We start from the raw sequence: 72,089 nt of genomic DNA on the forward strand, positions 1-72,089 counted from the left end.
CTACCAACACTCTTTACACTCCTGAAAATGCTCCCAGAGTTTCAGATCTATGACCACCAGATTTGGAGACAGCTTTTACTCTCAGGCAATCAGACTTCTAAATATCTCAAAACTGCTACCTATCTCTAAATCAACAAACCCCATTTACCTACCAGACTGTCTGAGGCCCCTACTACTTCTTAATCGGTTGACTTAGTAAGCTGTACTAAAAATTGCTAAAGGGTGTAAGGCCCATCAACTAGCTCAAGGCCTTTCCTAGTCTGGCCAGAAATGGGCCTCTGCTAAAAGGCTTCAGTTTGTTCAGGCCCCAAAAATGGGAAACAGCCTTTTAAAATTAAAATATTTCCTAAATTTTCAAAATGTATGAAAATACTATTCAAGAAAGGGGAACTGTAAAAGTAAACCAAATACAGAGTCTTTATAAAGAAATATATTTATTCATAATAAGAAATGGTGAACAAAAGAAGGTAATCCCAAGACAAAATTCAGTATTCACTCTTTCCAATCTGAAACCATTAAGCCACAGAAGAATTCATTCCCCAGTCTCACAATATATATAGGCAGAAGGTGGTCCATCAACCATGACTTCAAGGTGGCTCCTGCTCCAAGGGTTACATCTACAAGCCACAAAGAATAAAGGAGAACACATAGTACATACTGTAGATTGTAAATAAATAAAAAGAATAATGTCAACAAATATACATACTTTAAATACAATAAACATCAGAAAAGTAATTTACAATAAACAAAGAAGACACAGTAAGTAAGGCAGCATACACAGGCCCAAACATATCACCTTCATTACTGCATATGCAACCCCCACCAAGTCAATGTGGTTTTAATTTTTAAATATTCTTTTTAAACAACCACCAGATGGTCAACTGCTTTCTGTGAAAACCAAGTATAATAATTTGCACAGACTAATTGGAATGAATCTGACCTTTGCTATTAGAAGGCATTGATTTTTCTCAAAATGCTAAGTATCCTTATCCTCACCACTAAATACAGTGCATCCGGAAAGTATTCACAGCGCATCACTTTTTTCACATTTTGTAATGTTACAGCCTTATTCCAAAATGGATTAAATTAATTTTTTCCCTCATAATTCTACACACAACACCCCATAATGACAATGTGAAAAAAAGTTTACTTGAGGTTTTTGCAAATTTAATAAAAATAAAAAAACTGAGAAATCACATGTACGTAAGCATTCACAGCCTTTGCTCAATACTTTGTCGATGCACCTTTGGCAGCAATTACAGCCTCAAGTCTTTTTGAATATGATGCCACAAGTTTGGCACACCTATCTTTGGCCAGTTTCACGCATTCCTCTTTGCAGCACCTCTCAAGCTCCATCAGGTTGGATGGGAAGCGTCGGTGCACAGCCATTTTAAGATCTCTCCAGGGATGTTGAAAAGGATTAAAGTCTGGGCTCTGGCTGGGCCACTCAAGGACATTCACAGAGTTGTCCTGAAGCCACTCCTTTGATATCTTGGCTGTGTGCTTAGGGTCGTTGTCCTGCTGAAAGATGAACTGTCACCCCAGTCTGAGGTCAAGAGCGCTCTAGAGCAGGTTTTCATCCAGGATGTCTCTGTACATTGCTGCAGTCATCTTTCCCTTTATCCTGACTAGTCTCCCAGTTCCTGCCGCTGAAAAACATCCTCACAGCATGATGCTGCCACCACCATGCTTCACTGTAGGGATGGTATTGACCTGGTGATGAGCGATGCCTGGTTTCCTCCAAACGTGACGCCTGGCATTCACACCAAAGAGTTCAATCTTTGTCTCATCAGACCAGAGAATTTTATTTCTCATGGTCTGAGAGTCCTTCAGGTGCCTTTTGGCAAACTCCAGGCAGGCTGCCATGTGCCTTTTACTAAGGAGTGGCTTCAGTCTGGCAAATCTACCATACAGGCCTGATTGGTGGATTGCTGCAGAGATGGTTGTCCTTCTGGAAGGTTCTCCTCTCTACACAGAGGACCTCTGGAGCTCTGACAGAGTAACCATCGGGTTATTGGTCACCTCCCTGACTAAGGCCCTTCTCCCCCAATTGCTCAGTTTAGATGGCCAGCCAGCTCTAGGAAGAGCAGAAATTTTTCTGTAACCTTCCCCAGATTTGTGTCTCGGAGGTCTACAGACAATTCCTTTGATTTCATGCTTGGTTTGTGCTCTGACATGAACTGTCAACTGTGGGACCTTATATAGACAGGTGTGTGCCTTTCAAAATCATGTCCAATCAACTGAATTTACCACAGGTGGACTCCAATTAAGCTGCAGAAACATCTCAAGGATGATCAGGGGAAACAGGATGCACCTGAGCTCAATTTTGAGCTTCATGGCAAAGGCTGTGAATACTTATGTACATGTGCTTTCTCAATTTTTTTATTTTTAATAAACTTTTTTCATGTTGTCATTGTGTGGTGTTATGTGTAGAATTCTGAGGAAAAAATGAATTTAATCCATTTTGGAATAACGGTGTAACATAATAAAATGTGGAAAAAGTGATGCACTGTGAATACTTTACAGATGTACTGTATATATACTGTATTATATCACACTTCTATCCACAATTACTATATACTGCAGTATTTCACAAATGTTTCATTGTAACTGGTAGCATTGCATTCTTGCAACAAGTAGAAAGAGATTACCATGGCCAATAAAGAAACATAAATCACTGTATGAAATATCTGTGTAGTCTTAGAGATGACTAACCAAAATACTCCACACTGTCTGGGCATAAATAAATGGGGAAAACTGCCTTTAGGAAATTTGACATTGCTACACTCAGCCCACAATAACACAAAAAGACAAATTCAGAGTAGTTAAGAAAACACAGTAATTATGGTTTCAGATGAGATACCTCTTTTCCTGGTAGAAATGTTTGTGCATGCTGATGACAACGTCCTCCTGTCAGTACCAGCACACTCCCACTGCCTGATGGGACTTGCAGTCCCTGCGTCAGCTCCTGTTTTTTTCGTTACCCCACCTTTCATTACAACCCTTCTTCCTGATACTCCATATGACCTATATATTTTGATTTAGACTAATGGCAACACATATGCAAAGTCTGTGAAAATCTTTTCAGCCATTTTTGCATGATTGATGAGCAAACAGACATAATGCTTACAATTTTCTTTATATAGATATTTTGAAATGGGGTCAGAGTTAATTTGTAGCTTGATGCTTATATTTATATGGGCTAGTTGTTTTCACTGAGTTTGTATGACTGTGCTTAGTGATAAACTGGTATACTTTCCAGGTTTGATTTCAGCTCTTGGCCCTGCTGCCGCAGCTGTGCGCTCTACATATTTTCTGGTTGCATCACATTCAGTGGTACCTCTGTCTTATGGATAATACGTACAGAAGCTCAGTATACTTTTAGTAAGTTGCATGTAAGTCAGTGCAAGAAAATTTATAGTATCTGCCCTGCTTTGAATGCATAGTAGCTGTTTCAGTTTTAATGGATACTAGAAGATGAAAGAGTAGTTTATAACCAGAAATTCAATAAAACCTATCAATGAAGCCAAAAGTCTAAACCAAAGTTGTAAAAATTGTAAAAACAAAATAATAAAAGAGCACAAAGGTTGTGAACTGAATATCTTTTAGCAAAAAGCAAAAACACATAACTCTTTAGGGAATTCATAATCTCAGATAACTAGGAGGTGTATGATGCCATGATTTAGCTAAACAACATAAATCCTTACTGTGCATTTTGTCTTTCAAACAGTAAGCAAGTCTGACATTCTATATAACATAAATAAAGGTTATGGGGGCATTGTGATGCCTTGGTTGCCGGAAGCTGGCATATTCCTTTTTGAAACTCAGACATCAATAGCCATAGGCCAGGATAGACTAGGGTGAATGATGACATATAACTACAAGGGTTGGTGCAAAGTGTAAGTGCATTTTATTCATCAATAATGTGTTTAAAAAGTTCAGTGCAATCAAATTCTTAAATAAATAAATATCCTATAAAAACACAATGCTCTGGCAAGGAAGTTGAAATCAATAAATAATCCAATAAATATTTCTTTAAAATCATATGTAAAATCAACATTTTCACTCCTCTTCCCAGTACTGCTCTTTCTTTCTCTATTCCTCCTTACTTGTCTCTCACTCACCCTTCTCCCTTCGCTCATCCAACTCCCAGGTATACTCAGACAGAAATACCAGTGACAGAGACATCTATGAACTCCTATCCCTACCACCTGTCCATCAGGATCCAACAGGACATGCAGAGCCTGACTCCATTATCCTGCCGCCATCCCTTAGTGTCTATGGGTCCTATTGAAGTACATGATTGTCCTTGCATTCTCTTCTTTTAAGAAGGAGTGATCTGGTCCACCACAAGAGTAACTCTTACTCAACTGTTTCACGGGGCTTCTCCTGACCACTTTGTCACTGCACAGGCTTCACCCAATTCTTTCCACTTGTTATTTTTATCCCTCCTTGATCTCACTTTCTCGATTCCTTCTTTGCTTTTACTTTCATTTTTTCTTTTTCACCCTGTCTATCCGGCTCAGGATCTTTATCTCCTCCGTGGGTGCAAGTGACTTCATTATGATGCAGAGAGTCAATAAGGAAATTGCATAATTATGTATTCAAGTGTGATCAGTCCAGTCTCCCCATTAAACACCACGGAGCCTTTGCTGCACAGGTGTGACTGAAAACACCTGCACATTACCATGGACCCCTTACTCACTTTACCATAGGCATGTCTGCTTTTTTTATCTACCTTCATGTATCCAAAATATTTCTTGTTACCTTTTCTCATGTACTATTAGTTTAAGTTCTTCATTCACTCCTTCATTCGCTCATTTTCCATTGTATATACAAGGCCGGATCACTGGGGCAGCAGTTTTACCATTGAGGCCCATACATCCTTTTCCCCAGCCACACCTGCCAACTCATATTGTGGGATCTTAAGTTGTTCCCATCCCATCTGGGAGATACAGTACTCCCAGTGAGCCCTTGGTGTTCCCTCTGGGTCTTCTTCCAGCTGGTCATGCCCAAAAAACCTCCTCAGGGAGGTGTTCAGGAGGCATTCATATCATATGCCAGAACCACCTCAATTGGCTCCTCTCGATGCAGAGGATCAGTGACTGTACTCCAAGCCTGCTTTTCTAACCCTATTTCTAAGGGAGAGCCCAGGCACTCTGCAAAAAAGCTCATTTTGGCTACTTGCATTTTTTTGGTCATTTTCCAAAAAGTGGTAAATCGAGAGCTTCACCATCTGACTCAGATCTTTCTTCACCACTACAGATCGGTATATCAACCATATAACTGCGCTTGCCGCCCCAATTCATCTGTTGATCTCTCTGTTCCTTTTACCATCACTTGTGAATAAGACCCCAAGGTGCTTAAACTTCTCCACTTGAGGCAGTAACTCACCTCACACTCAGAGAGGACAGTCCACCTTTTCCCTACGGAGGACCATGGCCTCAGATTTGGTTCGGTTGCAAACAATCCAAATATACATGTTTAAGATCACAGCCCAATGAAATCAACAGGATCACACCATCTAAGAAAAAGCATTGATACAATTCTAAGGCCGTTGAACTGGACCCCATCTTCTCCCCAGCTGCACCTTGATATCCTGTCCAGGAAAATCACAAACACCAAATAGCCTTTATTAGGGGCACCATACTCTCCCAGCACCACCCAGATAATCCCTCAAGAAACATGGACATATTACTTCTCTAAATACACAAAGCACATGTAGACCAATTGGATGTACTCCCATGACCCCTCTGGAATCCTCATGAGGGTAAAGAACTGGTCCACTGTTCCATGGTCTGGATGAAAGTCACATTGCTTCTCCTGGATCTGAGATTCCACAACTGGGAGGAGTCTGCTTTCTAGTACCCTGGCATAAGATTTTCCAGGGAGGAGGGTGATCCTCCGATGGTTGGAGCACATCCTTTTATAAATGAGGACCACCACCCTGGTCTGCCACTCCAGAGACACAGATCCCGATGACCACACAACATTGAAAAGGTGTGTCATCCATGAAAGTTCAAAAATGTCCAGAGGCTTAAAAATTTCTGATAGGATCACAACCACCCCTAGGACCTTGCCACTGCAGAGTTTTTTAACTACCTCAGTGACCTCCCTCAGGGAAATGGACATTGATCCCCCACCAGCTTTTGGTTCTGCCTTCTCTATAGAGGGTGTGTCCACCCAGTAGAGGAGCTCCTCAAAGTGTTCCTTTCTCTGGCAGACAGCATCCTCAGTCAGGGTCAGCTTTTCTCCCCACCTTTTTCAGCCTGATTGAAAGTTGCTTTCCATGGTTTCTCCAAACTCCTTTTTGCCTGTTGGTACCTCTTTGCTGCTTCAGGAGTTTCCTGTGATAACCATACATGGAAGTCCTCCTTGTTCAGCCTGACGACATCCCTCAACCTCTGGTGTCCACCATTAAGTCCTTGGGTTGCCACCTCAATTGCAACCTATGGTGTTTAGAGTAAAGTCACAAGTAGACTGCATATCTTCCAATGTTTGATAAGAAGACCAGTCCCACCAAATGCCTTTCCCCTCCAGAGTTAAGGATATTCCAGCCTCTTTAAAGGGTTTGGTTTCAGAATCAAACGACTGGGGAGATTTGCGCCCGATTATATCTAGTTGGTAGCTCTCCTTCCCCGCTTGAGGGGTGACATTCCACATCCTAAGTTTCCGTCCAACAACGCCTCTGCATTCAACCACCTCCCAGGTAACATTGCACCCAGCCTCTATTCCTCGCCCACATCAAGGCAGTCCCACATTGCAGTTTCAGTTTGTGGGTTTGGGTGGTCTTCCTAGGCCTGGCTCCAGGATAGGTGCCTTTATAATTACATACTGCAGGCAGGGGATTGTCTTTTTATATTTTCTAATTTTCCTACTTTCATATTCTTTAACTTTCTCCACATGTGTATAGCGACCAATGTTTTTTTAGAGCCTTTTGAATTACACCGCTTTCATAATCTCTAACCTGCTCTGCATGTGTTTAGCGCCAACGTTTGTGAACGTCTTTATGAAGTTCTACTTTTTCTTTTACTCTGTCTTTTAATTCTGAGCCGGATTGGACGTGCTTTTTTTTCAATTCCACTTGTTCCGGGCTGATAATTGCTTTCCTTATTTTCTGAATTTGCACCTCAATTATTCTTTTTCTTTTTTGCTCTTTTTTCTCTCCAGCGCTTTTGAGTCTCTTTTCTCCGTGCTGCTTTCTTCTTCGCTTAGATGTCAACATTTCATTTATAACGTATTGTCCTTAGACGCTTTATATGCGCTGAGACCCTGGATCTGTGTGTGCTCAAAGCCTCCTTTGCACGACTCAGGGGGTTGTCTTTTTAAATTTGTGGGTTTGCTTCAGTAGAGGCTTTGAATTGCTCTTTGTCTGATCCCCTCACCTGGGACAAATTTGCCTTGGGAGGCCATACCAGGAGCTTCTGATCTGGACAACATAGCTCCTTGGTTGACTGTGCATACAAACCTCTCCACCATGATAAGGTGGTGATTCCTGTAGAGGAATTAGTTTAAACGCCACCTCCAAATTAAGTGTATTTTGTGTATGCAATTTGATAGAATAATGTTTCACTCTGTTTTAAATTCTGAATAGTGTAGTACTTAGAAGTTTTCAAAAATCTTAAGGGCTCTCACCAGGTCATAATAAATCAAGTTTTCAGGGGCATGAATTGCTCCAGATGAGTCAGATTTAAAAAATGTTGCCACCTCAATTCATAAGCTTCTTTCATTACAGAAGTTGTTACATTTTTGTCTTGAGCCACTGTTAGCTAGAATGAAGAAACAGATTAATTTTATGGAACTCTAAGGATAATTTAGGAATTCTCTGGGCTTTTAGGTAAACTATATGAGAAACATAATTATCAGAAGCCTTGGAAAAAGATGAGTTTCCAAAGGGAAAATGTTCTATGTGACATCTTTCAACCACAGAGAATATTATTCAGGGTAGGAAATATAACAGGGCACATTTCTTTCAAAAACTTGATTTGAATCTCATTCTCTGTGTCTTCCTTAATGCCTAGAATGTGGATATTATTCTTTCAAATTCTGACCTCCAGATATATTAATGTATATATCAAGAACACAATGTGCATTACAGTACCTGAAACTTATTGTTATTGTGACCCATGGTGCTAGTCAATGTCCCAAACTTTTCTTGATCTTTACCTACTCATCTTTGACTCAGTTCATACGGTGGTATAGTATGACAGCACTCTTCTTGAAAACCAAGCTGGATGAATTCTCTCTAGTTGACAAGCTGATCCTCCAAATATTTTATGTCTTTTTAGAAAGAAGCCACATAGTCCTACTGGTGACTTGCTCTGAGAGTGTTTTTTTAATCACCAGGCTGGAAACTTTGATATGGGACCTTATGGAAGATGACAACATTACTGGAACCTCTTATGTAAGACGAGTTCAAGTTTGCATGTGGGGCTTTTTTGAGGGAATATGTGAAAAAAGTGGGGAAAATTGAGTAACTCCGTAGAGCAGGCTCTGGCACACATCATCTACCAGCAAGGATTGCACAGTATTATGATTTCTTTCTTTTTGTTGTACTTGAATTGGAAATTGACATAATGCCACTTTACAGTCATTGTGCAAACTAATTTGTGCACCTTCTAGATCTGAGATAAAGCTGGATTACCCATACAAAAACCACATGGAGGATCAGATGAATAGTGAGCAAATATCATCTGTTCTTTCATATACTGAAACCAGCATCTTAAACTATAGGGTTGCAGGGACCTGGAACCTATTACAGGAGCGTTGATGTAATGCAAGAATTAAGCATGAGCCAGTCACACAGTTAGCCTTACTCTTTAATATGAGATCAGGATAGAGTAACAAATTAACTTAACACACTAATCCTTTCAGGTGTGAGAAAACACTTAGAAGACATTAAAAAATAAAAAAAAAAAAACTCAGACAGACAGTGTAAGAACATGCAAACTCTACAAACAGTGCCCAGTCACCTGGGGATGTGAAGTTGCAACACTACTGTCAACACCAGTGTGCTATGCTTTGTTTCAGCCAAATGATTTTAAATTTTGTAGATAATATGGTGAATAAATATTTCACTCAACAGCTGCTCATGTTGCATATTTCCAAACTATACATAACTTGGGCTTTTTGGACCAAATGAGTGGTGACTGAATGGTGGAAATCGGGGAGTAGTTCAGCATTAAAGGACAGATGCACTTTTTGGAAACACTACAAACCAGCTTTATAATGTGCCCTTCTGGCCCAAGACACTTTACAAGTAAACAGCTACAGCACAACTGTTTAAATATATAGTTTTTAAAAATTGGAGCACAGGCAGTTGGAGTGACCGGCTCAGTGAACAAAACTGAACCAGAAAAACATATATTTTAGACTGCCATGAATTCACCACCATTCCACAATGTCAGCTTTTGTATAGCCTTGGAAAACCAGTGAAATTTTGAATTGGGCTAATAGGCTAACACTATCACCTAAAAGAAGCCATATCTCTCGGAGATGTGAACAGCACTTTAAAGCTGTATGGTCAGAACTGGGAACAACCTTCTGATTTAAAGGGCTATTTAATTTCCTCAGACCTTTTTTTCAAACTGCGAGGATAGATTAATTTTAGGAACTGTTACATCTGCTTTGAGTCATTACTATACATGCCTGCTTCTAATTGACTGCATTTATGTAGCGCTGCTGTGCAGATTCAGGAAGCAATTTCATCCATTAAAAGACATTCTGCACTTTGCTTTTAGGCAATATAACAACCAGTGTGCTTTGTTGATTCAGGGAAGTCGTCACATTTCCATTAACAGGAGTGTGTGGAATTTAAGTTGATTAAAATTTTCAACAAATAGCCTTAAGTTGAATTTACTAATAGCTATTTCCATTTAACATGAACTATCATGTGAACGCGACCTCATCAAAGCAGTATACATTGGCAATGATGAGCTCTTAGCAAACCTGCATTGAAAAGAATACTTACGTCTAATTTATTATAGAACAGGTCTGCACCTAAAATATTATACCTGCTCTTTGGTCTGATACAAAACCAAAAGGTACCTCAGTCATTGACGGTAATTTTTCTAGTTAAAATGAGATATTATGATTTATTTTTAAATCCAATTAAACAGTAGAGTAGCATGGCTGAGAAACTTGCATTCCCAAGGAACCATTAGAGTGATTTTTGACAAAAGTATGTCTAACCTGAGACAAAATTAAGTTGAAAAAGTGACCATTTATAATAGTTATCCTTAAAACCAAATGAACAGAATGAATATAGTGCTGCGTTTCAGCCTGGGTTCCTCCCCTGGTTGGCGTTCAAATTCCTTGTTTATGTCTATTTTGTTCATTTTTGATTTGTTTGTTTTTGTTAATATTGTTGACCATTTAGTGTCTGTGTCTTTGCTATGTTTCATTCATTTTGCAGATGAAGCTCCAATGAGCTGTCCTCAGACCTATATGAAAATGCAGTCTCTTGTGGTTCATTGAAATACACTTGGTGGTTTTGGTGAGTTATAGAATCTTTTTGGGCTTTTACTGATTCCTGGATTTTTTACTTTAATTTTATTTTTTTACCATTCTTGCTGAATTTGTGTGTTTTGGACTTGTCTGCTTTGCGATTGCCTTTCAGGCAATTCCTGATGTGCCCTTGTTGCTTATTGCAGATTTTTGTCAAGTAGAGCATTTTCTTAATCAATACATTTTTACCTATAAAGATTCCATGTTTACCCTTTCATTACTAGTCATGGCTTGACAGAGATGTGGACATTTTTAGTTATTTTTGGGAGTCTTTGAGAGCAACGTGACCCTGGTAACATCAGGTTTTCATAGGAGTTTCAGCCATGGCTATTTATTCATATTTATTTGTTTTATTTTTCTTTGTAAATTATTATATTGATTCATTAATAGTTTTGTGATGATTTTTATTTCTTTGTTAAATAAAATGTATTATTATTATTGTTTTATTTCAATTGCTACCTTTTCCTCTTTTTGTTGAACCCAAGGAGGCAGGTCCACCTGAGCCCATATTTAGAGCATTTTAATGCCCCTGGCATTAGAACTGGGTTTTTCATTTTATGTCTTTGCCCTTCTCTGAGGTAATCAGCCTTTTTGTAACTATATTGAAAGTTTATTTGTCTTTAGTTAATTAATGAAAATATTCTTTAATAAATTGATTTTTAAATTTTTTAAAGTTTTTTTTCTCTAAGTGGTATGTTCTTCTGAGTAATTAATGTTTACTTATGCTAGGCTCTAGTTTCTTTAGTTACAATTCACTGTTGAGACTGCTTTGTTTGTATATTTTTATGCAGATGATATTCAACTCTGTTTCAATGTGAAAAGTGGAACTTCATTAGAGCTTTCTCAGCTCACAACTTGCCTCAGTGAAATGAAAACCTGGATGGAGCAAAACTCTTTAAAATTAAATTGCAACAAAACTGAACTCCTGCAAATTGAGACTAAAGTACAACTTAATCAAATGAGCTCCTTCCCAATCAATCTTGGCGGTGATCCCATCAGACCTGCCTCTACTGCAAAGAATCTTGGTGTCATTTTTGATTCCTCCCTTTTCTATTCCACCCAAATAAATCACATTAAGAAACTTTCTTACTTTTACCTCCATAACTTATCACATGTTCACTCCTTCCTCTCCTTTTCTAACACTGAGAAACATGTCCATGCTTTTATCACATCCCGCATCGATTATCGTAATTCTTTACTGGCAGATGCCCCATTTTAATCTTATATCACAGCTCCAGCTTATTCAAAACTCAGCTACAAGAGTCCTTACACGGACCAGCAGCAGCGAGCACATAACACCCCTCCTGCTTCGCCTTCACTGGCTCCCTGTGTCTTACAGAATCGAATATAAAATTCTACTAATAACCTACAAAACTTTAAACGATTTTGCGCAAAACTACATCAGTGACCTGCATCACTATGTGCCTGTCCACCAACTAAGGTCCTTTGATTCTGGCAATCATGTTGTGCCCCACACTAATCTTCACTCCATGGGTGACAGGGCCTTCAGCTGTATAGCGCCCAGAATCTGGAAGGACCTACCGAAATTAATTAGATCAGCTGACTCCATGAATTCTTTTAAAAAAGAACTCAAAACTCATCTGTTCAGGAAGGTTTTTAGCTCTACTTGACTTTATTACCCTTCTCTCAGTTTACCTCTCTGTCAAGATGCTCATATAACCTGTGTGTGTGGTGTTAGACCATCAATTATGTTGTCTGTTAGGCTTTTTCTCTTACTGTCTTAATCTTCTTTATTTATTTACAGTATCTGGTTTATACAATTATATATACTGTATACCGTGCCATTCTTTCTTTAACTCTGTGAAGTGCCTTGAGCATGGGAAAAGCGCTGTATAAATAAAAATGTATTATTTGCTTAACATGTTTTTCCTTGTGATATTGACTTTTGTGTTTAGGTTTTTCTACTTGGCCCTTTCTTCTGTTTAATTTAGATTTCTGATATTCCTTTGTTTAAGAAGTTTACTTTTTTCTTTCCTTAAATACTTTATGATTCCTTTTAAGTGTTAATTGGTTTATTAGTTGTTTCAGTGATATTTCCAATAAACTCATTTTGATAACTTGTAGCTCATAGTCTTTCCTTTCATTCTGCTAACAAATCATTACAGGTAATGTAAATTTGCTTTTGGGAATGTCACTTCACTGACAGAGAAGAAACTAAAGCTGATGTATTGGCAACACATTTAGGGTCAGTTAGAGTATTCATGAGTTGATGTAGTGCTTGTATGGTAGCAAGACCAGACTACATATCATGGTACTAGCAGGTGAAGATCCTCAGGTCTAAGTGCTGTAGCAGTAATAACAGAAAAGATCAGGAAAAAGTTTAACTGATCTGAAGCTAGTCCTGTCGTGGGTTGGTGTTTATCATCTGCATGACCAACTAAGCCTCTGATTCTTTATTAGCAGCACTACACTGTTGATTAATGACATGCTGCTATGCATCAAACTCTACATATAAGGGACAGAGAGCACAGGAAAAAAATGTAATTTTCTTCAACCTTACAAGAAACACTACATTAAATCTTACATCCAAAATGCACATTGTTAGAAACATTACATTAATACTTAACAAAATGACTGAGGCGGACTGCAGGATTATTGTAGTATTATACACTTTGGGGATTATGAAGAGGCCTTGATCTTCATATACAAGTACCATTCACCTTAAAAATATTGCCTAGATCCCTGCATCATGCATTTAATTCTGCACTTACATGTTCACCCTTTATGTGAGTAGCTGTACTGAGTAGATCCAGTGTTTAAATTTGATACTGTCTTGCCATTGAATAAGGCACCATTATCAGGAAATTCTATCTTCTATAAGCACATAATTAAAAGAAAGTGAAAGAAATATGCTGCAAATAAAACTTGAAAAGAATAGGTGTTAGTTGGTTAAATGTTGCCAGACTCATATCTTAAGCATTATTGACCTCTTCATGAGAATATTTTTTTAATTTTTTACGTTCAACAAAAATGGTGGTAAAAATAACCAGTTGCCAACCTATTCATTATTTTGAGAACTTCTCAGCTGTTATGTTTATTCTGGTATTGTTAATCTATTCTTCACCAAGAGGTATTTAAGACCTACTCAGATGTTGGAAAATATTCATATTATTTAATTGCAATTAGAACCACTCACTACCCACTTGAGCACAAGCTCAATGTAATCCACAATTATTTAATAGACTTGCAGGATATCTTCTAGGTAACTTTCACAGTACATACTGTAGAAGGAGTGTTGCATAGAAGAAATTCACATCATCTTTCAGTGTGCATTTTACTATCCAGCAGCATAGCAGTTTTGACATTCTCAAGGATCTTTGGAGGAGACTGAAAATGAGAGCTCGAAAGGCACAGATGGAAAATAATATGCCGGTTATACCGAAACAGTTCAGGCCACTACAGGCAAAGTTGTGTTGTTGCAGCCTCCATTGTCTGTGCCATTGACAGTGATGTGGTTGGAGGGTCTGTTTGACAGACTGTGTCACATTTCAATCCTTTTATAGTATAAATAGCTATTTATAGCCTATCTCTTATTGTAAACCATTATGGATACCCTTTACCTGGAGTTATTGAAGTAGCACTCCACGTCATGGTAGCTGTCTAGTGCTACAGTAAAGAGAGCAGTGTTTAAAAACAGTTGTACACAGACTGTGAATTTAAAGACAAAGATAAAGATTTGGGACACCCTTAGGCATACCCTGCATATCAGAAACAAAACAATAAACACAATGTTAAGGTGTAATTAAAAAGCATCTTCAGAGGCACGAGTCTAAAATTAGACTGAAGGCAAGATGGTGCTGGAGCTGGTTAAGAGGCAAGTAAGGAAGAAGGGAAAGGCTTATTGGGCTGGAAACCAGAAGTGATGTCATTTAATAATAAAAATAATAATAATTCTTTGCATTTATATAGCACTTGTCTCACTACTCAAAGCACTGTTTTATAATGAGTGGTGAGCCACTTCAGTCACTTCTAACATGTAGAATCAACCTGGATGATGCAACGGCAGCCATTATTGTGCCAATATGCTGAAAACGCATTAGGTGTTAGGTGGTGAAGTGGTGGGAGAGAGATGGCCAATTAGAGACAGGGAGCCAGAATGACTAGGCCCAGTAGGCCAATTTAGCTTGGACATCAGGATACACCCTACTCTTTACAAAGGATGACCAGGAATCTTTTATGACCAGAGAGAATCAGGACCTTGATTTTACCCTCACCCAAAGAATGGTGCCATTTGTACAGCACAGTGTCCCCATCACTGGACCGGGGCATTGGGATTTACATTCAGTCCACAGGGTAAGTGCCCTGTGCTGGCATTAACAACACCTCTTCCAGCAGCAATCAAAGTTTTTCCTACATGGTCCTCCATCTAAGTACTGGCTGGCCAGAATATGTTTAGCTTCAGATAGATGACCTCTTCTGAAGTGCATATGGTATGTCTGTTGGAAGATATCTTTCCATCACTTGTCATCAGATCTGCGGGAGAAAGGAGAGGAAAGGCATTATGCAACAGCACCAACCCTCAATTTGGGGTGGAATTATTACATCAGTCTGTTTCTCTGTCTCTTATTCACTTGTTTGGTTGCACAGTGCATCACAATCTGTCCCGCCACCTGAGGAGAACAGTGCTTAATATTCCTGTCTTTCATATTATTATTTGTTTGTATTGGATGCTGTCACTGGTACTGCTGCAGGTTCTAACACAAGGGGTGCACCACAATATACTTTACCACAGAGTTAATTTCATCTGTCCCATTAAGCTCGTCACTGGCTGCTCTGACTTAACACTAGATTTCCTGAAGCCTACAAAAAACTTGTAATCCCGGCCCACTTTAAATCCCTTCACACCTCTACATTCAGCGTCTTTTGTTTTGTACATGTGTTGATAAGCACAAGCAGCAAGCAGCCTGCTATCCCACCTCTCCCACCGCCTCAGAAAGGGCAAAAAGCTCTCTCAGCTCAAGCCTTGATTATCTGGGAGTGAGGTACCTGGAGCTGTATAGGGTAAATAATATATCGTTATTTTGAACACATGAATTTCATGTATGTTCTCTGTCTACAAAGGTCTATGTAAGTGTAGGATAACAGGAAATACAAGAAATGTTGAGCACATACCTAAAAGACAAACTTTTTTCATGTTTTAGTACTAACGACAAAATTTTGATATGAAGTGTAGAATGTATGAAGTCCAAATATCAATAAACACTTTCACAAAAGGTACAAGTGTAACAAAACAAATGAGGTTTTATTCAAGAATATAACTGAAGAAAAAGAAATTGGGTTAGTGCACTTCTTTGTCATGACTGCTTTGGTAGTACAGCGAAAAGAACTGCTATAATCAAGAGGTTGTGGGTTCGAGCCTTGCCGCTTCCCAAAATAAACTTTTGAGTAATGAGCTACTCTTATTGTTACTACACTGCTCACAAAAATTAAAGGAACACTTTTTTTATTGGGCCTGGCATGAAATCAATTAAACCTGTCTGATAATTTTCTGGTTGGTTAAGCAGCTGAGGTCATTGTTAATCACTTTCAGCTGTATTGGTGTTCATGGACTTAACGACAGGTGCACTAAAGTGGCAACAATTAGAAAACCCTTAAAACAGGACTGGTTTTACATGTGGAGGTCATTTCAAGTTTCTCCCTCTTGATCTTTTTTGGCTGGTTTTCCACTCGTGCTAGTTTTGGCTTGAGTAATTATCTCTACTGGCAGTATGAGGCGATTCCTTAACCCTACAGAAGTTGCACAGGTTGTCCAACTTCTCCAGGATGGCACATCCACACATGCTGCAGCAAGAAGGTTTAATGTGTCTCCCAGCACAATCTCCAGAACATGGTGGAGATTTTAGGAAACTGGCTGTTATTCTTGGAGAGCTGGACAGGGCCGTAGAAGGTCCTCAACCCATCAGCAGAACCGATACCTGCTCCTTTGTGCAAGGCGGAACAGGCTGAGCACTGCTCGTGCCCTACAGAATGACCTCCAGAGGGCCACTGGTGTTAATGTCTCTACCCAAACAATCAGGAACAGACTTCATGAAGATGGCCTGAGGGCCCGATGTCCTGTAGTGGGCCCTGTGCTCACTGCCCAGCACCGTGGAGCTCGACTGGCATTTGCTCAAGAACACCAGAATTGGCAAGTCCGCCACTGGCGGCCTGTACTTTTTACAGACGAGAGCAGGTTCACCTTGAGCAGCTGTGATAGACATGAAAGAGTCTGGAGAAGACAAGGAGAACAATATGCTGCCTGCAACGTCGTTCAACATGACAGGTTTGGTGGTGGGTCAGTGATGGTCTGGGGAGGCATATCCATGGAGGGACGCACAGACATCTACTGCGTAGGAAATGGTGCTCTGACTGCCATAAGGTATCGAGATGAAATCCTTGAACCCATTGTCAGACCCTACGCTGGTGCAGTAGGTCCTGGTTTCCTACAATGCACGACAATGCCCGGCCTCATGTGGCAAGGGTATGCAGGCAGTACCTGGAGGATGAAGGAATTGAAACAATTGAATGGCCTTCACCATCCCCTGACTTAAACCCAATAGAACATCTGTGGGACATTATGTTTCGGTCCATTAGACGCCGCCAGGTTGCTCCTCAGACTGTACAACAGCTCAGGGATGCCCTCATACAGATCTGGGAGGAAATGCCACAAGACACCATCCGTCGTTTCATTAGGAGCATGCCCCAACGTTGTCAAGCATGCATACAAGCTCGTGGGGGCCACACAAGATACTGAAAAGCATTTTGAGTAGCAGAAATTAAGTTTTTGAAAAAATGGACTAGCCTGCCACATCTTCATTTCACTCTGATTTTAGGGTGTCTACACAATTGAGCCCTCTGTAGGCAGAAAACTTTTATTTCCATTAAAAGACTTGGCATCCTTTTGTTCCCAAGATATTGCCCTGTCTTTATTTGTATAGATATCCAACTTCATATTGAGATCTGATGTATCTAATGTGTTTCTTTAAAGTGTTCCTTTAATTTTTGTGAGCAGTGTATTATACAATAAAACATACAGTTGATTTGAGTCTGTAACAGCTGGTGTAAATGTATGGTACTTGTAAAGGTTAGCGTTTTTTTTTTTATTCAGTATTATTCTCTGTCACTTTCATGCTCCCCCTGATCTGACACTGCTGTTTTCAAAGAAAGACGTGCTATAGCAGAGGTGAACTTAGATGAGGATGAGGGTTCTACATTGGAAAAAGAGAACAGAAGTCCTCCCCTCAAGAAACGTCCACTCACATATAAGAACAATGCAGCTGCACCGGTCATAAAGGCAAAAGATGGCACCGTTTGGATGCAGCAATGGGTTGGGCATCATCCTGCCCATCATTCTGCCCCACACATGTCCTTCAAAGAAAAAGCAGGGCTTACAGAACTTGCCAAGGTATTGTGCAAAGTCCTATTTGTGATTATGTTTTGTGATGGTCTTTACATAAAAAACATTTATATGTTATTGATAGGGTGGCGCAGTGGGTAGCACTGCTGCCTCGCAGTTAGGAGACCTGGGTTCGCTTCCCGGGTCCTCCCTGCATGGAGTTTGCGTGTTCTCCCTGTGTCTACGTTGGTTTCCTCCCACAATCCAAAGACATGCAGGTTAGGTTCATTGGTGATTCTAAATTATCCTTGGTGGGTGTGTGTGTGTGCCCTGCGGTGGGCTGGCATCCTGCCCAGGGTTTGTTTCCTGCCTTGCGCCCTGTGTTGGCTGGGATTGGCTCCAGCAGACCCCCATGACCCTGTTGTTTGGATATAGCGGAATAGATGGATGGATGTTACTTATATAAAAGCTAGACTGAATGTTATTTACCTTCATTTATTTATGTATATTCCTGCAGTGTAAAGTCACAAGTAGACTGCAGAGCTTAATCTGTTTGATCGACATGGGCATGCTGACAAACTACTTGTGCACTGAAGTGACTTTAGCTGCAGGTGTAAGCTGCTGTCACACCCTACGCAACTGTGTTTGATCTTGTTCAGGATAAGATCCCAGTCGCCCCATGGGAGACTTTCAGAGACTAAGGTCATAAAGCTTATGAAACCTTTTCTGGACAAAGGCAGAACCGTAACAACAGTCATATGCAGCTTCCACCTGCAGCTTAAGTCACAGGAAGCTCTGTAGTCTACTTAAATACATAAATCAATGTAAATAACATTCAATCTAGCTTTTATATAAGTAACATACAGTATAAATGTTTCTTATGTAAAAACTATCACAAAACATAATCACAAACAGGACTTTGCATGATACATTGGCAAGCTCTGTAAGCCGTGCTTTGTTTTGAAGGACAGGTGTGGGGCAGACTAACTGGGAGGATGACGACGGATCTTTTGCTGTGTCCAAACGGTGCCATCTTTTGCCTTTACGTCTGGTACAGCTGCTTTGTTCGCATATGTGAGAGGACATTTCTTACAGGGAGAGCTTCTGATCTTTTTCTCCGATGTAGAACCCTTGTCCTCATTTGAGTTCACCTCTGTTATAGCACGTCTTTATTTGAAAACAGCAGTGTCAGATCGGGAGGAGTGTGAACGTGACTGACAGAATAAAACTGAATGAAAAAAAAGCTACCATTTACAAGTACTATACATTTACACCAGCTGTTACAGACTCAAATTAAATGTATGTTCTTATTATATAATAGTAACAATAAGAGCAGCTCACTACTCAAAATGTTTATTTTGGGAAGTGGCAAGGCTCAGACCCGCAACCTCTTGATTATTAGTCAGCAGTTCTTATCGCTGTACTGCCAAAGCAGTTATGACAACGATGTACCCTAACTTGATTTCTTTTTCTTCAGTTATAGTCTTGAATAAAAGCACAATTGTTCTGTTATATTTGTACTTTTTGTGAAAGTGCTTATTTCATACTGGACTTTAGTCTTCAAACATTATACACTTCATGTCAAAAGTTTGTTGTTAGTACTAAAACATGAAAAAAAAATGTCTTTTAGGTATGTGTTCAACATTTCTTGCATTTCTTGTGATCCTAGACTTACATAGATCTTTGTAGACAAATAACAATATATTATTTACCCTATACAGCTCCAGGTTCCTCACTCCCAGATAAACAAGGCTTGAGCTGAGAGAGCTTTTTACCCTTACTGCGGCTGTGGGGAGATGGGATAGTGGGCTGCTTGCTTCTTGTGCTTATCAACACATTTACAAAACAAAAGACACTGACTGAGAGGTGCGATGGGATTTAAAATGGGCTGGGATTACTAGTTTTTTCATAGGCTTCATGAATTCTAGTGTTAACCAAGAGGCAATCTGCATTTACCTGTATAGAACGTCTTTTAAGGAAGACAATGCCTATTTAAACATTCCCATCTTACATAGCATGTTACTCTCATCCAGCACACAGGAAGGGCTCCTTTATGTTTCTAGCACCCACAGCACTGGTACACTATCATCCAGTACAAATACAAATGCATATCACATATTTTTAGTCATCAAGGAATCCTGTGTGAATGAAGAGGATATTAAGGAATGTGAATCCAGGAAATGCCCAGAAGAATGCAGCAGGCAATACATAAGAGGGCTCTCCCTCACTTTGAGTGTTCTGTCCTACTTATATCTGAATGTGAACACATGAATAAGATGGAACTTTTGCAAGGAAGCTGCATGTTGGAAAGGTAGAAGCACTTCAGCAGAAAAGAAGGGCTCAGAAGACAAAGGCAAGATACTAACAAGCTGGTTCAAACTGAAGGGGGTTGTCTATTAGCTCAAGCAGCAGCAAAAGCTAGTGGCTGCCATATCTGCCTGTAAGCTGCATTTCTGAGTTGCAATTATAGCAGTAATTATGAAATGACAAGCACTTCAACACTCATTTGTGCATACTGTTACTGACACACTGTTATATTAATTGAAGGTGTTAATACAAAAATAGTTTCCAGTTTAAATGCTGATTGACGACATATTAGAATTTGGTGTGTCTGCGTGAGGCATTCTTTATTATCAACCTACAGTAATGAACTTGAAGCTTGCATTTCACTGCACTTGCATTTCTTTCAAACGTGTGTGGATTATGAACAGTTTGGTATTAAATATTTTACTGAATTTTAATAACAAAGATGAAGCAAATCTTATGCGAGTTGTCATTTTGGCAGCATATGTGTGAAGCTTTATGTGAGCACTGTGTAAAAGGATTACAGCAAAGATTATGTTTGGTTTCGGAGCAACATGCATAGGATTGTAGGTGTGTATCAAAATGTTTCCTGGCTACAATTAAATGAATTCATAATGACAGTTAACCTCTGGTTATCCCCATGTTGCTCAGTTTCATTCTTAACAATTGAGAATGTATTTGTTTTCCAAATGAATTGGTCTTTTATGTTCATTTTTGCTTCTTTGATTATTATTTGATTATTATTGTTTATGTTAATATTGTTACTTTTACATTTTTTTCTTATGTATTTTATGGCTTTGACATGAATATTTTTATTTTTCAATGTTTCTTGTATTTTTGGGGGAAGGACAATCAATACTTCACTGCAAGGAGAGCCTTCAAAGCCAAGTTAGGAGAGCGAGTCCCTTGTAGTTTATTTTGCTTGGAGCTGTTATGTTGGGCCATTGAGCAAGGCCCTTAACCTGCAATTGCTCTGTCCTGAGTATGACGTTAATCTGCATCCATCCTTGCATGAAGGCCCTCCAACCTGCAGGGAAAAACTTGAGGGTTGGTGGCAGAATTGGCACTCCTGCCACCATAAACAAACCTCACACTGTTTTACTCCATCTGAACTAATGTGGTGCTGAGGTGTCACCCATTGCATGGCTGCACTCGGGTCCTAATCTGGATCCTGAGTTGGTTTGTTGTGTGGTGGGTGTAGCAATGCCCTGTATCAGTGCGTGCTCCTAATCTCTCTCTTGTAGCATCACACACATTCATGTTTTTGTCTTCCTGTGGCAGCGGGAAAAAGATGCATAGCATGCAATAAAATGACAGAAGCCTGACTGATGTTACACTTTTACATTTAGTGTTAATATCCTTATTTAGTACAAATATTTTAATGTTGTGATTGTAATTGCCCAGGGATTTCATTGCTAACCTGCTCTAGGGTTACATAGAGTTAGCATGCCCTTCCCATGTCGGCATGCATTGATTGATATGACGGATTGTGTTTAACTGCTGAGGATCAATTGCTTTATAAATGAATACCAGAAATGTGTCTGTGTTCAGAAGCCAGTAAAAAGGCAAACAGAATGTTAGGTTCTATAGCACAATGTGTGGAGTACAAGTACATGGAGGTTAAACTGAAGCTTTATAAAGCTCTAGTGAGGCCTCATCTGAAGTATTGTGTGCAGTTTTGGTCTCCAGGTTACAAAAAGGACTTAGCAGCCCTAGCAAAGGTCCAGAGATACCATGCACCTATGATCTTGGAGCTGAAATTACTAAGCCCCATACACTCACCCCGAAGATGGCGCCTCAACCCGCTTCTATTAGCTGGCAAGAATTGTACGGAATTTATATCCAAGCAAATCAAATTCTTTCTAGAGACAAATACATCCCCCGAGATCTCTGCAGGAATACTCTGGGAAACTCTTAAGGCCTTCTTAAGAGGACAGATTATCTCATATCTTTCCCACAGAAATAAATCCGAAGGCAAGAAAGTAGCAGAGATAAAAAGCGAAATTACTAAAATAGATGAAGAACATGCCAGACTACCAAGCGAGACTCTACATAGGAGGAGGCAGGCTCTACATTCAGAATTAAATCTCTTGACAAGTAAAGAAACTGAACAACTAATTTACAAATCCAGACATCATTACTATGAACATGGAGAGAAAGCTAATAAGCTTTTAGCTCAACAAATTCACAAGCAAGAAGTGCAACGCAATCTCGTAATCACTAACACGAACGGAGATAAAATCATCGAACACAAAAATATAATGCACACTTTCAGAGACTGCTATAAATCCCTATATACTACTGAGTTTAAAGAAGACAATATACAATCTAATGCATTTCTGGATACATTACAGATACCACAAATAGACGCTTTTAGTGTGGAGGAACTTGATAAACCTCTGCATTATCAGAATTACTAGATGCTATAAAGTCACTCCAAGGTGGAAAAGCAGCAGGCCCTGATGGCTACCCTGCAGAGTTTTACAAGAAATTCTCCGCTCAGCTAGCTCCCTTCCTATTAGCAACATTTACAGAAGCCAGAGATAACCAATCTCTTCCACAAACCTTTCGCCAAGCACTAATCACTGTCTTTCCAAAACAAAATAAGGACTTATTACAATGTGCATCATACAGACCAATTTCACTTCTGAATAACGACGTTAAAATACTCTCTAAAATCATAGCTAGAAGGATGGAGAAAGTGCTCCCTCGTAATATCACAAGACCAAACTGGATTTATTAGGGGCCGACACTTATCTTCAAATCTTCGACGCCTGTTTAATGTAATATACTCACCAACTAAATCAAACACCCCAGAAATATTATTATCATTGGATGCAGAAAAAGCATTGACATGATTGAATGGAAATACCTTTTACTACATTTGGAGAAGTTTGGGTTTGGCCCAACATTTGTGCATGGATTAAATTACTGTATACTAACCCAGAAGCTTCAGTTTGCATCAATAACATTTGCTCAGACTACTTTAAACTAGAACGTGGCACTAGACAAGGATGCCCTTGTCACCGCTGCTGTTTGCAATTGCCATTGAACCACTGGCAATACATTGTCGAAATACTGATCAGATAAAGGGGATTAGCAGAGAAGGACTGGAACAGAAAATCTCATTATATGCAGATGACATGGTACTGTATATATGGACCCAGAAAATTCTGTGCCTGCAGTCTTAGCAGCACTCACAGAATTTCAAAAGCTCTCTGGTCTCAGAATTAATCTGAATAAAAGTGTACTCTTTCCAGTGAATTCTCAAGCATATAATATTAGATTAGACACCCTACCTTTTATCATTGCAGAACAGTTTAAATACCTAGGGGTAAACATCACAAGTAAACATAAAGCTCTTATCAACAAAATTTCGCGTCTGCATGGAAAAAATTAAACAAGACTTGCATAGATGGTCAACCCTTCATCTCACACTAGCTGGAAGAATTAACACTGTTAAGATGAATATTCTTCCTAAGCTCCTTTTTTTATTTCAAAACATCCCAATATACATTAATAAATCATTCTTTAAGCAATTAGATTCAACAATAACCTCATTTATTTGGAATTCAAAACATCCACGCATCAAAAGAGCGACCCTACAAAGACAAAAGGCAGAAGGCGCATGGCTCTACCTAACTTCCAGTTTTATTACTGGGCAGCAAATATACAGGCGATAAGAACCTGGACACAAATAGAAGAACATACACAGGCTTGGACCGCAATAGAAGTAAAATCCTGCAGTACTTCTTTGTATTCCTTGCTCTGTGCTCCAATAAACACACGTTATCGGCAATACACTAATAACCCAATTGTGCTCCACTCACTTAGAATCTGGAACCAATGTAGAAAGCATTTTAAGACGGAGAAGCTTCTATCTGTGGCACCCTGCAAGAGAACCACCTCTTTCAACCTTCACAAACATATGCAGTTTTAATATCTGGAAAAATTTGGAATTAACTTGCTTAGAGATCTTTATATAGACAACGTCTTTGCATCCTATGAACAATTACATTCCAAATTTAACATTCCAGCTACACATTTCTTTCACTATCTTCAAATCAGGAACTTTGTTAAACAGAACCTTCCAGATTTTCCTCATCTTGCACCCTCATCCATGCTGGAAAAATATTGCTCAATCTCAAGGACTTAGACTCCATCTCTACAATATATAAAATCATTTTACAATCCCTTCCTTTCAAAGATCCAAGAGGACACTGGGAAAAATGATCTCTCAATTAATATATCAGAAAAGGAGTGGAAAGTAGCAATGCAGAGAATTCACTCAAGCTCCATATGCGCAAAGCATACAATTATACAACTCAAAATTATATATCGAGCACATCTGTCTCGACTAAAACTCTCCAAAATGTTTCCAGGGCATGATCCAACCTGCGAACGTTGCAACCAAGCCCCAGCCTCACTAGGTCACATGTTCTGGGCCTGCACCAAATTAACATTATTCTGGACAAAATTTTTAATTACCTTCAGACAGCCTTGGACTCACAATCCCTCCTAACCCATTAACAGCTGTGTTTGGGGTTCTTCCAGAGGGGCTTAAAGTGGAGAAAGACAAACAAATTGTGATTGCATTCACTACACTGTTGGCACGCAGACTCATTCTGATAAACTGGAAGAACCCAAACTCTCCTCTTTAAGTCAGTGGGAAACTGATGTGTTATATTATTTGAAATTGGAAAAATCAAATACTCAGTTAGAGGATCTGTACAGACTTTTTTCAAAACATGGCAGGATCTAATCAGTAATATTTTAAAATAAGTTCATAAAGCACAGAGAATTTATTAATTTAGGTATGTTTACAAGCCTTAAATTTTACACCGTTTGGCTTGCTCTCTCTCTCAGGGGTCGGGATCGATCTGTTCTTAACTCAATTTTTCTTTTTGTAAAAACTTGATTGCTTTGTATGGATTGTAATAAAATTAAAAAAAAAAAAAAAAAAGGTCCAGAGAAGAGCATCTAGGCCGATTGCATGGCTACAGGGTTTGATTTATGAGAACAGATTAAAAGAGCTGAATCTATACAGTTTTTAGCAAAAGAAGATTAAGAGGTGACATGATTGAACTGTTTAAAATTATGAAGGGAATTAGTACAATGGATCAAGACTGTTATTTTAAAATGAGTTCATCAAGAACACAGGGACATAGTTGGAATTTTGTTACAGGTGAATTTCTTACAAACATTAGGAAGTCTTTCTTTAAACAGAGAACCATATACACTTGGAATAAGCTACCAAGTAGTGTGGTAGACAGGAGAACTTCAGGGACTTTCGAAACTCGACTTGATGTTTTTTTAGAAGAATTAAGTGAATAGGACTGGCAAAGTTTGTTGGGCTGAATGGCCTGTTTTCATCTAGATTGTTCTAATGTGTCAACAGTCACTCTCAATAACCAAAATAACATTTATTACTGCATGTTCAGTGGAGTAAAGTTCATCTGCTCAGTTTATGATCAACCAATTTTGTCTGCCCACTCCTGCTTTGGTCCCTGTGTTACATCCACAGGCTCTGCATATTTCTCAAAGGATTTTCAGAGAGCCAGCTTTCTTCTTGATATGCATCTGCAAATAATTAATGAAACACAGATTTCTCTTGAGACATGCAGAACTTAAGGGCGAAATATGGTAGAATCTATGAATCCATCTTGACATGTGTCAAAGATAATGGCAGCTGGTGTAATGGTGAGCATCAGCATTGAGCATCATTTTTAATGTCACAGTATATCTAAGCATTCTTGCTGACAATTTGCATTCCTTTTTATGTCCACAGTTTACCCTTTCCTAAAAGAATATTTCTACCAGAAAATTTACAGAGCATGCATCACCTGAAGTTGGAGTGATGAACATGGCAGTGCCTTCGGTTTGCTCCAATGGCCTTCATAGTCTTTAGATTTTAAAACCAAAAAGCCCATTGTGGTGAGTATGAATAGATGACATGAAAATACAATCAAAATATCTGGAGGAACTGACTGGTGTAATCAAGTCAGCATGCACCTCATTGTTGAATCTGTGCCTTTAAGAATTCAGATTTATTTGGAAGCAAAAATGGTGAAGTATCTGAAACTAGACATGTATACTTAATGAAGTGGCCACTGAGCGAAAGATATGTTAGATTATTAAAACAAGCAATCCAATCCCAATCCATAGAGATGACAATGCATGCCTTAGTGACACCAATTATTGCTGCACATGATCTTGAATATCAGTATGCCAGACCATCAAAAACTGAACAATGTCTTTAGTAAGAGAAGAAAAAAAATTATTTAGAAGAGAGAAATAAAAAATTCAGAATAATGCCAAGTCCCATCAGTAGGCACTAGCACGCTGTCCTCCCCACCATACCAAGTCCTTCCTTTGATCATCATAATCAGTCTGGTTTCTGCTTCTGGTTTAAGCCCTTGTAAAACTTTAAAACTTTAATTATGGAATACAGTAAGACTGTGGGGTTCTACTCCAACCTTCATGCTAATCCTACAAGATGTTTCAGTCCTACAGCTCCCAGCTAAACAGCACCTAATAAACACAGACTTGTGTATAAGGCTTTGAATGAGCTGCTACTGCCTTTTGAGTCTTGTAAATAAACAGAACAACGGAGGGTGAAAATGTTCATAATTTATGTCAGTTATATGAAAGTGAAAAGATTTTTGTGTACTAACAAGGACAACTGTAAGTGGACCTTTGTTTGAGAAAAATAGAAGAATCAGCTTCTGGGATTTGGCAGCACCCTGTGGATGAAGGCTTTTCTTATCGGATAGAGAAACAACAAAATAAAGCTATGGTGACTTGGATCTCTTCACTTACATCAACATAAACATGCAAGAACAAAAGTTCTGTCAGAAGCAATACATGTAAGAAGGGCCAACAGATGCTGGAAGAACTGGGAGCAGCTGTCACTTTCCATTAATTTTTCTGGAAACAGTCAGATGTGAAATCTCTGTTGCTGGTCGAGAGTAATGCTTTTCAGTGGTATGAGCCTTCAGGCGACTGGAACCGCAACAGATGCTACATCAATAACATTATTAATTGATGGAAATTGATTTTTGTCATTTTTAACTTACCTGAGTGAAAATCAATACCCTTTTTTCTGTGACATACTGGGCTTTGTCATTTCTTATATGCTAAAAAATGTAAAAGCTGTAGAAAGAGCACTATTGGAGTTAGAAGACATACAATATTAGTAAATGCATAAAAAATGAAGCTTGAAAGAACAAAAAAAATGAAGAACAGGAAGAGCAAAATTTACCTGCCATTTCTGAACAACTGACAAACGAATACCCGTCAGGTGTTTTTTTTTCACCTTGAATAAGGTGTGGTTAGCGGCCTGAACACAGACAGGTAGACATCGTTAAATGAACCACAATACACGTTTATTTACAGTCTCTATTATTTACAGTGCACACACAACCCCAAAATCTCCTCAAATTTTATGGCCTTTCCCCAATGTCTTCCTCTCAGGTCTGCCTATACTCCTCTCCACTAAGACTTTGTCCTTCTTCCACCCGACTCTGGCCCTTGAATAGAGGGAGGCGGCCCCTTTTTTACACACCTCCAGGTGCCTCCCGATAATTTTCCGCCGGCACTCCCCAGTGTGGTGGAAGTACCGGCTGCGCACCCGGAAACACTCCAGGTGTTCCTGGTCTTCTTCCCCCCAGCACTTCCAGGTGTGGCAGAAGTGCTGAGGGCCAGGGCTCCTCAGGCATTGGGGCGCCCCCTAGTGGTGACCCCGGGCCTCTGTAGGGTTGAGCTTTCAAGCTCTGTTCCTGTGGTCCCCAAAGCCACCAGAGCGGTCGCCCCCTCATGGTCTGGAGGAGACGTAAGCCCTCCTCCGGTCCTCCTGGGCATCCCAACTGGGTAGCACCCTCAGCCACTCGCCACAAAAGTAATCTTGATTTGTTGTCATACTTTCAGAAGTAATGGTATATAACTTTGTCAATAAATCAGAAACAACACCATATGTACCGCAGCTTTCTTTGAATGCCAATAATGCTTATACACATGCTGTGCCAATCATTAACAAGAAAATCAAGAAGCATGCAATGGCTTATATAGCCAAAGTGAATATGGGCAATAAACTGGGACTTGAATGTCTTTGTTTAATTTAAGGGAGCTCAAAAACGCCCCCAGGTACTTACACAATAAGCATAAACAGCTCCGTTTAAAAGATTCTTTATCCAAATGTGTAAAACTAGATGATAAATTTGTCTTCATTGTCAATGTTAGTACTTCTGTACAGCAACACACTTTTTAATGTGATGCTTGTTGGGACCTCTGATTCTGCTCATGCATTCTCTTCTGCTCATTATAAACAGGAATTTTCAAGCTCTGTTCTTATAAATAGTGCAAGGTAGACATGACTCCTTGGACAAACACATGTATGTTTGAATTTGTCGTTAGTAATGCTGGCTGCTCTTTCCCCCCTTCCTGATCAGTTATAATCAACGTGTCGCAGCAGGAGGTACACAGTACTGTTACGCAGCAAATTATTATTAAGTAAGTGAGGAAGTCATTCCATCTTAGATTTCTTCAAAACTTAAAAATTAGTTTGGGGATGAGTGTATCTCTCAGTCTAGAGTGTATGATTGGTGCAAGTTAGTAGGGAAGAAATTCAAGTCGAATGAGGAGGTTATTGACGCTGTGCAAGAATCTCTTCTGGGGTTAAGAAGCTTCCTGAGTGCTGGAACAAGTGTATTGCAGTAGCAGTACATAGAATTGTGTGTAAATTATTTCATTGCATTCAATTCATAAAGTGTAGCTCGTAAATTCCTGTTTATATTTGAACGCCCTCATATATATACATATTTGTTAGGTGTCATTATGCTTCTGTTAAAGTGGTATAAACCATTTAAAAGGCAGGATGACAATTGGTCCTGCTCCTTATCTTCATATTTCCTTGCCTTCTTATTTTTATATCATAGAAAGAAAAAACAAGCATTTTTCATGTAGGGAATATATTTTCCTCATTATTTTGTCTAGAAGTCTGTTTCTTTAATGCCTCCAACTTGACCATGACAAGCCATTGCTGAAGAAGTATGAAGAGATCATCAATAAACTAGCTTAGGCCTGAACTTTTATTCTTAATAACATAATTCTGGATGTAGCATTGAAATGAACATCTTTCCAAATGTGGACCATGACACCATTGTACAGTAGGTACTTAGAAACTCATTGTTTATACAAGCCAGGACTGCTCAACCTTAATTTCAAATGGCAATGACAAAAACATTCAGCACAATTGATGGGTCTGATACTGACCAACCAGTTAGTCACCTAACAATCAGGGCAAATGAAAGTGATCCAAAAACACCCTCAAGTTTGAGCTAAGACCACTAGCTAAGAGTCTGAATCCAAAGAACCTCTCCAATGACTCTGAATGATTCATTAGGTGATGCCTTTCAATAAATCTAACCACCCCTCTGCTGTAGTGAGCACAAGTCAAGAATGAGAGAATAAAACACAGATTTGCAGAATAGGTTTTCAGACGGAAATTCCTGCCCCCACTGTGCAAAGGAATTATCCATTTATAGACAAATGCAGATAACCTTGACAGGTCCCCTTATTTTTCTGAGTGATTGTCAACACAAACCTGTGACTAAGAATAAAGACTGTCCATGATTTGCCAAGTCATTTTTGACCAAGATTGAACTTTAATCATCTATGTTTACGTGTGTATGAAAGGAAGAAGAGCCAGTGTGGGCCATACTACCATCAGTATTAACACTCTTAGTGAAATGTATTAATTACTTGAGCATTAACTATGTAAAAGTATGAAACATGGTTACATGTTGCAGGCTGAAGTAGCATTGGTCGATCTTTTCTACAGCATGGCACATGAAAAATCTGCTATAGCATCAGACTTGAGCTGCAAACTTTGATTGCATACATGAAATCTCCACCTCAGCTAAACTGAAATTCTTTAGTAATCCAAAGGGTGAGTTTCTCTTTGAAGCTGCTACAACGGTCTTCTCTCAGCATGCAGTTCTAGCATTCTATTTCTGTTTGAGTAGAAGGGCACCTGAGATTTTGTTATGAACAACCCTATATGCAGTGAGAGTTTGGTAAAGGAGAAGAAACTGAGCTCACGTTGAGAGGATGCATAGATGGTAGGAAGCTACTGTAGTGCTGGCACTGGACTATAAAGAATGAAATTAACATTTTGCCATTTGTTGTCTTGGATGCACATAACTCTCTGGGTTAATTAGTCTATTGGTTTGTCTATCAAGATTATGACAGTGTGAAAACAAAATCAATTAGTGTAGTGTAAACTGATACTCTGCAACTGGGCAAGGTACTGGGAGACGCTTTCCAGCCATTCAAGCCACATTAATGCTTTTTGTTTGTAAACTTTATTATGCTCTTGATAATCATGCAATATCAGAATGTAATGGCAGAGTGGCCTAAGCCACTAATGATGCTTATAGCATTGTCAAAACCTTTGCCCCGGTTTTGTTTTAGACTGGAGTGCTTTCTGCATTTCTGCATTTGATTTTCCTGTTATGCCCATGTCTGTTTGAATTGCTCCACAGGGTCCATATTTATCATGTATCTAAGAATTACTCCTAGGAATTGCACAAAAAGTTGAATTAGGAAAAGAACTTGTCCTACCTCAGAGTAGGACATGAGAAGAAGTTGGAACACATCCTAGTCCCAGTCCCAATGAGGAGTAGGAGGCCACATCTGAGAATGAACAACATCACGATTTTATGGCAGCTCTTACTGCAAACTAACTCTCATCATGATGTATTGTAGTTTTCTGACAGTAATGCTGAGGACTCACCACAAAGATAATAGTTATAAAAATAATATTGAAAGTAAAAGAGTAAGTAGAAGGAAAACCTATATTCAGATAGGATATTGTGCTAATGTATGTGTAATTGCTGCCACTTTGCAACATCCTGAGTAATATTGCCACAAACACCGAGGTAGAAAGACAGAGAAATGCAAAATGAATGAGAGTTGAGTCTGATATTAGGTGAATTTATTTAACAATCAATAATCCACAGCCATACTTTCAGATGAAATAATCTTTCTGCTGTTATTATGGCCATGGGAAATGCCTTTTAAAATAACAGAAACTAGCCACAAATATTTATGTGCTTTTACAGAATTTCCACTTACTCTTTCACTGTTCCCAAGCATCTTCCAAAGTTGTGTCTTCTGTGAAGATGTGTTTATTCAATGCTCTGGGAGTCTCTGCTTGCCCCCATGAACCTTGCAAGATGTAAAGTGAATGTTCCAGGGGTTTGTGGAATGCAGAGTCCAGCATATACAGTATCTATGTGAGGTTTTGCTGTCAATCACTCATCCATCCCTGCTAATCTTCAGGGTAATATACTGGCTACTACAATACAGTTTACATCCATGACTACCTGTGTGTTAATATTGTTATAATGCTTACAGTTGACATATTCATGCTCTTCCACACTTGGGGCAATGAACTTTATGTGTGTGCCATCAATCATATTAACAACTTCAGGAAAAGCGGTGGTTTGCATGAATGCCGCTTGGTTTAACATTCCTCACGTGGAGTGGTGGGGAAATGTATAAATCTGCGTATTATCTCACATGTTTAAAGACATTCAAAGTTTAGTGCAGAATTTGAGAAATGTTTGGTTGTGACTGACATACCCAGATCATTGCTGTTGCAAAGCTATTACCTTTGGCCAAGCAGTGTAATGTTTTAAATACTTTTTGCTTAACTGTTGTCACATACGAGTGCTTAGGAGGCAGCCAACAAGTCCTGAGGTGAGTGAAATATTGCAAGACAAGGGGTTGATATTGAGTATTAAAGCCTCTCTCCTTCTTTCACCAGAGTTGCAGAAAAAAATAATAAAATAACTCACTCACCTCCAGCAGTTCCGGATTCCTAAAATGTAAATGTTTACATTCCATCACATCACTTCCATTTCCAGCTCCTGAAGATGACGTCACTTCTGGCTTTTCCTGATGATGTCACTTCCAGTTGTCTCCCAATGATGTAACTTCCATCTTCCAGTTCTCACGTCACTTCCATCAGTACTTCCTTCTGGTCACGATTTTCTATATAAAGTCACAAACAACTCATGTTTTCTATCAATTGTTATATTTTTTTATCAGTTTTTTTGCTTATTTTCTGCAAGATCTCCGGACATTATAAGGGGACAATTCCCTTAACTCTTTTTTGAGTTTCTTTATTGATTTATTTACCCACACTGTGTAGTTGGATTGATCGTGTAATATACAAGTATATTATCATGTTATGAATATTATTCCATCTCGGTCAAACTTATATGTTTTTAGCAGTTCATTGTCCAGTATTCTGAAAACATTCATCCTTTCCCGGCATGTACATGCTGATCTCTCTCTGAATGCCATCTGGCAGTTCTTTGCAAGTCCTGGTGAAGTTAGGAAAGGTTTCCTAAATTAGGAAAATTGATCAAATGCTTTTACTCATGCTCCTAAGAGTGTTAATACTAATTTTTTAGCCACTTAGGACCGGTTTCCTACTATGATATGCTTGATAAATACAGGCACAGATTCCATTTTTTTCCCAAAACCCTGGCATCAGGTGAATGGGTTAGGTCAGGGGTCCTCAACTCCAGTCCAATGGAGGGCTACAGCAGCCGCTGGTTTTCATTCTAACCCTTTTCTTAATTAGAGACTAGTTTTTGCTGCTAATTAACTCCTCTTCCTTTCATTTTAATTGACTTGCTTATTAAGATTTGTTCCTCTGAATTGCTTCATTTCTTTCCTTAAGTGGCACCCAAACAGAAAATGAAATGTGAAGTGAGTGAGCCAACAGAAGACCAACTAAGTCTGGGCCTCAAACTCCAGCCAATTTCACTCTAACCAGTTGCTTGATTTTTGTTATTTGTTGTTCGTTTTAAACCCATTCTTTAATTCCATGGCTTGTTGCTGCTCTAATTGTGCAATACCATACATTTCATAAATCATTGATTTTCTCTTTTCTAAGAGCTCTGTTAAAATGTGTGGGGACCTGAGCAGATCAACATTCCCGAGAACTTCATCCTTCTTTATTTTCAGATACTGTAAGATGGACGCAGTTTGCTGGTCCTGTTTTGACTCATTTTGTATCTTATTATTGTTCAGCTGCTAAATAAGGAAAAAGAAACACTTAAGGGGTCTGAGTCTTCAAGAGCAAGTCAATTAAAATTAATTTAAAAGAAGTTAATTAGCAGCAAAAACAAGTCTCTAATTAAGAGAAGGGTTAGAATGAAAACCTTTTAGCCACTGCGGCCCTCCAGGACCGGAGCTGGGGACAGTCAAGTGTCATTCCATCCACAGAGTGTTCTTGGGTGGTGTAAAGAGGAGCTTCACAGCTTTTTTTATACTGTTCAAAAATATAGTCTTTTAAAATATTTACTGGACGGTTGTTTTTTGACAGAAATTCATGGTGACCTGCAGATGTGCTGCGAGTTAATGGAGAGCAAAATATTGCATGTGCCTGCACACACGAAAGAGATCTAGAGAGTGCATAAGGTTGAATTGCGGAGAGAACACAGAATGTAGCTCCGAGATGCAGGCTGGCGTAGGGATGTGGCTGAATGCAAACTCTGACTACTTGAAATTTGAAATGTGCCAGGTGTATTTGACATTGCGGTGTCAGGGCATACCCCAAATAGAGTATATGTGCCATCACCAGTATTCAGAAAGGGATTTTGTTTTTTTTTGGAACATTTGTTTTGCATTTGGACAAGGAGTAATCTCTGCTGTTAAGAGGTTTGTTGTACCTGAACTTGTTTTGGAATAGAAATTTAGTAAGGCTTTTGCTCTGTGGAAACCTTAGGATTCTTATGGTTTTCTTTATGCCTCTATAAGATACAAAAAGGGAAGATTTAACTGAGCATGTTTTTTGAAATCAACGCACCTGCACTGTTTTTATCATTGACATAACTTATTTACTGACATTTTATTTCTATTTTAGTTCTTGCACTTGCTTTTCTGAAGTCTGGCGTTTAATTCTGTGCCATTGGTTCTTGGTCCCATTACTTGAGATCAGTGTCCCAGTGTCCGAGGGACACCTGTCATTACAGGCTGTGCCTGCTTTTTCCAAAAGAATCTATAGCTTTCTTCAAACATGGACCACATTTGCTTGACTTCTCATTTCTTCAAACCTGATTTAAATGAGTTTGCCATTAAAATGGAAGTGTAGCTGCATTGATCAAAAATGAACAAAGTTCTTTGGCTTTTAGTTTGATTCATAGGATGATTCAGACAATAGTGAGACACAAGTTCAACCAAATATCCTTGTTTTAAAAGTTTTTGTTAAAATTTAAAGCAAAACAGTTCACACAAAAATAGAGAAAAAACTGTTATTAAAGAAAAGTTTAAGAAAAGTTCTGTTTAAAGCTTATATATCTTGTTTCATTTCTCTAAGTTTGGTATTACAGTCGTATTAGGCACGTTAAGCGCAAATTAATTTCAAAACAGTAAACTCAGTCAGACAACTGTATACCATCTCCTATTTAAAAACAGTCCATGACTGCTTCCAAACTGGCTTGATTAATACTCTGTTTTACACGTATAACTAAGAAAGTTCTATTTCATGTTAACTTACAGGGGTTAAAAGGTTATGTCATATGCTCGGTAGCTATAAGAAACTGTTTCTATAGAAATTAGGCAAACACTATATGAATTTAACATCAAACATTAACTTTCTAAGATTGGCTCTTACAGGAAGGACCAATCAATATTTTATGATATACATGTCTTTATTTTTACAAAGACTCCTAGGACACAATTTTCTTTAGAGCCAATTAAAAGGTGCACCTAAAGCCAAAAAAATGTTTGAAAGAGTAAAATGAAAAGTGCCAAAAGCACTTAAGTGAAGGGCCAGGAAAATAAAGCAATAAATCAATGGGTTGACTCTTACTCTTTGAGAGTTTTGCAATACCTTGTTTAGGAAAAGAAGCTAATAGTGCAAAAAATATAACTCTATTAAGATTTTAGCAATCTGTAAACTGTTGGCTGGATTGCTAAAATATGCTATTAAAAATTCAAAAAGTGGTGTTTTCTATCTTCAGCATGGAAATAAATCAAACACACTGAAAATCTTGCCTGCTGAAGCAATGTGGGAGCAGGCTCCAAAGCCTATTTTTGTCATTTGTTTGGGCTTCATTTTTGGCCCGGTAGCTAATGCTGCCACGCAGGCACAGAAGACGCCAAAGGTGGGAAGTGTAAACGTGTAGACTGCAGATGAATACTAATTGTGATGCAGTTGCCCAAGGCTTCCTTCTGACAGTGTGTGCTTCACTGTAGAGTTTGTCACCTGCAATTTGCTTCTTGGTGGGATATCTAAGTAATTTATCAACAGCTGTGAGCGTCATCCCTGGGGCTTCAACCTGGAGTGTGTCTTATTAGCATACTGCGGTGCACCTGAAGTGGCCTAGTTTTGAACACACTTGCCTTAGAAAGTGCTCATCTCTGTTCCGGCTGCTTTTATTAATCCTGGACTAAGACTGGCTTGGTAAATGTCCAGAGCCTGACAGCTGCTTTGTCAAAGATAAGACACCACCATTCCTTATTTCACATCCTTCAGCAAAAGCCTATGTGCACAGTGTGTCTTTTTTAGAATTGTTCACTGCAATTGAACACATCAGAAGAGCTGATGGCACTGTGTTCTTTAAGTTGAATGAACTAAGCCAAATGATGGTTCTGAGGATGATTGTTTGCAAAGTTAGACACAGTAATAGTTCAGCATTTACTTATTCTAATGACTGATTTTCAAGGGTTACAGAGTTCAGAGAGTGGGCTCAGGACATGACTAACTAAAAGTGGTATTGGGAGTAGGTCAGTTACTCTCAGGGGCTAAAGGAACTCTTTCATCTCCCAGTGTGACCAGTGAGCGAAATTTTTGATGATGAAGTTCCATTTTGCTCCTTCATTTAAATAGCATGAATATGAAGAGTCAATACTTGACCTCTTGAGTTGCTTTGGATGCCAATAAACTTCTTTGTTATAATTACTGTCATCGTTATGTAACCTGGGCTAGTTTTAAAAAAAAAAAAAAGGAATATCCGAATGCGAGTTTGTGTTAATAAAGTTTATTGACTGAAATGGAGTACAAGTTGTGGGGGTTGGGTAAGGTTAAGTTATATATGTAAGTGTCCTCTGATTGGCTTCCACAGTTGAGGCAGAACGCCAAAACGAGACTGGAAGAAAGAAAGAGAAAAAAACGAGACAGAAAAAGAAAGAGGAAATAAATTTACCAAACCACTAAAACATAAAAGGAGAAGACGGGAGAAGAGTAAGATTTAGCAAAACACTAAACTGATTAGACAGAAAGAATCGATAGGACGCGAAGAGAGTCGAGAGAGGAGAGAGACTGACACATGGTGGATGGAGTGATTTGGTGACCTGAAGAAGAGAAAGATGACAGGACACGAGTTCAGCACTTGCGAACGGCGAGAGAGGAGGTTGTTCAAGAGAGAGGGAGACAAAAGGCCCAAAGTAGGTACCCGAGGATAAAGGAAAGTACTTTCAAACAAAGTCTGTGTGTTTTTTTTGTTTGTTTGTTTTAGTTTTGGTGGCTTGAGTTAAATCCTCAAGTGAAGGGGCCAGTTCTGTTTTGTTTGTTTGGCCACAACGCACCCGAGCTATGGTTTGGGACCCCCAACGTAGTGAGTAAACTTCACTGACTGTGGTAATTAATAAGGGTGAGCCCCACAGTAGTTTCAGACCGACGATATATGTATAGCTGTAAATAATTTAGAGTTTGTGTTTTATTATGTATTGTATATATTTGTAAAATACCAAGTTTGGAAACCTCTTAATTTTGCATTTAAGTAAAGAGAGTTTCTTTTATTTAAAATTTGAGTAATGGTGATTTGGTTATGTTTTCAAAGGCTGAAGGTGGCATATATTATACATGCAACAATGGAGGTGGCAACACCATAATAAAGAGCTCATAGCTCTTTAAGAGCTAATAAAGATATATATATATATATATATATATATATATATACTAGCAAAATACCCGCGCTTCGCAGTGGAAGTACTGCCTGAAAATTAAACCTTTTTAAACTGAGGGAAAATATACCAATAATTATTTGTTAAGGATCTCTTTGTATACCACATTGTGAGTTCGGCCCTCCGGTTGTAATATGACCAAGTTGTGCGCTGAGCTTACTCTTGAGCATGCAACGTACAGTTGGCCATGTGAACAGTAATCTTGTTTCAAATCTCACAGCTTGGATTGCTGCTGTCATAATCGGTTTGAGTTTCATGGTTTGTTTCAATTACGACAGTATTTGTAGGACCTGTGTTGAAGAGACATTCGGCATCTGTCAAGCATTGTAAGTATACAATCGGTTTCATTGATAACTTCAAATCCAGCTTTTGAGAGTTTAAACATTCATAAACATCAAAGTGTCCACTACTGAAATCGTCACCTGTGAATCTAAGATGTTTAAGAGGCATAGGCGGTTGTCGAAAGGTGTAAAATATTTGGCCATTTCGGTACACTTGAAAGCGACAACTGAACAATTCAGCGGCAGCCATCAACTCACATGCAGATCCATAGGTGAAGGGCTTAAGCATTTCACTCTTCTAGTGCTCCTGTGTAGTATAATTATCTCCTGTACCGTCATCAGTCCACACCTTGAACCTGTCCCAGTCATTCAATACATAAGACACAATGTTCCTCCGGATATCAAGAGTGAGCCTGATATGGCCGTGCAATATGTAACAAAGAGAATGGAAAAGGTAGGTGCCATCTCCGGGCATGGAAACCACTCGGTAAGTGACAGTTCTTTGATTGGTGATCACCTCGATAGACATGTTAATGGGGGTATGGTTGGAATGATAAAGGAAATGGATACCTGAACATTTTAAACTAAGTCTAAAATACCTACACAATAACTATAATAGTAATAAATGAACAATAAAACAGCGGAGAAGCCGTGGATTAAATAAAAAAGATGTAGTTATCAGCAAGGAGACGTGAATCCCGTGGTGAAGCAAGGAAGGGAATGTAGAGACTGGAGCGACGGACGGCCTTATATAGGCAGGCAGCCAACAACGTGGAAGGCGTTGGGATGGTGGACCCAACGCCGCCTCACACGGTGACCGAGCTGCAGGCTATGGACGTATATATGTACGTAAATAGGATTCAGTCAGCGTTGGGAACTCGCGTATCAAATTTCTTGAAGATGGGCCCATAAGTAACAAAGACCGTTAAAAAGTTCAATATGGCGGCCGACAGTGGCATTATACCACCGAAATAAGTACGTACATTGGTTTCGGTTAGCGCAGGGAAGCCGCCTACCAAATTTCGTGAAGATGGGGCCAAAAATAAGAAAGTTCAACATGGCGGACATTGTTGACCGTTGCGTGTAGAATTTCGAAATGAAACCTGCTTAACCTTTGTAAGTAAGCGAATGAGCCTGCCAAATTTCAGCCTTCTACCTACACGGGAAGTTGTAGAATTAGTGACATTGGAAACTTCAATTTGGCAGCCGACAGTGGCATCATACCACTGAAATAAGTATGTACATCGGTTTTGGTTAGCGCTGGGAAGCCACCTATCAAATTTTGTGAAGATGGGGCCATAAATAAGAAAGTTCAACATGGCAAACGTTGTCAACCGTTATGACCGCTACACGTAGAATTTTGAAATAAAACCTGCTTAACTTTTGGAAGTAAACTGTAAGGAATGAGCCTGCCAAATTTCAGCCTTCTACCTACACGGGAAGTTGGAGAATTAGTGACGTTGGAAAATTCAATATGGCGGCCGACAGTGGCGTCATACCACCAAAATAAGTACATACATCGGTTTTGGTTAGCGCAAGGAAGCCACCTACCAAATTTCGTGAAGATGGGGTCAGCCTTCTACCTACACGAGAAGTTGGAAAATAAGTGACGTTGGAAAGTTCAATATGGCAACTGACAGTGGCGTCATACCATCGAAATAAGTACGTATACAGAAATTTTTTGTTCAGGTCCTCTGCAAACGTCGCTAGAGTATCCTGCCGACTATGCCACTGTGGTAGATAGGGGGCACTCTCACTCCCTTGAACCCCTGTCCACGACTCCAGACACCAGGTAAAAGTCCTCAAGTTGACTTTATTTTTATGCCACAGTGCACAAAGCACACTCTCCACCACAATACTCATATAATAATAATCACTAATCACAAATATACAATGATCCAATCCTCCAGCTCCCAGACGCGTTACCACCCTTCCACCCAGCTCAGCTCACCGTCTGGGAGCTCCCACAGTCCTTTTATACTCCCTGACCCAGAAGTGTTCTCAATCCCCAATCCATGTGATCCTCAATCACTTCCGGGTCAGGTAAAAGCTCTTCTCTTCAACCCGGAAGCCCGTCGCTCTTCCTATGACGAACTTCCGGGACATAGGGCACAAAGAAGTCCTCGGTCCTCCCTGCAGCTCCCTCTTGTGGCCCCCATGGCATCCAGCAGGGCTGTGCATAAAAACCACATTGTCCATAATGCCCTGCTGGTCTTCTGGGGACCTCCATGCTGCAAGGAGGGCTCCACCTGGTGGCTTGGGGGTATTGGACGGGATAAACGGCCGGCCTTTCTTCACTATATATATATATACAGTATATATATATGTATATATATATATATATATATATATATATATATATATATATATATATATATATATATACACATAAATATATACACATACATATCTTCATATATATATACATATCTATATACATATCTACATATACACGCCTTACCGTCATTACCAGCAATTAAAAGAAAATCATTTTTGTGTCCTCTGCAGTGTTAAGAGAGAAAGGCTTTGGTTTGGGATAAAAGGAAAAAAGGTGTAAAGAAAGGAAACTTGCCTTTTTCTTTTATATAGTGTAGAGAGAGGTCTTCGCTGACTATATGAGTGCCGCGGTGGGTCTCGTGTAGACTGGAGAGACGACCCTGCCATTAACTGGCTGTGATGGCACTGTCCGTCCTCCACTCCTGTGCGTGTCTTCATAATCCGACCTGAAAACCTCATAATCGTATAAGTGTAAAAGAAAGTGCAAAGCGTCTTAATATTAGTTTGCCGCGGTCTAGAAATGGGATCCCGTGTTTACAGTTGTCTGGGCTATAGCTCATGGGAAGGAGGAAAAAAAATTAAAAGTGTTTACTTTCACTTAAGGAAGACGTGCAGTCAGACGCACCCGACTTTTGTAGTATTTTTGAAGAGCAGGAAACGCCACTTTTTGCAGACACGTTCACGTGATCAAAAGTCTATGCGCTATTTAGAGGTCTTGCTTTCTCTGCGTACTGCGTTCATAGTCAGTTCACGTGAGCTGCTCAGAGTACATGCATTGAAGCTTCTGAGCTGTGCCTGTGCTATCTTGTGCGATCTCACGATGTCCATGGCTTTATTTAATGTTAGCTAAGACCCGGCACTTAAAAGTTTCTCGCTACAGCAATTTTAACTCCGTTACAAAGTGATCCAAAGTCTCGTTTATACCTTGTGTCTTCTCATTAAACTTGTATCTCCCGAATAAAGTATTCAGCGTTTTTCTTCAGCGCTCTTTGGGAGCTCTTCCTTCTTTTCTACGTTTTGTGGTCACAGTCAGTTCACGTGATTACGTGGGAGGCATGATGATGTCACACGCAGCTCCGCCCCCACACCCATCGAGCTAATACACAAGCCAGATGAGCACGCTGGTAAAAGGAAACCTCCGAAGAAAGACAGTCAATTAGCCGCTAATGCACAAAAGATGTGGGCATGTCGGCAACATGAATCCTCCTAGGAGAGGGATGTCCAAAGTAGCCAATTTTATTTCTGACGATTTCAATATTTTCTAGAACTCCATGCTTTTTACAGCACAGGCTTACACAGCTAGTAATAATATAATACTGAACACATGGCTAGCAATAAGAATTGAAATTGTAAACAGTATGGAAGCAGCCAAACAAACAAATGTCAAAACTGTAACTTCTGACAAAAGTATGTATAACAATAACAAAAACAATATAACAATAACAATAAGCAATACTAGTTGTAATTGACTGTGGTGGGCTGGCGCCATGCCTGGTGTTTGTTTCTTGCCTTGCGTCCTGTGTTGGCTGGGATTGGCTCCAGCAGACCCCCGTGACCCTGTAGTTAGGATATAGCGGGTTGGATAATGGATGGATAGCTGTAATTGATTTTTACAATACAAGCAATTTTGTTTTTCTTATGGAATTGACATAACATTTATTGTGAACTCCGCTATTTGTTGCAGCCAGGGGTTGTTCCGTGGGTTATGTTTACCTTCTTTGTTGTTATATATAATATATATATATATATATATATATATATATATATATATATATATATATATATATATATATATATATATATATATACGCATGTAGTAGGAGGACACGGATGGACCTTAATCCACATCGAAAGACGTTCGCCGGCAGGGAGTGGCGGGGTATTAACCTTTCTCCTTTGTTTTCCAGAACTAAAGACGCTCCGCCATAAGGAACTTTCCCGCAGTACGTCTACTTCCGTCTTTCCTCCGCCATCTTCCCTGACGTCAGCAGTCCCTTCATCCCTCACCCCTCCTTCCCAGCATTCCTCCACTTCCGGCTCCTCCTTTATAAAATGGCCACCGACGCCTAGTATGGCGTCGTGCAGATGAACGTGTTTTTGTTTTGCACTGTTTGACCTGAGTTATTTTTTGAATTGTGGATTGTCGACAATATACGGGGCCGGAAAACCCCAAACCTTTTTGCTGCCTAGTATTGAGTCTTTTACAATATATATATATATATATATGAACAAAGAAGCACCTAATGCTAATATTGATGCCATTGACCTAGTGATGTCACCACAGATTTCTTTGTGACCTTTTCTAACAATAGCACAGCCACTATCAGAAAAACAGTCCTCAATGGCCATTCCAATCAAAATGCAAATACTCATTAAAATGTAAAAAACATTGAAACAAGAAATAAATGGATGCCTGAGTCTCAAAGACCCCCCAGTTTTAATATTATTATTTTTTGAGGTGCCAGGGACTATTTTGAAAAACGAACAACAAGAGTCAAATTGTGACACCCACATTTACAATTTCTCAGAGAACATGCAAGAAAAATTCAAAAGATGAAACATGTCTGTTTTTAAGGACTTGAAAAGACTCTAGTAAGGAAGGGAGAAAGGAATCATTATAAAGAAAATTTAAGACATTATTTTGTTGTACTGTTAATTTTAAAGACTACCAATTCTTTAATTTATGTTGTGATTAATATTTGTAGTACATTTTGTTTATACCATAACTATTTCTGATGGTATTTGGCTCTTTAGGGATGGAGTTTTTATATTATTTATTTTCATTAATAGTATAACCTGTATTGTTATTATAACCGACACGTGCTGAGCTGAAATATTTTTGGGTACATGCCTGCTTGTTGTGGTAGTTACAACTCAAAGACACATGATATCCAATATGGTGTTTCACAAGGCTCTATCCTGGGTCCGCTGTTATTCTCAATCTATTTGCTTCCATTAGGTCAGATTATCTCAGGGCACAACATGAGCTACCACAGCTATGCTGATGACACACAGCTGTATCTATCAATAGCACCTGATGACCCCGATTCTCTTGATTCACTAACACAATGTCTGACTTGTATCTAAGAATGGATGAATAGTAACTTTCTCAAGTTAAAGAGAAAACTGAAATCTTAGTGATTGGCAATAATGGATACAATGAGGCTATCTATACTAATAAAAGGCAAAGCCCTCACTGACTGACTAACTCACTGACTGACTCATCACTAATTCTCCAACTTCCCGTGTAGGTAGAAGGCTGAAATTTGGCAGGCTTATTCCTTACAGCTTACTTACAAAAGTTAAGCAAGTTTCATTTCGAAATTCTACACGTAATGGTCATAACGGTCAACAACGTCTGCCATGTTGAACTTTCTTATTTATGGCCCCATCTTCGCGAAATTTGGTAGGCGGCTTCCCTGCACTAACCGAAACCGATTTACATACTTATTTCGGTGGTATGACGCCACTGTCAGCCGCCATATTGAACTTTCCAACGTCACTAATTCTCCAACTTCCCGTGTAGGTAGAAGGCTGAAATTTGGCAGGCTTATTCCTTACAGCTTACTTACAAAAAAGTTAAGCAGGTTTCATTTCGAAATTCTACACGTAACGGTCAACAACGTCCGCCATGTTGAACTTTCTTATTTATGGCCCCATCTTCACGAAATTTGGTAGACGGCTTTCCTGCGCTAACCGAAACCAATGCACGTACTTATTTCGGTGGTACGATGCCACTGTTGGCCGCCATATTGAACTTTTCAACGGTCTTTGTTACTTATGGGCCCATCTTCAAGAAATTTGGTACGCGGGTTCCCAACGCTAACTGAATCCTACTTACGTACATATATACGTCCATAGCCTGCAGCTCGGTCACCGTGTGAGGCGTTGTTGGGTCCCCCATCCCAACGCCTCCCACGTTGTTGGCTGCCTGCCTATATAAGGCCGTCCATCGCTCCGGTCTCTACATTCCCTTCCTTCCTTTGCCACGGGATTCACGTCTCCCTGCTGATAACTGCAGCCTTTTTATTTAATCCACTGCTCCTCCGCTGTTTTATTGTTCATTTATTATGATTATAGTTATTGTTTAGGTATTTTAGACTTACTTTACATTGTTCAGGTACCCATTTCCATTATCATTCCAACTGTACCCCCATTAACATGTCTATCGAGGTGATCACCATTGATCAAAGAACTGTCACTTACCAAGTGGTTTCCATGCCCGGAGATGGCAGTTACCTTTTCCATTCTCTGTGTTACATTTTGCACGGCCATATCAGGCTCACTCTTGATATCCGGAGGAACATTTTTGTCTTATGTATTGAATGACTGGGACAGCTTCAAGGTGTGGACTGATGATGGTACAGGAGATAATTATACTACACAGGAGCACTATAAGAGTGAAATGCTTAAGCCCTTCACCTATGGTTCTGCATGTGAGTTGATGGCTGCCGCTGAATTGTTCGGTTGTCGCTTTCAAGTGTACCGAAATGGCCAAATATTTTACACCTTTCGACAACTGCCACTGCCTCTTAAACATCTTAGACTCGCAGGTGACGAATTCAGTAGTGGACACTTTGATATTTATGAATGTTTAAACTCTCAAAAGCTGGATGTGAAGTTATCAATGAAACCGGTTGTATGCTTACAACGCTTGACAGATGCCGAATGTCACTTCAACACAAGTCCTGCAAATACTGTTGTAATTGAAACAAACCATGAAACTCAAACCGATTATGAGAGCAGCAATTCAAGCTGTGAGATTTGAAACAAGATTACTGTTCACATGGCCTACTGTACGTTGCAAGTCAAGAGTAAGCTCAGCGCACAGCTTGGTCATATTACAACCGGAGGGCCGAACTCCCAATGTGGTTTACAAAGAGATCCTTAAATAATTATTGGCATATTTTCCCTCAGTTTAAAAAGGTTTAAATTTCTTCTTAATAAAAATATTAAGGCAGTACTTCGCCGCTGCGAAGCTCGGGTATTTTGCTAGTTAGAAATAAACTGGATACATTGGATTAAAAGTCAAGACGGAGGTAAAAAGCTTAGGGGTAATTGTTGACTGCAATCTGAATTTTAAATCGCATATTAATCAGATCACTAGGACAGCATTTTTTGACTTAAGAAACATAGCTAAAGTTACGACCCCTTATATCAGTTACGACCCCTTATATCACTGAAAGATGCTGAGAAATTAGTTCACGCGTTTGTTTTCAGTCGTCTAGATTACTGTAACGCACTCCTGTCAGGACTACCCAAAAAAGACATAAATGGTTTGCAACGAGTGCAAAATGCAGCTGCTAGAATCCTAACAAGGAAAAGAAAATCCGAGCACATTTCTCCAGTTTTGATGTCACTACACTGGTTGCCTGTGTCATTCAGGATTTGACTTTAAAATTTTGTTTATGGTTTATAAAGCCTTAAATAATCTCACCCCATCTTATATATCGGAATGTCTGACACCTTATATTCCAAATCGTAACCTCAGATCCTCAAGTGAGTATCTCCTTAGAATTCCAAGAACAAAACTTAAAAGTGGTGAGGCAGCCTTCTGCTGTTATGCACCTAAAATCTGGAATAGCCTGCCAATAAGAATTCACCAGGCTGATACGGTGAAGCACTTTAAAAAACTGCTGAAAACACATTATTTTAATATGGCTTTCTCATAACTTCACTGTAATCAAAATCCTGATACTCTGTATATCCAACTCATTATAATAGCTATTCATGGTGGCTCTAAAATCTGTACTAACCCCTACTCTCACTTCCGATTTCCTTTTCCGGCATGCTTTTGGTGGTGGCTTGCACAACCACCATCTACTCAAAGCACCATGATGTTCCAACAATGATGGATAGATTAAAAGCCAGAAGTCTGTATGACCATCAACATCAAGTGACTCCGTGAGAACCCTAACTACAAAGAGGACTACAGTATTTCATTTATGTTAGGTAGAATGCCCAGAGGGGACTGGGCGGTCCCGTGGCCTGGAACCCCTGCAGATTTTATTTTTTTTCTCCAGCCGTGTGGAGTTTTTTTCTGTTTTTTCTGTCCACCCTGGCCATCGGACCTTACTCCTTTTCTATGTTAACTAATGTTGTCTTATTTTAATTTCTTATTTTGTCTTTTATTTTTCTTTTCTTCAGTATGTAAAGCACTTTGAGCTACTTCTTGTATGAAAATGTGCTTTATAAATAAATGTTGTTGTTGTTGTTGCTTACTTTTTTTCTGTTATAATACTTAACATTACCTATTGTTGAAATAATTCTTTTTTTTCTTTTGTCTATTTCTAATCTGTTAATGCTATTTTATTCTCTTTAGAAATTTAACACCTGAATAGATTGTGATTTTTTTAATTGTAATTAATTTCATTTCCCCATTTCTTTTTGTTGATATTGATATTACACAAATCTATTCATCCACTGCGGTTGAGAAGAGCCTGTGTGTTTCAAGTGTGCCAGGCTTCTTGGCATCCAAGAGGAGTGGCCCTTTGATGCGATTGATCCTAGTTCCTGTTGTTTTTATATTTGGAAGTTAACTGCAAGAAGAATACACAAGATCGCTAAATGATAAGATTTAAAGAAAATGGTGTCACTACAAATAGAACAAAAAGTTTTGTATTGGTTTTTAAAGGGTCTGAAATGATTAAAAGTACTGAACCGTCCAGTACTGATGGAAGCCTGGCTGCAGTGGTGAATGCATTATCCCTGTTGTTGACCACATACCAGATTATGATGTATTACTCTTACATTCAGGTGTTGTTGTTTTTTTTTTTGTTTTTTTTAATATTGTCTACAATCACACTTTTTATCATGTTAATAAGATAGGTAATAGGCAAATCCAGAAAATGACCATTAAATCTTTGATGATGATAATATTGCTAGTGTTTTGATCTTGACACTTTATTTTTGTACAACAGAACATGAATATTTTTAATTGTCTTCTGGCTGTCACTACTCATTCATTTGAATTCAGTCATCAATGACAATATCACTAGGTGCTCTTGACACCCACTCAAGCTTTGACGAATTCACTCTGACTGTGCAACACAAACAACAACAACATTTATTTATTTGGCACGTTTTCATACAAATGATGTAGCTCAAAGTGCTTTACAAGATGAAGAAAGAAAAAAGAAAAATATAAAAATAAGATTAGGCAATGCTAAGTAACAAAGAATAAAGTAAGGTCTGATAGCCAGGAGGACAGTTAATCATGAATACCAAGGAGCAGTGCGATGACAATACTACACAGGTGTTTCTCCACAAGAGTGAAAAAATACTCTTTATTAGTTTGTGCATGGTATTCATTTGTCTTCTGTTTTAGAGATAGCATGCTGAATGACTTTAGTTTTGTTTTTTTTCAGTTAAAGCACATTTATTTGTGATATCTCCAAGTGTTCCACATAGTGACAATTACCAACAGCTTATACTTCCAGTTCAACAAAGTTAACCAGCCATCTAGAAGATGGATATGAATGTCATATACACTTTGACTACCATCAGGACCTTCATTCACAACCAGCCAATATCCTTTGGAAAGTCCCACTTGTGTAGCAACTTCTTTGCCACAATAATTAATTGCTGCATCACAATATTCTGCTTTAGAGTCCTGATCAACGAGCTTCTTTGTGACAACTAGAAAATGAGTTGGGGCTTGAGTTCATCTTTGTAAAATATTTTTGCCTGCATTGCCTTGCAAATAATTTTACAAAATATGGTGTCACACCCTGGCTGTGCAACTTGCCCTTTGGCCACCTCATCTGCCATGACGCAGAGTATTGTAAAGTATTCCACCTCTCATGCTTACTGCTGGTTGACTAGTTTTGACACACTAGTGCAAAGATGTGAAAAAAAGAAAACAAGAATCAGAAATATGAAAAAAACATCTTTTGAAACCAAAACAAATTAACTTAAACTACATTCTGATACTAGAACAATAAATATAGAGTTAGATAAATGTCGATAAAAGTTAAGTAGGTATAATAAAATATGCATCTACATTTCAAAAAAATGTTGGGGGGGGGCACGATTAAAACTGTTATGAAAACTCGGGTCGCAAATACTTAAAGGTTGAGAAACGTTGACATACTCAAATACAGAGACTTCTTAAAGACAAAGAATGGGTGTAGCAGCCTTACCAGCGAATTTTTGATGAATTTCAATAATACTGATTTATTGTTCGTAATGCATATTGACCACAATGTCACTCCTAAGTGTGCTTGGTGTAACAGCACATTGGCAAAAACTCAAGGATAGACTAGAAAAAACCTTCAGAACACAGTGAATCTAACATTCTCAAACAAAAGGCATTAAACCCTCTGATCATCTTAGTCTTATGTGAACTGGTGCATGGCACAGGCAGAACATCAGAGAAGACCATCTTATGAGAGGTGCTATTGAATCGGCAGCCTACTGTTACTTATACCATTTATTAAACACTGTCAATGTGAATTAAATCTACCCTAGCCCTGATCTAGAGTTTAATCACATGTCGCGACTTCTTGCCTTAGACAAATCAGCATGTTAAACTAGAATTATTATCTATCAGTACTTTTCATTTAATGTGGATTTAGTTTAGAGGTGGCCTACTAAGGTTCCTTATTGATACTTAGCAACAGAGAGGTATTAGGGATACAATCTAGCACAAATCTTTAACTCTATGGTTGATGCCTGTGCACTTGTCTTATCCTACATTAATATTCAACATGACACATTTCTTTTAAGGGCAAATATTTATTTATTTGCCCTTAACTGGAGTTAACCTGGTTATTGATACTTATGTGCATAGGCACCATCTGTAGAAAGCATAAGATCAACTACCTGCCCCCCATCCCGCCATGCCACATTAATGCTAGAGATAAGTGGAGATGGTAAAAATAAGTTGAAAAATCTATACCAGCTATGTTTGAGTCCATATATTACTACAGGCTTTTAAGGTTGCATTCAAAGTACAGTTAAAAGTGACTCAATTCCAATTGTTGGCTTATATCCAATATTTTTGTTTGACTGTTAAAATAATTTTACAGATGATTCAAATCTCATGTGATTGTGTAGCAATAGCTAGATTTAGATTAGATTAGGTAAAGTATTATTACTCCCATGGGGAAATTCAAATGCATACAGCAGCAGAAGCATAACAAAACAAGAATACAGACTCACAGGACAGATAATACAGCCAATTAATCAGTAAATATATAAATAAAAATAAACTTGACAAACACAACGGGTGGAAACATTGAATGGTCTGTGGAGAGCATCCTCCACACCTATACTGTATGTGCCAGGTAGGCCAACTGCAGATGATTCAGATGTTATAAAATCAGCTGTCATAGCTGCTTAAGGACTATCTTCTTAAATGTGTTCATGAAGTATGAAGTAACAGTAACTGGTCTGAAGTCCTTGGGGGGGTCACTGGAATGACCTTTCTTTGGCACTGGAATCACACAGGACATTTTCCACAGCTGGGAAAACTTCTGAAAATTCAAAATCTATCCTGAATCTGAAGAATTAACAAAAATTGATGCAATAGTTGTGATCTAATAGATAAACATGAATGCCAGCTAAATGCCGACTACTGACATGCTGATTGTTGAAATACTGCCGTAATTTACAATGTGCACACTAGCAAGTGCCTGAAGATGCTTTGACTTGAGTCATCACCGCTATATGATAAAACACATGGACACGAGAAAGGAAGAAAATGTTGAGGGTTTTTATACAAAACAGTGACTTGACAGTTTCAGAACGATAAGGGGAATATTACTTGGAAATTAATGCACTTGAGAGATATTTCAGAAAATACATAATTATACGGGCAGGCTTTCTTTTTTACTTCAAATTTCCTTATGTGCAACATGAATTAAAAAAAAATCACCATTTCATGGCAGTGTAAAAAAGATTATCCAAAGGTGACATTCTATTTATTTAGCCTTCCAATCTAACAGGCATATTATGGTGATGGTGAGAGCCATGCAGTGACAAAAAATCACAAATATACATTAAATTATGGTTCCTAAAGTAAACTAACTAGCCCCATATATATTCCAAAATGAAATAAAAATAAAGTATAATTATTATTATTAAACATTTACTCATGATTCCTGTTTACAGTATCCTTACCAACATATGCAATGACTGCAATATCACCATACAATCAATGCACGGTGTTGGTGTTTTTACAGCAACCGACGATCTATGGAGAACATTTTTAGTGTAAAGAAATGTTTTGCACAGTAGTAATCTTTGTAGTAATTAAAATTCAAATTTTAGGTGTAACGTAAATTTAGATGGAAATTATAATGTGTTAATACGTTTTGTCATATAACAGAGTGGAGCTATGCAATTTTGACTTCATATTTCTTTGTTGTCATATTGAATAGAACATTTTGTGCTGGTGTGTTGTGCTCACTTTATTGTTCTTCCACTTGTTCTTTCCAGTGGTGTGTGTCTACAGTACTTCGGATTCTGAGCTCTGTATCGGACAACTCAAACACACGTGAGCAGCCCTGCCATTGGTGATTTAATTGGGTATATTTTTATGCTTTGATAACCTGTATCATTTCTTGCTGTGTTATGTTATATAGAGACAGTGATGGTTGCCACTCGCTACCCCATGCTTGGCACATTATAAAGCAATTGAAAGCTAAGAATGATAGAGCAGAGATCTACGCATGTTTTCTAAACTTTACGAGAAAGTGATGTCTAATCTCCAATAGCAAAGCAGAAAAGGAGCCAGTGTCCCTTTCTGTGCTAGGCAGCAAAAGTCTGCATGTTGAACTTTATATGATTCTGCTTTCAGATCATCAGTTATGCTTTATCTGTCCTTCCACTGTCCATCCACTTAAGGTTGTTTTCAGTGTAGCTCAGTGCCTGCAATAAGTAAATAAATAAATAAATAAATAGATAAATAAATATATATATATATATATATATATATAGTATATATATATATATATATATATATATATATATATATATATATAGTCACACACGTGCGCATAGGAGGCAGCTAAAGGGCTTGAGTGTAGGCAGTTCGGAGGCATGCCGGGGTGTGGCAGAGTACACTGACTCTTTTTCTCCCTTGCCTGTAGACCATTCCCGGGGATTCCACCTGGCTCTCTTGACATCACTTCCGAGACCGAGCCAATGGAAGTTGACCTCACCAGCTCCGGCCCCTCTGATGTCACATCTGGCTGTGATCCAATGGTTGAAGACCACGTGCTCGATCCTTATGACCTCACTTCTTGTCTCCCCCTTTAAAAACCTGCCCCTTTTCCCTTTTTCCCTCAGTCTTGTTTTGGACTCCGTTGTATGCACTTCAGTGCTGGTTATTGTGATAAAAATGACTTTTGCAGCCAGGATACCATATTACACGGGTGGCTGCCCCAAACTTTTATCTGTCTATGTCTCGTTTTTGTGACTATATATATATATATATATATATATATATATATATATATATATATATATATATATATATATATATAAGTAAGTGCTGGTGCCATATGTTAAAAACCAATGTTTTCACTTTATAAGGTGTGGATTGGTAGTTTTAAGTGCCATGACATACTGCTATATGATTGAAAAGTCGGTCCTCTCTGGAATTGAGTTTTGAGCACCATGATAGAAAGACAGTTGATCTAGGAATGGTGGAGGGTTTCCTTTAGAGTTTCAAGCACCGTGAGTGGGTGGGAGTTGAATCACCTTCTTGGAGTTTCAAATGCTGCTACCAGGGAAGTGTGGATCATTGGGACAGTTTGAATAAGCATATTATGATATTGTGTGCTGGTATACTTGAAAACACTGCCAATACACAAATGTTCAAAATTAAGAAGTGGCAGGTGGAAGGAGCTGAGAGGTTCTGTTTGCTCACAGGACAAAACTGGAATTGTTGGAAAGGAATGGATAGGATTACAATACTTTTTATTCTTTAATTAATTTAATCTTTATATTTGCCTTTCTTTATAATGGGTTTTATATCCTTACATGACAGCTGTTAACTTTACATATGTGTACAGTTTGATCACTAAAACAAATACGAGCATAGTATAAACCACTAGAAGGCTGCAAATCTCTACTTGTTTTTACTGCTGAAATTAAAATATTATTTTCTGTAGTGTTTTACTGTAAGTATAAGTGTTTGTATCCCAGGAGGGTTGTAATATCATTGCTTTACAGATTGCGACAGTCAAAATGATGATGTGGCTTGACATCTACTGCCAGATGAAGCCCTTGAATCTGCTCTCCTCCAGGGTCTATCAGTCAGAATGAGGCTTTGACATTATAAATATTAAACAAATTCCTTCATTAGCACACCTTGTTCCTAACACATATTGGGACTATCTGATAATATTTAGCACTTTTCATTGCCATTTATTTTTTACACATTCCATTTTTTTTAGTATGTAACATAGTGAACTGGTAGTAAGTGCTAATCTCTCACAGCTTCAGAGAACTCAGTTAAAGTTTAAGCTTGGGCACCATCCATATGGAGTTTGTATATATTGTGTGTCTGTACTTCATTTTTATTGTGTATCCATTGAAGTGCCAAATCAAACAGACCCTATATGGGTGTGCACATGAGTATGCTCTGTGATGAAGTGATGTCCTGTTCAGGGCTGGTTCCTGCAATGTGACTGAATGCCATCACCCTGAATTTAACAAAGCAAGTTTAATGGATGGATGGATGCATGGATATTTTTAGATGATCTTGGCCCTAACTACATAAGTCAATACAGTTAGGATAGGCTCTGGCCTACCCTGACCTTGACTTGAACAAAAATGATTTGATAATGATATTTTTAATATAAGTTAATACTTTGTGTGATTTTGACCACTAATCAATCACCCTCAGAAGGTTCTAATATTCTTTATGAATTAACACTTTTGATTGCAGATTTACAGCTTAGTATCAGGAGTTGGATGAGTGATGTCGCTGATTCATGGATTAAAGGGTTTAATTATAAGAAGAAGCCTGAGATGCTGAATCTGTGTTGTCTAGAAAAAGAAGGAAGTCCAGAAGCAAAGATTTAATTTCATGATAGTGACAGAGCCTTTGAAATAATTGTTTGGTAACTTGCAGAGTTCACGCTTTATATGAATGGTCACATTGTGTCTGTCTGGATTTTTTAAGAGAAATGTCTGCTGGTTATGGAGCCAGTAGTTTGTTTTTTTCTGCCCCTAGTATTCCATAGAAAATTTGTGCTTATTATTCTAATTGTTACCTTTCATATTTTATTACACTCCTTTTTCACTATAAGATTGCAGGAACTCACAAAATGACTCCAACAGATACACTGACATGAAGAAAAACTGCAGGCTCCTTATAAAGGGTGACCAGGCTGGGATTTGATCCCAGGATCTTTGAGGCACAGTGTCAATGTGCTGCCTCCATTGCTTATTTTCTGGTATCGCCATGTCCTACACAAATACCAACTGGATTACAAAGAGCTGTAGTAAAGGAATGTCCTAGAGGTGTCTTTGGAGGCTAGCTTTTTGACTGAAGGTTTATTAGACATTCAAAGGCACTGTTTGGCACAGAAGATATTTTGCTAACATGTGGTGACCAACCAATTGACCACGCTTCATTGGGTATCTAATAGCTAAATTGTCCCAACAAGCTAGAGGAGAGGTCATAGCTCATATTTGGCCTAACTAGTTTACCTCCCTCCTACTAAAAAGGAACAAGGGAAATATTAACACAGCACAAAAATCTGAAAGTCACTGTCATAACTGCTAACCTGAGTGCAGATCCCAAACATTAAGGCATCCGTTGCTGCTGGGTTGTGACGTCTGAGGCCACAGGTGGGACAGAATGCCAGACATTAACCGGAACAGTGCCATGGCAGCAGGGATGAGGCACAGATCTCATATATCAGGACCCTGAAGCTGCTAAGATTAGACCCGTGGGTTTCGATGACAGAGGTTGCCTGTGTGGGCGCAGAGAGCATGGCATTAGCATCATTAGCATAGCAGCCAGAAGCTTAATTTTCAGGAACATCTAAATAGCAGTGTCGGTTTTCTATACAGTACTTGTAGGTTGTAGCAGAATAACCATACATATTGCATTGTACAAGCTGCAGATGTCCCGTATAAATGCTGTTTTTGTTTGGTGCCAAGTGCATTATTCATTGATCTTTTTGCCCACATTATGCCAGGCAACTTCCTCTAAGCAGCTCAGCTCAGCCAGGCACCCATATATGAATGCAGAGGTGATTATTTGCCCTTTTTTTCTGTAATCACATAATCACAATCAGGGGTTGAGACAGAAGTGGCAGAGATTACAGAGACTGAGACTTGGCTGGGAATTTGGAGCAAAGCATTGAAAATGAAGCATGATGATCAGTTAAAGCAAAGCTGGCAGTGAGTTGTTAGTGACTGCTCTGTTTGCTCAGCTATGAGAGTGAATAAAAGATAATAGAATCACTGTTAGTAGTTTCTTTTACATAGATGGACATGATGAGACTTTCCTCTCTGCCTTTGCTCCCCTCCTGACTGATGATTAACACACTGCATTATGTGGCATTTTTATTTGCTCAAACTTGGTAATACTGCTTTGTCTTTGTCACTCCATTAAGTCTTTATAAGGACATAACCTTGATTTTGTATTCCATTTCATATCTCTTCTTACCTAGACACGAAACATGACTTATGTCATCTAGCACTATAATATAATTTCTTTTGTAATCTGTTTTGTTACACCATGGTAAAAAGAATGTGTAAGTTTAAACAATTGGTAGAATACATAAGCGAGAACTAATAGGTTGTTTAATCTCCTGTACTGGACGGGCTACACATTTACAGACTCCCACCTCAGATGTAGGTATTTCATACAGTACATTATTAGGATGGACCTAGATTTGGTTTAAATAGGACAATACCAAAACAGCATCCAAGAAGTACAAATGTATCTATATCACGATGGGTGAATTTGAACATGCTAACTCACACTGCCCAGCACACACACAACAAGCAAACTTAAAAGATTTGCCTACTTAATTTAAAATTCAAGAGATTTCCAATACTGCCACATTCAGAAATGGTAGCCTTACTGGATTTCTGAACACAGGCTTCTCCCTTTCATAACCAAAGGCACTTTGCTGGTGTTAAGCCTTGAGTGGAACTTCATCCATTGGGTGCCTAATAGATTAATATTTGTGTCGGCAGTGTGCAGACTTCCATTGCAGATGGTAATTTCATTGTGAGAAATGTAACAAAGTTAAAACTTGGAAGAAGAGAGCATATGACTTTGTAACAGTCACAACTCTCACTCTTGTTCACATTTCCTGTAACTTTAATGATGCCTTTAATTGCATTTGTGTAAGCACACAATGCAGATGGGAATGGACCGACTAAAAAACTGGCATCTATGAAATGGATGGAGTCACTTTTTAAAATCAGAGTGACTAGAAGGGAAAAAGAGAGGCAACAAGAATGTAAATAGATATCTATGATTGCTATTTGTCATTAATATTCAAAATTCCTATTTTTATTTCCTTTTTACATGTGGTCATTTTAGTGTTTTTGTGTAGTCATATTGTATATATTACAAGCCAATATTTACCATTGAGGCTACCTGCTTTTAGACTCCTTTACATTTACCTAATTAACTGCCAAATTTTTTTGAGAATACAGAGAAAGGAAAAATGTACATTCTTGCTCTCTAATTCTTGCTCCCCAATTTTTTCTTTTCACTTTCTTTAATTTTGGTGCAGTTGGGATAAAAATATGCACAAAAAATCATTATGTTTTTAAAGAAAAATCTATTGGAACAATGTTTCTCAAGACAATAGGCTTTTAGCATTTACAGTACAGTACAGCACAGCACACTTCCATGATGGGATGACATAGTAAAGTCAAGTGAGAGAACTGGGTTACAAGCAGCAGCAGGTCCTCTAGTTAAGCAGGTAGCTGCAGAGCAATGATACCAAGTTACTAACTCCTGCAGGGCAGCCTCAGAGCTGACCACCATTTGTTAAGCCATGGACCCTCTACATCACATATGGGATATACTCTGAACCCTCTAGAGGTAGTAGCAAAGGAGAGAGTTAAAACAAAAGTGATGACCATTATGAATAATGCTGCACATCCTCTCTTTAACACACTCACATTGAGGATGTTCAGCCAACAAATTATTCAGCAGAAGTGTGTCTAGAAACACTATTTTGGCTCCTGTATTCCAGTGACTGTACACCTTTGTAATGCCTCCCTGAGACTGTGACTAGACATTTGCAGACAGCCTAAGGAAAAACCATTTTCATTAATGGATAGGTCTCATGGCTCAGAGGCCCTATGCAAATATACACACCTGCAGTATATGTGGGAAAAGTGCCAAATAAACAATTGAATAATGAATTTAACTATACACTTTTATACTGTTATACATGGCTGGAAATGTTGCAGGAGAACCTAGAAGGTCAATAGGCAGAGACACAAGTATGGAGAAAAGGCTGACCTCACCTGAAGCATGCAGTACTCCTCCAGGAAACTAGACAGGAGACAATCCTCAGATCTTGTCTTTAGCCAGCACTAGAGACATAGAGAGTAGAGCTGTAAAGAAGCGTTAGTAGTCTAGAACACCTCCTGGCTGTCAGAATGCACTGCATTATCCCTAATAATTAGATGTGAGATCATGTTGGCTGGTTAATACTAGAATTACCAAAGCCTGAGAAAAAACTTGTAATCCTGGCCCACCTTAAATCTGTTTGCAACTCTCCGTCAGCATCTTTTGTGTTGTAAATGTATCGATCAGCAAGAGCAGCAAGCAGCCTGCAATCCCATCCTCCCACCAACACAGGAAGGGTAGAATACTCACTCAGCTCAAATCTGTTTACCTGCATGTCAGTTGCCTGAAGTTGTAGAGGGTAAATAATATATTGTTATTTGAAATACATGCATTTCATGTATGTTTCATGTCTACAACAATCTATGTAAACACATTGTTAAAATAGAAACGTTTTTCATGTTTTAGTAATAATTGACAAAATGTAGACATGAAATACATAATGTGTGAAGCCTGAAGTCCAAATATCAAATAAACATTTTCACAAAAGGTACAAGTCTGTAAGAGCCGGTGTAAATTTATGGTACATGTAAAGGTTACCGTTTTTTTTTTTTAATTCAGTTTCATTCTCTTAGTCCTGTTCACGCTTGCCTCGATCTGACACTGCTGTTTTCAAAGAATGATATACTATAGCAGAGGTGAACACAGATGAGGACGAGGATTCTATTTCGGAGAAAAAGAACAGAAGCCCTCCCCGCAAGAAACGTCTACTCACATAAAAGAACAATGCAGCTGCACCAGGCGTAAAGATGAAAGATGGCACCATTTGGATGCAGCAAGAGGTTGGGCTTTATCCTGCCAGTCAATGTGCAACACACCTGTCCTTCAAAAAAAAGCAAAGCTTACAGAGCTTGCCAAGGCATTGTGCAAAGTCCTGTTTGTGATTATGTTTTGTGATGGTCTTTATATAAAAAAACATTTATATGTTACTTACTGTATATAAAAGCCGGATCGAATGTTATTTACCTTGATTTATTTACTTATCTTCCTACAGCATAAAATTAATTATATTTATTATTATTGTATTGCCTTTTTCATGAAAGGTACAAGTCTGTAAGAGCCGGTGTAAATTTATGGTACATGTAAAGGTTACCATTTTTTTTTTTAATTCAGTTTCATTCTCTTAGTCATGTTCACGCTTGCCTCGATCTGACACTGCTGTTTTCAAAGAATGATATACTATAGCAGAGGTGAACTCAGATGAGGACGAGGATTCTATATCGGAGAAAAAGAACAGAAGCCCTCCCTGCAAGAAACGTCTACTCACATAAAAGAACAATGCAGCTGCACCAGGCGTAAACATGAAAGATGGCACCATTTGGATGCAGCAAGAGGTTGGGCTTTATCCTGCCAGTCAATGTGCAACACACCTGTCCTTCAAAAAAAAGCAAAGCTTACAGAGCTTGCCAAGGCATTGTGCAAAGTCCTGTTTGTGATTATGTTTTGTGATGGTCTTTATATAAAAAAACATTTATATGTTACTTACTGTATATAAAAGCCAGATCGAATGTTATTTACCTTGATTTATTTACTTATCTTCCTACAGCATAAAGTTAAATTATATTTATTATTATTGTATTGCCTGTTTATGGTGGGGAAGGTGCTTCAGGGCACTACAACAAGAAGAAAAATAATGAAAAACCTTCTTGGTGATTTTACCCTGTGTTCAATGTGTCTGTTTTTTGGTTTGAATGGGGCAACAGCAACCTCTAGCGTTTTACACTCTTTAGGGAAGGCAGCATGGGTGGTGTTCAGGAGGCCTTGTCAACTGAACAACTGAGGGGCTTCTTGGCTACTGTTCCTGGAGCAATCTTCACAAATGATTTCAGTGTTTGCATGAAAGTGGCCAAAGGAGAACGGCTTCACTGCTAGAGGCATACAAAGTAAACCTGAGAAGTACTTTGCGGTAAAAGTCTCAACCAGTGGATGGAAGTGAATCAGTGTCTAGAGGAAGAGAGTGAGACAAAGAGAGGTACATATGTGACAAAAGAAAGGGAGTGTTTTCCTGTACTTATGAGCACATCACCTAGTAGATAAGGGTTTGTTGTTCTGTCCTGTTATTCTGCCATTTCCCTTTATCTGTGTCTACCAGGTTTTATTACTTAAGACACCAGTTTTATAACATGTAATTTCCATGACATTCTGTTTGAGGATAGTTGATACAGGAGTACTTTCTACTGTTACTGTCAGGAGAGGACCAAGGGAGACAAGGTCACAGGTTGTTACCCTACTATTGTTAACCAAATGCAGCAAGAATTTATTGTACTGACTTGACAGATCCAAATGGAATTGTGCTGACGTATGTCAATAAAACTGAGAGAGTCCAAAGGCACAGATTCCAACAATCAGACTGACCTCTAAAGTGCCCCATGGGTCATTATTAAGTAAAACAGAACTAGCTGCACAAAAGGGTCTGCTTATTTTCTGCCAGTCTTTCACTCACCTGGTTTTTGGAGAGTCAAATTTTTTTTTTTTTGACGCATTTGCCTTTTCCCTTTATGGGGGAGGTGGAGAACACAGAGAGAGAGCGTGAAGAAAGACAGAGCAAGAGAGAGAAAACCTTGTCATTAGGGAGCTCAGATGAAAAGGAAGGCTTCTAAAATGTATCCCGCTTATGTTTTATTCAGCTCAGAAATCCCTTCAAACAATTTAAGCTTTGACATCTTGAAATATTGAAAAGCCATTATTGGAAGAAGATTGTCTGGCCTAAAAGAGGCAGAGACTGAAAGGATTTAGTTCTGCTCCTGTGTTTAATCAGTTACACAGGACCGATTCTGACCCCTTTCAATCATTTTTCTCCACCATCAACGCCACCCCGCACTTAGGCCACAACTGCCTGTGGCATGGGAAGTTCACTGGTCAGAAATAAATTGGATATCAGCAGCATTTCCAGCCAACGAAACTGTGCACTTTACAAGGATTCCTTGAAAGCAGCCAAAGAAAGTCAGGCTGCCGTTGCTTTACTTCTTCAATATTCACACAAAGTCATACGATCACTGCCATCTAGTGGGCAACACGCTGTACTGTGGTTAGAAGAGGATGAGGATTTAGACTTTATGCTCGTATTGCAAAATAAAGGAGCTCAAAGATGAAGTTCATGCAAACTTGTCTCAGTCACACAGGTAGCCACCATGTGATATGGATGTACAGGTGGTCCTTATAGTATATGCATAATCCTCATGTGAAGCATAGGATGAAACATAAGATTAGGGGCAGCTTGCTCTGAGATGCAGTGCCTAAGAAAAATACTCAGCCCCTTGAAGGTTTACACATTTTATTGTTATACAACACTGAAGCACAGTGGATTTAATTTGGCTTTTTTGACATTGACCGACAGAAAAAGTTGCATGAGGGAGGCCTCCAAGAGACCTTTGAACAACCTGAAGGAATTACATGCTACCGTAAATGGGATTGGAGGGACGGCATACAATAACTGTTGCCTGGTTGCTTTACCTGTCAAAAAAAATGTAAATAAATGAAGACACACGGGAGACTCTGTAGTCACCAGAATATTCTATTGTCTACTTATACCAAAATTGAGCATTCTGGTCATCATACTACACACATTATCAAAAGCACACCATCCCAACCATGAAGCAAAGCGGTGGCAGCAGCATTCTGTGGGGATGCTTCTCTTCAGCAGGCCCTGAAAGACTTGGGATGGTAGATGATAAAATGAATGCAGCAAAATACAAGGAAATCCTGTAAGAAAACCTGAGGAAGTCTGCAAGAAACCTTTACCTTGGAAGAAGATTTGCTTTTCAGCAAGAGAACAACTGAAAGTACAGTATAAGACCAAAGCTGCATAGAAAGGACTTAAATAGCAACAATAATGTCCCAGGGCCTCATTTAAACACACACAAAAAGAGGCACATAATGTGCATACTGTACATAACTACTCATGCAAACATTGGGATATATTAAAGAAAACATGACACAAAAACTTGCGTAAATTTACGACAACTCTGACCCATGTGCAGGCAACACTTTTCAGAAAAAGTGAGAAAAGGGGACATTCTTGATAAAATAAGGAAATGCAGCCAAAGCAGCCAAATGATGACTCACACAATCTTCTTATATAATACGCTACCGTGGCTGTCCGTTTGTCTGTCCAGGATTTTAAATCACCAGTAGCTCGCAAACCGTCTGACCTATTGACCTGAAATTTGGTACACATATACTATGTGACGTCTACTGTCCACTTTCAGGGTGATCATTGACCTCCAAGGTTATTCTTCTTTTTATTTTATTTTATTATAGAATCAACTCTCAGCAGGGCGGCCGTGTGGCACATGCATATGAGCGCTGTTCGCATCCCTACCAACATTGGCGTCACTACCCCTATCTCTTCATATCTTAAATCATTCTTGAGGCAGATTGAAGACTTACGTGCCATCTTAAGTGAAACATTAAAGAAAATGTACTAAGTAATTGCAACACAAACATTGACTTAATCAGTTTTAACGCGAAAAGATGCTGACGAAAGAAGAGAAGAAGCAGGGTGCTAGGGTGGAGGAAAGAAGAACTGCTCAGGAAGCAGCAAGCAGATCAACTTCTGAGCACACGAATGCTGAACGTACAGTGAAAGAGTATGAAATTCTCAACTCAAGTGTATTCACTGCACGTTATCGTCTAGTGCGCCGTTACTGGTTTATTATAATATTGTAGTGACCTTACCAGGTTTGAATAGGGAGAATCACAACAGGACAAAGAAAGGATTGCAGAACAGTCTACTTCAACAATCAATAAAAAAAAAATACACACAACTTTGAACTTGAACTATTTACAATTATCAATGAATCTGTCATTGTTATAGACCAGAGAGAACCTGCAGTACCACATACGTAACCTACCTCACATAACCAGCTCAACCCCCCCCATCACCTTCTTAGTTGTTTCCCCGAACCATCCAGAAATCCCTGCCTTTGTTCCTAGCCCCCTTTTTCTTCCCTTTAATGTCAGTCATATCCCTGATGTCAGTCCTCTGTGCTGCTCTCTGCCCTCCCCACTTGACCCAACAGTCACTTTCCCTCCAAGCTTCACCCTGGCTGGGACGCTACACTATCATAATATAATTATAATATAATATAATAATGACTCGGTCATATGGATTATAATTCATATCACCAAGTTATTGTTATAATGTGAGTTAATGTGACACGCATATTAAACCTCAAAAGTGTTGAATATGTTGTTCACACCATCGCTTACCATTTAAGAGGGCTGATGCTGAGTATTTTCACTGAAGAAGTTTTTTTTGTTTTTTTGTTTATATCGGCTATCCGTTGTCATCTTTCAGAGAGCATGTCTGAAAAATCTCAGCCAAGCTTCATTCCAGCATGCCTGGAATAGGGAAAAAGTGGAGGCTTTTAAAGGGGAAGACAGGAAGTGAAGTCAAAGGGGTCGGGCTCATGCAGGTTTTCTGCCATTGGTGCGAGCCCGGACGTGACATCACAGGGGCCAGAGCCGGCAAGGTCTCCTTCCATATGCTCGGTCCCGGAACTGACATCAAGAGGACCAGTTGGAATTTCCCTTGGTCTGCAGGCAAGGGAGAAAAAAGTCAGTGCACTCTGCAACATCCCGGTATGACTCGGAACTGCCCTTTAGCTGCCTCCCATGTGCACGTGTGTGACAGTGTGTACATAAATCAAACATTACATATTTTGCCAACATAAAAAGGAAATTTGCAGCAGTGTCCAGTTCCCCCAACATAATCAGAGCACTTTACTGCACTTATACTGCAATAAGGGTATCTATTGAGAATGAAGCTGCTTTTGTTAATTATAAGCTGTTACATTCTATTCTTGAACAAGTCATATGATGCCAAGATGAGGCTAACAAACATCACGTTTCTATGGCCTTGGTAAGCCCGTGATTCATTTATTTTGAGCTTTGGCAGACCTCAGTTCTTCATGTCATGTACTATTTGTTGTATCAGTAATCATGTCTTTACCATGCAGCAGCTACCCGTTCAGACGCTGGCGCCTTACACCTTTCTTGAAACCCCAGAACACAAAGGAGAGACACTATAATGCTGTGTGTGACTTTGTACGCTCAGTTGCAGAGCACAGGCAGATGCTCATGAATGTGGTCTCGACACATCAGGCGGAAGGCTTCTCTGTCAGCCAATGAAGTTATTCAGCATTGTGACTGCATATGTGTGAGTGTTGGTTAACAATGAGGCTTATTGATTAATGCGCATTCACTTGGTGATTGTGATTAACAAGGGTAAAATTGTGTAGAAATGTGTGTACAGCAGGTTTTATAAAACACACATTTTTTTTTGCATACACTTTTTCCTTTTGTTTGGCATGCGCATATTTTCATGCTTGAATCCAAGCAAAGTTTTAAAAATTAGGCCCTTGGAGTGGGTGAGTCAGAGTCCAGACTTCAGTCCAATTGAGAATTTGTGGCTTGACAAAAACAATTCCCATGCAACCTGACAGAGTTTGAGCTGTTTTGCAAAGAATGAAGAAAAAGTATAGAGTCCAAATTTGCAAAGCTGACAGAGACCTGTGCACATAGGCTTAAGGCTGTCTACTTACTACTGATTTGAAAGGGTGAATACTTATGCAATTGATCTTCTTTTGTTTTCTATTTGTAATTAAAGTAGATTGCTTTGCAGAGATCTGCTTTATATTTGACATTAAAAGGCCTTTTATTCTGTTGATCAGTGTCACAAAATCTAAATTAAATGCATTGTACTTCAGCCTTGTATAACAATAAAAGATGAAAACATCCAATTTTTATAGGCACTGCATTAAAGGGCATAGAGGTATTCATTTGTTAAGTGGGGCTCACATGCAGGATATTGTGCTTTACACACAAACTCAGTCAGAAAGTCCATACTCTGAATATACTAAAGCAGAGTGGAGTGAGACAAGCTGTCTCTCTGAGCAAGGGCTGTGCTGGGATGGAAAGTAATGAAGGACTGACATGGGATTTGAACCTGCCGATCAGACAGAACTGACAATAAGAGCTAAAAATCATTTCATGTTTACTGCGATAAACAATAAAATTGATCATTATAAGCCAGGGGAGTCAAACTGAAACTCATATCCTGCGGGGTGGCAGTGTCCTTGTTTTATACACCAGCTGATTTTTTTAATTAGAAGCTCATTATGGAAAACACTTTTTTGACTTAATTTTAGGTCACTCACTTGTTATTATTCAGAACCTTTAAATGGTTATATTTTTCTTAATCAGCTACCAATTAACAGCAAGATGCAAATAACAATGAAATAAGCAGCCAACAGGCAGTCATTTGCACCTGCATATGTTCATCTATTTCAATAAAAGAGGCTGAAGGAAATAAAGCAGAAAATAGTGAAAGCAGTGTCCTAATCTGTTCTGAGCTACGTGCTTAGAAAAAGAATACATTCAGTAGCAGTGATGTCTGACATGGCAGAATGGCAACTCTAATAAACTGCTCAGTCTTTGAACAAACCAGCTTAGTCCAATTATAGGGTATCCATGTAGGGATGTAACATAGTTTGACCCAAAGTATCATCACACAATCATACTTAATGAAGTAGGCTGAATAACGTAACACAGGCATGCTTGAAATGTGGGTGTAAACAGGAGTATCTAGAAAACATTTGTGTGGACACAGGGAGACAGTTCGGACCAACACCCATACAGAATGGGCCGCTATCAAAGTCCCGGGACTAGAAGCCAGCTGTTTTTACCACTAGAGCACCATGATATTTGATATAATTAGAAGTTTCTGTATGATAGAAAATTAGCCCATCAAATTTTTAATTTGTTTTATATCTTCTTGGGTCTACTCTCCATCTTTAAATTGCTTTGGTATTTTTAAAAAGTGAATTTAATTGTCAAAGGTTGATTGATGCAAGTCTCAACAAACAGTAGAACACATAAGCTAACTCTGGACATGCATGTTGTGAATTTACCTTAACTTGTAATGCATATTTATACCAACACCACAATGGACACACCAACTGTGTCTGTATTTATCAAGCATCTCAGAGTAGGAAAATAGACCTAACTGGCTTAAAAATCTCAGAGGAGACACAAAATTGGTCTTATAGTTGTGAGTTAGAGTAAAAGGATTTTGTCAACTTTCCTCATTTAGTAAACTACTCCTAACTTCACCACGATTTAGAAGAGTCCATGAGCTGTCCTAACTCTCTAGGAGCTGCCAGAAGATGGCGCTCAGGCACAGATTGACACAGAATTCCTGGAAAAGGCAGAATTGTTTAGAAACACTGAAGAGCAATTACCTCGTTAAAAGGTACCTGTCTGACAGAGATGGAATAGTATTCATAACAACTCTTGTACAATACGTGATCTCTCCATCTCTGCAGGAAAGCTATAAGATGAAATGCAAGCACTGGTAACGTTAAGTTTTTCAGCTACAGGGAAAATGCAGCTTTGCAATATTTAAGATCTGTATATGTCACAACTTATCAATTCTTGAATTTTGCATCAAACTTTTAACATCCATACAACACGTAAGATAATACACAGATTCACACATTTCCCCACCAACCCACATTAGGTAATGTTAAAGTAAGCTGCATCCATGCAAATCACCACACACATAAAGATCATTGCCTCAAGTGTGAATGAGAATGAATATGTGAATCACCAGCGATATCACAATATTAGTACGCAGTTGGTCACAAATGCAAACTGTGTTAAAGTAGCCAGCCTATTATCCCAAAGATAAGCAGGGATGGGTGGGTGACTGACAGCAAAACCTCAAACAGGTACTCTGCATTCCACAAAATACAGGAACATTTTTGTTAAACTTTAAAAGGCCTGGAAAGATCAAGAATACAAGCAGAGACTCCCAGGGCACTGGATAAATAGAGGCTCATGAAGATAAGGAACAATCATGGAGAAAGGCCTACAACTTGGAAACACAATCAGGAACATTGGAAGAGTGAACACCATGTCAGTAACAGTGCAGGAATAGCCATGGGTAGTCTCAGTAAGTGTCATTTTAGGGGAGTGGGGAGGTTATTGTTCTGAAAGTATGGCTGTAGATAATTCATTGTTAATTAATTGTGCACATTACCTGACTCATCTATCATTTGGTACGTGTCTCAGTCTTCCCATCTCACTGCTCATTGAAGTATTGATGTTGCTGCAAAATGGCAACAATTATGTACACCTTAACACAATATCCTACCTTGTTTTCTTTCTTTTTCTTATACTTCTTCTCTTTGATCATCATTATTGTTATTATTTTTGTGATGAAGCTTTAGTGTTAGTACAGTATGAGAAAACTAAAAACAAGATCATGTGCCATTTTACAGTGATGCTATTCTTTCTCAAATGTTAACTCCTACTTCTCACTGGGAGTGAGTGTAGGATGCTTCTCCACTGTTTCTTATGTACTACTTTAGGGTGGAACAAATTCTTATCTTAGGCAGACTTTTAGTATAATTTCCTCTGAGTAATTCTGAAATACTTCATAAACATGGGCACTGATAACAAAGCACTGAAAATGTAAGCATTCCTTTGCTTGGGTTAATGTGTTGTCAGCTAGCAGCAGTTGTAACATGCTTCCACTGAAACTCTGACTTACATGTGCTAGTCGACATACAACATGTCACCTTCCAGCACCTTGATTCATGAATGTAAGAATGTTATTTTGAAATTTCTGTTTGTTATCTGAAAAATCTCAGAGCACATTTTATTGTTAGGCCAATAATGCAGATGAAACAGAATTATTTTAGTATTAATTCATTTTATCAAATATTGTTTTATAAGTGATCTTATGATTGTTCTGGCCTACATTTACAAAGGAATGAGTGAAGAATCTTTGGATGCTGAGAATAGAAAACATTGCATTACATTAGAATATATTAAGTATACTTTATTTGCCCCTAAGGAGAAATTAAACTTTTCAGAAGCTCATCCATCCATCCATCCATTATCCAACCTGCTATATCCTAACTATAGGGTCAAAAGAAGGTAATAGAAATAATTTAGAAATATTTGCTATCACTTGCCCAACATGTATCATCAGTGCCTTTTGTCTGTATTCACTTGTATGTGAACTTCTCTTCACTCCGTTTTTTGAGTGTGTTCTCATAAAGCCTGCTTCTCAGACTCTGCCATTATTTTTGCAGTACCTTCCGCACCTCTTGTACAGTTTTATACTCTTGTCTTTGTAGGTGACTTACTCAGCATGTGCCTTCATTCCTTCTTGTGTGTTTCGCACTTGCATTTCCTCTTTTGTTGTGTCACCAAGGCCAAACCGATCAATCACACCAAAGCCAAACAGACCAATCAGATTGCTCTGGGGGACTAAACACATAGACCGTATTGTTTTATTATAGAGTGAAGCTATATAAAAAAACAACAAAACCATAAAAACACACAAAAGAATTTCTGGCTAGGATAAAAATGATCTGCGGCTGTCAATAACATGCTTGTAGGTGACAGTAAGATGGTGAGATCTGCCATAGGTTCAAATTTAATGGTATTAACAGGTCCAGCTTGCTATGTCCACAAAATGAACATGCCGTTAGATCCAAATTTTCCTAGTTGAAGACAGCAGCATTTAGAATTACTCATCTTTAGAGTGCTCACAACAGAGTAAATCATTTCTGAGGTCGAGTTTAAATATAGGCATCAACAGGGTGATGCAGCCTACTCCTAGTCAACAACATGGATGAATTCAGACTGCCCATCAAAGTTTTGATTGAACATTTAAGGTTTAATTGTAATGTGCTTGCTTTTTTATTCATACAAATCTCTAGAAGTCATTCCCCTCCATCTGAACATATCAGATGTAGCCCGTCCATCATTAAAGAGAATTTGAAATAGGTGGTTTAAGATCTCCTAATCTCACCGTAACTCATCATGAGATGTGATAGTTGTTTTGATTTAAAAAGCGACTGAGGATTTCTTTATCCTCGCTGCAGATCTTCATCCTTGCCATCCTTGGATGAGCTGTTCTTCCAATACTGTGTGAGATAGCACTAATGATCACAGTGTTACGAACTAAGTACAGGAATATTTAATATCCCAATTTAGGTTCTTCAAAGTCTCTTACACTCACAGTTGTTGTGGATGTAAGGTGGCCTTTAGATCCTCAGTGATCCCCATGTGACAATTAGCAATTATGATGAGATGAAGCTTAGGGCAGTGATGATAGCAAAATATCCTCAATTTTAACATTTTTTTTTTTAAAATAGGGACTTAATAGTAGTAAGCCAGAGGTAAACTCTTAACTTTAATAATTTAAAACAAAAGAGAAGTTTATCAAGATAAAACAGGAAGCAAAAAGTGGGTGCTTCTGAAAAATGGCTGCCTCATGGTGCTATACCTGGTGCTTACTTGAGTGCAAGCAGGGAACTAAACTGGCTTATTGGCACGATGGCTATACATTTAGAGATCCTGCCCAAATCATGTGAAGGACTTAAAGTTTAGCTTATCACTGCTTCCTGAAATGTGAATTAGCATGTCAGAAGAGTGTAAGAGATGCTATTCATGACAGCATATGAAAATAATGATCCCACAAACATTGTTTATTAACAAAAAGAACTGTCTTCTTATAAAGAAACGATTTAGAGTATAAAACTTTAATCGTTGCAGCCCTTCAGGAACTGAGTCTAACATGACACTATGGTGTCATAGAAATTAGCAGGGCCAGAGACCCCAATTCAATTCCCGATTTGGTCATTGCGTGATACTCCTCATGTAGTTTTAGATTTCCTCTCACATTCTGAAGATGCAGATTACAGGTACTGCAAATTGGCAGCTTGAAAGTGGCCCTTATCACATAAAAGCGCATTGGAGGCGGTCAATGGTCTTGACTAAAAGTGTTATTACGCCGGATCAAGGGTTGGCAATGTGCACTAATGCCTTTTCTCCCTCTTCCATGGATCCTCAAAATGGAAATCAACCTCACACCTCTACACACCCTACTTCCTACCCCAGGTCTGATGTCATTTCAGCGTGCGGCCCACCCAACCCACCTCTTCCGGCCCTTCCCCTATAAAACAGTGTTACCCTCTCTGTTATTTCAGTTTAGTGTGGGACTCAGTCTATGAATACTACTGATTGCTGTTATTGCTGTTTTGAATTACTTCAGGTATATGGGGTGGATCCCCAAATTTTCCCTTTCCTTATTTTGCCTCATTATACCCTGTACAAGTGCAAGCTGATGTGTGTTCTCATGAAGCTCTACTCATCTTCAGGCCTCTTATAAAATGAGTTTTCTGAATGAAGTGAGGGAAACTCTGTGTTTCTAAAGTACCAAACAAAATGGGTCAGTTAACTAACAGTGCTTCAATGTTTACATGGAGAGGTAGTGTACAATAAAAAAAATAATGTTTAGATGGTAAACTGGTTTCTTTAGAATCAGTCTGAAAGATATAACCCTTTGTCTGAATAAATCTGCTGTCCTTTAAGAAATTCCATTCTCTTTAACAAGTGGTTGCCATCCTTAGTAATACACTGCAGCCCTAGCCATGGTAGGTTCCTATTTAACATTAAGTATTTTGAAAAAGAGACCCAGAGCTGCTTGATGTTGTACTGGATTGAACAGATTCAAAAACAGATGGATGGATAGTACCTATTCTGCGATTCTTGTCCTCACTATAAATACCAGTTTTCAATGGCATGTGTGTAGTTTTGACTATTTACTTCTCATTCTCTCTTACGTAAACTGACAGGTATATTCAGACTGCACTCCTCTTCCCAGTATCCTCCTTTTATAGTACAGAATAATTCCTGTTGTAAGCAAAATAAAATACTCAATGACTGGTGTCACAAGCGACACAGGTTGGTTAGCATCCTGGCTGGAATGGATGGCTTCATGTGCAATTGGGAAGCCATTATTGGGGAAGGATGTGGATGGACAATCATCCCTGCCAGGCTTGGTGTTGATGTCATTCCCAGCTGGGTGGCTATAATAATGGAAGGTCAAGAGGAGACAACTTCCTGGGGGTCATGTATTCCATCTTTACATAGGATGGCAGCATCCTTCTGTTGGAAATCCCATTGGTACACCAGCAGGGCATATTCAGGAGATGTAGCCATGACAGACAGCCTTGTTGGAGTAATTGAGGGATGTCAGGGGGAGCTGCAGTGGAATATTGTCCCTACATTAAGGAGCTTCTTCCTGACCAGAAAGTGCTTCCATCATGCAAAGTGGTGGCAGCAGAGGCGCTTCCGGATCCAGCATAAAAGGAACCGCATCACCTACATCCAGGAGTTGGAGTTGAGAGGAGGAAGATAACATTTGCCTGGAGGAGTGAAAGAGGGAGTAGTAAAGGTTGGAAGGAAGGAAGAAAAGAAGGAAGGATTGTAATTTTCTGATTAGGGAAATGAGTCATGGAAAGGTACTTGGAACAGTTTTGGGGTTCAATGGTGCACCCTACAGGCCACACTTGTTATCAAGAAGTGACTGTGATTTGCACTTTAAATGGTTTTGAAGTCACTGCTTGAACTGTGGTAATAAGAGAAATGGAACAGAAATTGTCTCCATGTACACAGTGCACTTCTACAAGCATATTTGTCTCCAATATGGTACTGCAACAGCTACACTGAACATCATTCAATAATCAACATTAAGAACAATTTATCTCAAGATTGCCTTTGCCTTACTACAACACATGTGCTGGAACCATTTCTATTTGTCGTCCCATAATGCAGACATTTTATGCTTTTATGAGCTCTCTGAAAATTTTTCCAAAATACAGAAAGCCTGTGTCTGCAGCTTGGTACTCAGGGCAGGAATCAGCCATGGAAAGTGCCTGCGAGTTTCACTGGACACATTCTTATTTACTTATTTTGTAACAATCTATCCATGACATTCTTAGACTGTGAAACTTAATCTGTGTCCATGAAGATTTCAGGCATGAAAGTTAGCTTGCACCATCAGACCACCCCATATGTGTAGTAAGTAACAAAACTTTATTTTAGCTTCTGCTCCTTTATTACCCACAGTACCCTTGCTGAACCTCTTTTCTGCTTGGGTGTTTGTGTCCTACAATGGACTAGTACAATGTCCACCAGGGTTACTTTCTCCCTTGCACTTAGTGCAGCTGGCATAGTCACTGGCATTGGGCACATATGTAACTTACTTCACAACATACACAATATAGAGATACATTTCTATTTTGGTAATTGAGATTAATTAATGACACATTCCCAGTATCCTATTGTGCAACACGTAGTACTCCGCAGTTACAGTACTTGTTTCTAATTAATAGGATAAATAGTTATGTTTATGGCACAGTAATTGTGTACTTGTTGTTAATGTGCCTGCGTAGGCAGGCACTCTTAATTATTAGTAATAAATAATTGAAGCTCCTGGATGGTATATCTGTGACCCTTTTGTTTAGAAGAATTAAATTAACAAAGAGAAACTTGGATCTAGGATAATGTGTTCTCTTTAGTGTCTGCTTTTTATTTACTTTTTCATTCTGAATATACTGTACATTAGTATTTTTAATAAGATTATTTCTTTATTCTGTTCAGCCCACTTATTCAAACAAAAGGATGCAGGGAGATGATGATCTAGCAACAAGGCAGGGACCAATCCTGAATGGAGTGCAGGCCCACAGCAGGATTTGCCGGTCAATCTAACCAGCATACTGACATAGAGTAAACCATCTAGTTCACAGTAAAGACTCTCCTCAGCCTACAGCGGTTTCTAGGCATGATGTTATTGAATTTATCTGACATATTTTTGTTTGACCATTTCTTGTTACAACTTTTACATATAATAACAATAAAATAATAATATTAAATTATTAAATGCAGAATATGTGTTTGGCACATCATGTGGGGTTGTGTCCTGCTTTGTTGCAGGAATATGTTTCTGCACCTTTTGACATTTATTTAGTGATATGACTTAAGCAGTAAAGTCAGAAATATTTTTAAATAGAGATCAGAAAGTGAAACAGAGTGAAAGTTTGTAACCAAATATCAGTCCTTTCTTTTACCAAAGCCCACTTCGCAAACCACAAAGTGTAGTTCAACAAACTAAAATGAGGAGTTTCATTAATTTGAAACGTGCATGACGTAAAACACATCACTTATAAAGTATTTCTATCCAGACGCAGATAATCAGGAAACATGTGGCCCCTGATCATAATAAATTCTGTTCAGGGACCTCCAGTTGTCCTATATAGCAACTTGGCAAACACTACACGGAAGCAAAGTGAAAAATTGCGGTGCGCACAAGAAACAAAATGGTGTTGTGATAAGATTTAAAATAAACAAATATCTTTAAACAAACTTTAAATAAGTAATTTGTAATAATAAGTATTTGTAAAATTGCACAATTATTTTTTATGTGGTGGGAATAAGCTGTTGTACATTCACACAGTATATACTGCATATACCGATCAGCTATAGCATTAAAACCACTGACAGATGAAGTGAATAACATGGATTATCTCATTACAACAGCACCTTGTCCAGAGGTGGGATATATTTTAAGCAGAAAATGAACAGTTTGTTCTTGAAGATGTGTTGGAAGCAGGAAAAAAGGGCAAGCATAAGGATCTGAGCAACTTTGAAAAGGGTGAACAACAGGGGCACGGCATCTCCAAAATCTCAGGTGTTTTGGGGTGTTCTCAGTATGCAGTGGTTAATATCTACCAAAAGTGGTCCAAGGAAGGACAAATGGTGAACTGGTGACAGGCTCAGGGTCCTAGGAGGTTATGCTGAAGCTTTATAAAGCGCTGATGAGGCCTCATCTTGAATACTGTGTGCAGTTTTTTGTCTCCAGGCTACAAAAAGGACATAGCAGCACTAGAAAAGGTCCAGAGAAGAGCGACTAGGCTGATTCCAGGGCTACAGGGGTTGAATTATGGGGAAAGATTAGAAGAGCTGAGCCTATACA

At 38.8% G+C, this 72,089-nt stretch overlaps 1 pseudogene; it reads right to left on the reverse strand.

Moving 5' to 3' along the window:
• Window positions 1-6,242: 6,242 nt before the first annotated feature.
• On the reverse strand, window positions 6,243-47,457 carry LOC120517207 (annotated as a pseudogene).
• Between the last annotated feature and the right edge of the window lie 24,632 nt (window positions 47,458-72,089).

This window comes from Polypterus senegalus, chromosome 17 (assembly GCF_016835505.1).
Source record: "Polypterus senegalus isolate Bchr_013 chromosome 17, ASM1683550v1, whole genome shotgun sequence".
Classification (NCBI taxonomy): Eukaryota; Metazoa; Chordata; class Cladistia; order Polypteriformes; family Polypteridae; genus Polypterus; species Polypterus senegalus.